The following is a 72,089-nucleotide window of genomic DNA, read 5'->3' as shown; positions in this document are numbered from 1 at the left end:
ACAAAGAGGCAGACATGATTGAGCGACTGAACTGAACTGAGTTGATATAGGATGATTAAAAAATGTGTTTCTAAGCAGAATTTTTTAAAATGGAATTTAAAGAACAAAAGTAAGAGAGCATTATGAAGAGTAGGAAGAGGTATTACAGCCACAGGAAACAACATATTTTGTGACCAATGTAATGGTAGCATAATCATTGAGGAAGAAATGAGATGGCAGATGATATGAACCATATATGGTCTTAAAAGATCATCATAAAATATTTGATCTTTATTTTAATTCCAGTAAGAATCCACTCAAATTGTTGTGTTTTGTCTTACTATTGATACAATAAATTTGTATATATTTATAAATTTCCTTCAGTGATAATAAATTATAACCAGAAAATTATCAAATTATAATTTTAATAATCAATTTTATAATCAAAATATAATATAATTGTTCTGATTATAACCAGATTATAATCAGAAAAATATTGCCAGTCTTCTGGTTTTAGCTTAGACCTGCAAAGAGTTTGGAAGGCATCACTTTCTTCATTAAAATAGAAAAATCTGAACTAACTAAAAATTAATGATTTCTTAGACCTACTAGAAAACTTAACACAGAATAAACTGTGATTCTAAAATCTGGAGAGAAAGGTATATCCAGTGAGATACAGAAACAAAGACAAGCGATAAGTTAACAATCACCCAGTATTTCTGTCTGTCGGATGACAATGTTATTATCATCTAGATCCTCAATATTTTTGATAAATAATTCCCATTGTTCAAATGTTCAATCAAAACTCACTAGACATGCCAAAGAAAAGTCATACAACTCAAATAAAAACAGTAAATAGAAGTAAACTATTTGCATAAGCAGATATAATTTTATATAATTTTAATATAATTTAATATAATTTTATATAATTTTATATAATATATAATTTTTATTAATAAATTCAAGGTAGCATATGATAATTTGTAGAAAATAGGCAAAAAATGGTTTTTCCAGACACTGAATTCTAGGGAAAGACAAAACAAAACAAAACTCTAAAACTGAAACAGCTACAGTTGAAGAGCTCTATATGTAGAGTTAAGAGTAGCAGAGTCAGACGTTTCCTAAACTAGAAGTCAGTTTACTAAAAATATCTAAAGTCAAAGAAAGGAAAAGAACAGAAAACGGAGAACATCCTAAACAAATCTAACATGAATATAATTAGACACAGACTAGAAAGGAAAAGAATAAGCAGCAGTCTTATTGGAAGAAATTATTTTCCAACCTGAAAGAAAAATCTAACCCTTGCCTAAGCACTTTGTGTCATTGCTTAGACCCATTTTCCTATATAATAAAAATGACAAAGCAGCAAGAGAAACAATCCATGACACCCTCAAAAAAATGGCAGTAAGATTATAGACATGGAAATAGAAAAACCATTTTCTATTATGAATGAAAGTTACTAGAGAGACATGGGCACCTCTTTTTAATTTGCTGGCATGAATCACACTTGCAAAATTCTTCACATAAACCTCATGCACCTACTGAATAAATCCATTTATATTATCAGCTTTTTAAAAAAGATTGAAATAAAGTCATACTTAAAAATGCGTCCTTTGGGGAGAGTGGTAAGAATCATACTTAAAGTTTTTAATTAGTAGAGTTAGCAGTATATATATGGTAATAGCAGTATATATATGGTAATAACACACCGTATATATGTTCTTAGATAATGCAATTCATTAATATTGGATTGATGTCTTTCCTACTGTGGATTTTTAGAAGTCTCCTTATTCCACATAACATAACTTTTTGCATTTCTGAATTTGTTCTTTTAGTGTTAGGATGGATTTTATCAAAATAATGTTAGATTTAATTACACATCAATAATATAAAGGGGCATTTTCGTGAATTACAGTGCTATTGAGTTATAAGTAAGAGTCCATACACTACTTATTCAGGGTTCATGAGCACAAAATGTATAGAAGTTTTAATACATGAAGCCACATTTTTCTACCATAGAGTTGAATTAAATTGATCTAATTTTATAGTGTCTGACATATGAACAAATATGATTTTGTAAAAAAAATCATATAAGATATTCAGAGTGTTGAAGGAATGTAGAACACTGTGTAAAATGTTATATTAAAACATAATGTGGTGAATAATATATTTAGTTTCCTAATAATAAAAATACGATTTACAAAACTAACCATAATTTATAAATGGCTTGACTGCCTCTTCTCTGTCATTCCATTTATAGGAGTAATTGAAAATTGCATCTTCTTAAATGAGCATGCATGACAGTAAAACCAATATAGTACACTAACCTATTCAAGTGTATGAACGCTGCATTTCAAGCACCTATATTTCTCTTGGATAGAGAGATTTCTAACCCCTGAAGGTGGTAGATTAGCACTTGAAGTACCACGAGACTGTCATGCCCAAAGCAAAATTCTTGGGAATAAGGAAATAAAAATCAATATAGTTTTTTATAATATTTTGCCCCTTGAAAGGATTCTTTTAAAAAAATTTTTGTGTACTTTTGTGCACAGTCCTGTGTGTGTTTAGATTTGAAGTTATTCAGAAATTTTATTTGTGTTTTGAAATTATTGTCAAAAAGAAATTGATTTAATCACCATTATGCTTTGAGCCTGTAATAATCTACTGTTGAGTATCAATCATTTGATTTAGCAGTTATAGTCCATTATTGATCTTGAATCACATATTCAGTAGAACATTAGGTAAGTCTGATGTGTTTGAGGTTGAGAGAGGATGTAATCAAGTGAAGACAGCAAATATTTATGTTAGGATGTCAGTAAAGTCGCTAGTAAAAAGATCATATCTGCATAAAAATCTGGGATTAAAGTGATTACTTAAATTTATTAAATTTAAAATAATCTTTTTCTTATGACCTTTCATTTATACCTATTATATATCAGCCAACTTAGAGAGAACAGTGAAATGTGATGCTTTTTACCAACTGGTATCTTTGCAGAATTTTTGGGTAACACAGATTTATATTTTTGGTAGTGACAGAGAACTGGTTAGTTTCTACTTAATAATTTTCACTACAATAATCTTAGCATCATTAGCATGGTAGTCATTACAGGGATTTTGCTATTTTTTTAAGTATATTTACTCCAACTACACATTGAAGTAATGAAGAAATGTATCATGTGATGGTCTCTGCACACTGCTATGTGTGGGTTTGTGTCAAAACTTATCACTTCTAGGTTAGCTTTATCTAGTAGATGACAGAGCATTCAGATATCCAGAAATTGTCGATTTGGGTGTCTTTTCCATAGTCTCTGAAAGATAAGGGTGTTTTCCTTTCTTTAGTATGTAAATACCTAGCTAAATAGCATCTGGACATTTGGCTGAAGGTTTACCATGACATTTAGCATGTTTTTTTTCTTTGTTATTACTGAGGGGTCCTTTCCTGCGGGGAGCCGGCCTGACTGCCCAGGCCCCTTCTCGGCCCTGAGAGAGATCAAAAGGGTCTCTCTCTGTCCCGCCACCCCTGATTTATTAAAATGCAAATTGGCCTTTCTCACCTCCCTCAAGGAAATTGCTGCAGCCACCATTTGCCCATTCTCCTGACTCTGACAAGATTATCAAGCTCCTGTGAATCTTTAAATGATTGTAAGACGCCAGTGCCATTCTCTGCTAGTCTTAAAGAGTTGAGATAAAATTCATGAGCTAAAACTAGTGTTTGCAGTTCTGCACATATGCATGTCTTTGATCTAAAATTTGGTGAGTCCTGTGAGCATATATATATGTATGTTACCCCTCAATAAAGTTGTTGGAATCATACCTGTTCCTTAACCGGCTGGCCCGGCACTTTACCAAGTTTTTCAGCTTCACCTGGATTCTATCTCAAACTATGGATTAACCCAGTACGTGCATGCATGCTGAGTCACTTCAGTTTTGTCCAAATCTTTGTGACTGTGTGGACTGTGGCCTGCCAGGCTTGTCTGTCCATGCGGTTCTCCAGGCAAGAATATTGGAGTGGGTTGCCATGCTCTCCTCCAGAGGATCTTCCTAACCCAGGGATGGAACCTGGGTCTTCTGCACTGCAAGTGGATTCATTACCACTGAGCCACTGGGAAAGCCCCAAATTGACCCAGTAGAAATATTCAGATGTGAGGACAGAATTATCTCTTGTGGTGACTCAAGTCATGCCTTGGTTTATATTATCTGGAGTTTTTGTTGTTACTTTTACTGTTAATTATTAAACTTTGGCTTCCTATCTTTATTGGTTCTATGGTACCAGTAGATTGAATTAATCTTATACCACTAATGTGCTGCCTTCTTTGGTAATTTTACCTTTCTCTAATGGTAAAGTGTTTCTCTCTGACCTTTTCCATGCTGAAATCTCCTATCTCCATTGGGAACTGAGAACTCATTTCAACCAGATGTCCCGTATCTGTCCCAATGCCATCAAAAGTTATTCAAAGATGATGGGACTACACTCACTGGTATAGTTCTTAATGCTTTGTAAAGGAAATATTTTCTAGATTTGCTTTGCTAGTTTATCAACCACTGATGAATTGATCCTTTATTCTAGGTTCTCTTCTAGGTACATTCAGTAGTGAACAAAAGAGACACAAAGCTTTGTTCCTATAGAGTTTGCATTCCACTTCAAGTCAGAAGTTGAATAAAAGAATGAAGAGTATTTTGGAAAGTTATTTGTGCTTTGGAAATAAAGCAAAGAAGGGGATATGAAGTTTTGGAGGGTATGGTTAAATTTTAAATAAGTTGTTCATGGAAGATATATCTGAAAAATGTGGTATTTAAGGTAAGCCCTAAATAAACCATATGGGACATGGGAATATCAGGATGGAATGTGGAGGGTGTTAGTCAACAAAACAAATAGCAAATGCAAAAACCCTGAGCTGAGACTTTCCTGGCAAGTTTAAAGAGCGTTAAGGAGTCAGGCGTGGCTGGAATGGAGGGAGAAAAGAGGAGAGGTTAAATAAGTGAGTAATAGAGGTTGGGGAATACGATTGTAGTCAGTCTACCTCTATCAGAATAATTATTTGTAAATTCATTCAGGTCGTTGTGAGTATGATATTGGAATCCTTTTTACTGCTGAGTAGTATTCCACATATGTATATAACACAGTTTATTTAACCTGTTGCCTATTGAAGGATAGACTTCCCAGGTGGTGCTAGTGGTAAAGAACTCGCTTGCCAATGCAGGAGATGTAAGAGAGAGATGCGGGTTTGATTCTTTGGTCAGGAAGATCCCCTGGAGGAGGGCATGGCAGCCGACTCCAGTATTCCTGCCTGGAGAATCCCATCGGCAAAGGGGCGTGACAGGCTACAGTTCGGAGGTTCACAAAGATTTGGACACAACCTAAGTGACTTAGCATGCAATATGCACTATTGAAGGGTAACTGGCTTTGTCTAGTTTGGGACTATTATGCATAAGTCTGCTATGAACTTTCACATACACGACTTTGTGTGACCATGTCTTTGTTCTTCTGGAATAAATGCCTAAGATGCAATGACTGGAATGCATGGTTATTGGGAATTAATTTTCTTTAAAAGAAATAGCCAACATTTGTTGTTTTTATTGGAGGATTATTTATTTATCCCTTCAATAGGTGTGTAGTGATACCTCATGTTTTACAAATAATAACATATTCCATAGTTTTTAATAGTTTTAAGTTAATAGAAAAAACAAATTTCTCATATACCTCCTATAGATCTTTATGTACAGATAACATTAAACGGTCCTTTAGCAGTTTTCAAATGACAAAGTCACTCCAACAGTCTAACCTCTGTAAGACATAAAATACTTCCTCTGCAAATTTCTAAAAACTTTCTATTAGCTTAAATTACAGAGATAGTCACTAATCCAAATTTAGATAATCAACTAAACAAATATAAAAACCATGTCATACTTTTAATGCTAGTATGTTACATTCAGATTTTCAGGTAAGTTCACCCATACTAATACATATAACTCAAAAGTATTTTTCTCCTATTAGGGTCTCAGCTTCAGAATCAATAGATAGATATAGTCTCCACATTTTGCCTGCATAAAGTATCACTTTTTTTCATTTATTTTTCAATATAATTCATTTTATATTAAATTCAGACTTATAATTGACATACTGATCCATATAGATATCAAAGTCTAGTGACAGACCTGGATACATGAGGAGTAGTGGAGGTGAAGTTAACTTCTTGCAGCATAACACACCCAATAGACAATTAGGCAGAATGATTACTGATGCTGGAAGCATCTTACACCAGGAAAGAAGACAGTCAATAAAACTTCATTGGCGATGTGTGTTTTTTGGTTTTTATATATTCTTTAGTGTCTCCATTTCAACTTACAAGGTTGTGGTGTTTGTATATCACTGCCTTCTCCTTTATTTACTAAAGTTTTGGATGGTGTGCATTTAAATGATGCTGAATTCTGATTCAGTATTCCAGGTATGAGATAGAAGTATTCATTATGATTTTTTAAACATCCTAGTGCCTTGAGGCAAGCATATAGACACTTGAGTTTGTCATCCTCTGTAAGTTGACAGCACTCTTATAAACACTATTTTCCTGCAACAATCCTCAAATCTTTTGTGACTTTGATAGTGATCTATGGCAGTGACACTTGGTTCCCCAGGCCTAGCCTGTAATAGGCATTTTGTAACTCGTAGTCACTGATGATATTTTATTTGTCTTTTACCACTTTATGACATTTACTGACAAAATCCTCTCTCTCTTTTTAATTACATGTATAATATGGCATATGAGCCCAAATTAGACACAAATACTCTTATCACCCCTCTTAAATTCTCTATATTTCTAGTTTCTCACACTTCTTTGTACCTATTTCTGTATCAATTAAGTCTTTTATAAATAAGTGACTGAAAACAATGCTAGCTAATTTTAAGGAAAAAGTACTATATTAGTCAGAATTCTCCCGAGAAACAGAACTAATAAAATGTTTTATATATTTATCATTAATAAATATAATATAAAAGTATGTAAAATAAAATATAAGACATGCACAGATATAAGATATAAATACCAATACACACACAGGTATTTATTGTGGGGGCTGCCTGTGTGCAAGGTGTGAAATCTGTAGGAGAAACCAACAGGCTGGTGATACAGGGAAGAGCTGATGCTGTAGTACTAGTATTTAAAGACAAAATTTCTTCCTCAGGAAGCCTCAGATTTTGTTCTTAAGGCCTTCAACTGATTGGGTAAAGCAAACCCACATTATAGAGGGTAATCTTCTTTACTCAGAGACTACTGTTATATGTGTTAGTGTTAATCACACATAAAATATACTTGTCAGCAACAGTTAGTTTGGTATGAGTATCAACTTGGCCTAGCCAAGTTGGCATAAAAAATTAACCATCAAAATATATTGGAACATATACACAGCTTATACACAGGGATTCAGGTTATCCAAGATTACTGAAGGGATTATAGTTTGTCACTGCTATTGTCCAAATTTTATCTTCTGTTAACTATCAAAGCTACCACCCATGCCACCCTACTTAACCAGTAGCCACAATAACACTGGGGAGAAACTTTAGCCTTAGCTTCCATTAAGTATTTCAATTATTCCTTCACTTATTCAATACAAACCTATGAATCAATTATTACATGCCATAATGTTAGTAAATTTCAAGACTATGACAGAGATCAAAACTAAAGTTTCTAATCTTATGGGAATTTCCATTAAAAAATGGACTAACAGATACTAAATGAAATTAGGTAGATAGTATGCATATGAATTAATCAAGAAATATGATTACTAGACTACAGTTTTTACTCATAGTCTGTGAAGGTGACATTGAGTAAAATTTTCACAAGGAAATGAGGGCAAGAAATAAAGTCATCTGTGTCAAGATTGTAGATTGTCTTGTAGGCCATTGAGGACATGGCTCTTTCCCTGAAAGGGCTAGGGCTGTATTTGAGGTTTTTAATCAGAGGCATGGCATGACTTGACACATGTTTAATGCACTAATAGATTTTTATTCTGTAAATTCTTTCTTATATTTTCAATGATAATTTCCTAATTGACATGCATGATGTCACCACCAGGAACAGTGATATAGACAGACTTAGGAAATGAATTAGTGATAAAAATTGCAGCTGATAAGAGCCAAGTATTTTTTACTTTGATTTCATTACAGGTTTTATTTGTAGTAAAATATATTTCATGGTCTAATACAATTTATTAAGACCTAATTAGTAAAAATGCAATTATTATAACTTATAATAATAACTTTTTCCAGCCACTTTAAAATGTATTTGTATTAATCAGATGTATTTTTTGAAGTATTCATTCTCAGTGAATTCTACTACTGCTCTATTTCCTCATTTTAGTTAAAACATAACATTCATTCAAGATATAATCTTTTCTAAGTTTTTCTTTACAAAATTTTATTTTATTTCAAGCTATATGATCCACTTAACTTAGAATATATAACATTTACACTACATTTAAAGCATTGCTAAGTGACCTTTAACATATTTATGAAACATACTCATCATGGAATAATTGATTTTCTCTTACATCCTGGTGTGAATTGTGAGGTATTAAAATTTAAATATGTTTTAGAATGGCATAAAATATGCTCCATATTATGGATGAGTTTACTCATGAAATAATTTTTATCTTAAAGTATTATATATGAAAATAAATCTACTTATCTGATTGATTTGCTAGCTCTTCTTCTCAGTTAAGATATTCGGTGCTATTTGATCTTTAAATGTGAGCAAATTTATGGAATTAATTAACTGAAATCATTATAGCACTTAAACATTACAGAGTACTTTCCTTATAATTATCTCATTGACCTTATCTGATGTGATATAATAATATAACTCTTCACATAAGACTATAACTTTCATATGAGAAAATTCTGAATATTCATTTTTCTTTTTACTATTTCACTATAAAAGATGAGGATGGTAAAGAAGTCTGAGAAAACAAAACTAAATACAATAAAATACAAAAATGTGCATTTTGTCCTGATCTGGAATTGTTTAAACAAAGTGTGTATCTTAGTATTAATAAATTTTGCCTCACTAAATAAAACTTTGCCTCAGTAAATAAATAATTGTTGTTTGTAGACTGCAAGTGTCCCATCAGTATTTAACTTTTTGACCACATCCAAATAATTTCCAAGTGTCAACCTCTATGACTCTTTTCCTGAGAGAATCTCTGCCCTCTGGAACCTGATATGCCCATGTCACAGAGAAATGCCAGTGAATTAACATGCCCCTGAGAACAGTGCTCAGTCAGTGACTAATGGAATTAACATGAATATACCCCAGGTCCATCCCTCCAAGTGAGTTTACACTGAGCTGTATGCCCTAAATGAAACTCCTTAGTCTCAAGGTAGGATTTATCTTCAGTTGTTCACCATGATAACTTGCTTAATACTTCTGTACTGGCTTCTTTCCCTTCCATGTCTCATTTCTTCTCTCCTGCAGCATTATTTCCTGGGAACACCTTACAATTAAACTAATTTTATGCAAATCCTCATATCACAGGAGGCTCCTGGGGAAACACAAAATAATACAAGCAGTTAAACCAATAAAAATTATATCCAAACTTCTGTTGAATAGACCTTAAAAATAAATAAGCCATTGGAAAAAGGGCTTGCTTCTTATCTAAGAATACTGGAAAAATTAGATCAGCAAACAGCATGCTTGACTTCTAATGTCTGTCAGAGAAAACATTAAAAGACAACCTTGGTCAGAGGAGGGAATTCTCTATTCCACTCTTCAGATTTCACTTTTTGAAATGAGTAGCTAAAGATAGAGGCTAAATTATGTGAACCGTTAGTTAACCTGCTTACATGCAGTTACGATCTTCTAAAATTTTTACTGTAGAAGATGAAATACTAAGTGAGCGTCACACCCACGTATCCCGTTCTTTGCTTCTTTGCCATACTTTAGTGGCATGATAACTTTAAAGGGACTGCTTGAATTCCTAATTTCCGGCTCAATGAAAACAAGGTTTTGTACTCTAGTAGATATTTTTCTTCCTCAATTCAAAACAAAACAAAACAAAAAGAAAACCTCTCTAATCCAACACAGCCCTGAGTTTGAAGAAATAAAATGACAAAATAAGAGAATTTTGGAGTACAAAGTTAAGAAGACACTTCCTCTTTTAACTCCTTATTTCCCATACTCTATTATGGCTGTGGGAGAAAAATTAGCAAATACTGGTTGCTAGTTCATAACTTTTATGGTGGACAGAATGTAGTTCGTTAGGTGTTATCATTCAACTAGTTCTGTTTCTTAGTAATTCCATAATTTTCGCTGCCAACTTATTTAAAGTAGTGGGCCATTAATGGGTATAAGCTTATTTCTTTACTTCTTTTGCTGCACTTTACAAGAAGCAGTATTTTAGAGAAGCATGACGGGAAATAGTGATTTCAGTACGTTCAGAAGCAATGCTGGTGTAAGCATTGTGGACAGTACCACAGTTTATCCCAGTGAGAAAAAAATCCCCTTACAAGAAGTCAAACTGTCCCTGAGCAACAGGGAAATTCTTGGTTTGCTTCCCACACTTCAGTAGATCTGAGCAATAAGAAATCTGGGACTCCAGATAAATTTTGACTGTTTACTATTCCTGGTATAGCAGGAAGTGGGGATTTCATGTTATGTCAGTTTCTCTTGCCCCTCAAGTCCCATAGGTCTGAATTGCTATGAGACCAGGTGAATGCTATAGAAATAGAGCATATTTGTCAAAGCTGAGGAAGACTGGCATTAGCCAGCCACAACTTTATGAGGGGACTGATAGCAAACCAGCCCAATATTTGCCCTGGAGGAAGTCTTTATCCTTGATATTGGTTAGGAAACAAGTCTGTCCTTTGACCCAAAGGAAGATGCTATCTTTAACTTCCAAGGCTGCTTACTATGGAGACATCCTTGAAATACAGTCCTGAAGAAGAGTTTTCATAAATCATATAGAAATACCATTTAAACATTGCCTCCTGATTCTCTCCATGATGAATTCTAATATAATTAACCTTAATTAGCCTATTTCTGGCAATGGTAAATTCGGTCACTCAAAGGAATTAGCTTTGGTCTCTTCTTTTCAAAAACTGAGTACACTTTAATAGAAGAATCAAATAAATCTTGATGTGAAGAAGCCCACATTGTTAGCTCATGCATTATTTTAGTTGCAGTTCTGCCACCCTTACCCCTTTGGCAATGATCTTACTAAGTAACACTGGAATAAGTGACCAACTGATACCAGAGTTTTAGTCTTACTGTTACTGAAAGTGGGGTCCAGCTGCTCACCACTCAAAAGTCAATAAAAAGGTAAGGTTTGTGGAAAGGAAAATTTGCTTTATTTCAGAAGCTAGCAGTCTGGAGCAGAGGGCTGACCCCCCAGCCCCCATTGACAATCACTAAGCAAGAGATTTTAAAGGGAAGTTTCATGGGTTCATAGGTGGAGGGAGGAGGATACATGTAGAAACAGCACAGTCATATCTGACAGTCATCTTGAAATTGGTCATGCAGTAGTTGGATCAATATCATCTTGATTGATTTAAGTACAGTTAGTCAGTTCCAGGGTCAGTTTGTTCTTATTTTTTTGAGGCCATTTCTCAGAACTGTGGCAGCTTATGTCGTAGCTACAGTCTGGTCATCAGGTAGTTAACTTCTTCCATCTGCTTGGAGTTTCAGTATGAGAAAGCTCAAAGGATGTGACTCAGGATATTAAATATATAATCCTTGAGGAGGAACTGAAGATCCTTGATTTCATTTAAAGACTAAAATATTATTGCTTAGTCTTGTCTGACTGTTTTTCTTTGCTTCTGCATTTTGTCACTTTTCTGACTAAACTTATTCTTGGGTGAAGTTCACCCACGGAGGACATGTGAGCAAAGACATGATCCTTTCATTGTCACTCACCTTATTGTTAAAGGCCTCATCTCTATGGCACGGCCTTCGGTGGTCATCCTCACACCTTGTTTCCATCACCAAAGACCTGTCTTTACTCCTATTTCTTGTCATTTTTGTTCCTTCAGTCTTGTTCTTCCAATATCCTGACCAGCTAGGCTAACCTTTAGTGACTGTCCATGGATTTATGTGGATCCATGTCTCCAGGCAACTCTTAATTAAGAGAAATCATATGTACACCTCAAAGTACTACTCATTCCACTTCAGCTTCATCCTTGAGGAGAGAGATAATGTTTACACGCATGGTGCCAGCTTTCCTCAGACAAGTGTACAGGTAAAGCCCCATGAGGACAGTATTGGTGAACTGAGGGGAAGGTACCCAGTGCAGGGGAAGAGGTGTTGTTAGTGTGCAAGATACTTCATTATGCCAGTAAGATCTGCTTAACTCCGATCTTCAGTGTTCTCGTTTGCACATAATATTGGGGTGCTGCTGTATGTATTGCACATTTTAGTCTTATTGGTCAAAGCTTAAGGGCAGTTCAGATTGAATGGACTCTTGGAAACTCATATTCAGATTAGTTGCTGCATGGCTCAATAGAAAGTCTGCGGCTATATCTCAATAAGAGACTAGTAATCTAGAGAATACTGTTATTCCTTTAATGTGGCTTTCCAGAAGCTCCATAGAGCAAGCATGTCTGCTACAGAAAATGTAAATAATATTTTATCTGTCGAATTAAACCAAAGTGACAGAGTTTCTTGGGTACCAATAAAAACTGGCAATAATAGAATCTCTGAAAGATGGTAAAAGGAACTGCAGGCTATGATGTCCAACCTAAATAATCCCATAAAATACTCTTTCTGCACACAACCCAGTAACTGTTTTAAATTGTGTGGAAAAGAACATTAATGAGCAAGCAAGCTCAAGTAATAGTTTCACCATTGGAATAATAATTGTGAACAAAATGTAAGTGGAGAAGTTTGAATAGACTAACCCAGGAATATTTCCATATCAGTTATTGTCAAGTCGCTAACTTATCTGATCCTTGTGATCCCAGGGACTGCAACAAGCCAGGCTTCTCTGTCCTTCACCATCTCCTGGAGCTTGCTCAATATCCATTGAGTTGGGAATGCCATCCAAACATCTCATCCTCTGTCATCCCCTTCTCCTCTTGCCCTCAATATTTCTCAGCATAAGGGTCTTTTCCAAAGAGTTGGCTTTTCAGATCAGGTGGCCGAAATATTGGAGCTTCAGCTTCAGCATCAGTCCTTCCAATGAATTTTCAGGACTGATTTCCTTTAGGACTGACCGATTTGATGCCCTTGCTATCCAAGGGACATTCAAGAGTTTCTCCAGCACCCCAGTTTGAAAGCATCAACTGTTTGGCACTCAGCCTTCTTTGTGGTCCAACTCCCATATCCATATACAACTACTGGAAAAAACATAGCTTTGACTAGATGGAGCTTTGCCATCAAAGTAATGTCTCTGCTTCATAGTATACTGTCTAGGTTTGTCAACTTTTCAAGAGTCTTTTAATTTCATGGCTGCACTCACCATCTGCAGTTATTTTGGAGCCCCCAAAAATAAAGTCAGCCACTATTTCCATTACTTCCCCATCTATTTGCCACGAAGTGATGGGACTGGATGCCATGATCTTAGTTTTCTGAATGTTGAGTTTTAAACCAGCCTTTTCACTCTCCTCTTTCACCTTCATCAAGAGGCTCTTTAGTTCCCCTTCTTTCTGCCACTAGGGTGGTGTTATCTGCATATTTGGGGTTATTGATATTTCTCCCTTCAATCTTGATTCCAGCTTGTGATTCACCCATACTGTCAGAGATAATAGTAAATGGTGACCACTTGATCTGTGTTCTCAAAAGTTTGCATAACTATGGAAACAACATTCTTCACTCACACAAACACATATATAAGATTAACAAGAAGTGACAAATAAATGCACTTTCATCCAGGAAATATGCTATTAAAAAGCTAAAAACACTTTTTTTAAACTCGATAGCCCCTTAATTTGAAAAATGTATGAGGACTTAAAAACTTCTATCACTGAAATTTTCTAACCTGTAACTACTAACTTGGAGAAGCATCTGGACATATAACAACAGACTGGTTCCAAATTGGGAAAGGAGTACGTCAAGGCTGTATAATGTCACCTTGCATATTTAATTTGTATGCAGAGTACATCATGCGAAATGCCGCTGAATGAAGCACAAGCTGGAATCAAGATTGGTGGGAGAAATTTCAATAACCTCAGATACGCAAATGACACTATTCTTATGGCAGAAAGCAAAGAAGAACTAAAGAGCCTAGGGATGAAAGTGAAAGACAAGAGTGAAAAAATTGACTTAAAACTCAGCATTCAAAAAACTAAGATCATGGCAGCCAGTCCCATCATTTCATGGCAAATAAATAGGGAAACAATGGAAACAGTGACAGACTTTATTTTCTTGGGCTCCAAAATCACTGCAGGTGGTGATCACAGCCATGAAATTAAAAGACACTTGCTCCTTGGAAGAAAAGCTCTGAACAGCCTAGACAGCATATTAAAAAGCAGAGACATTACTTTGCCAACAAAGGTCACTCTAGTCAAAGCTATGGTATTTCCAGTAGTCATGTATGGATGTGAGAGTTGAACTATAAAGAAAGCTGAGCACCAAAGAATCAACACTTTTGAACTGTGGTGTTGGAGAAGACTCTTGAGAGTCCCTTGGACAGCAAGAAGATCAAACCAGTCCATGCTAATGGAAATCAGTACTGAATATTCATTGGAAGGACTGATGCTGAAGCTGAAACTCCAATACTATGACCACCTGATGTGAAGAGGTGACTCATTTGAAAAGACCCTTATGTGGGAAAGATTGAAGGCAGGAAGAGAAGGGGATGGCAGAGGATGAGATGGTTGGATGGCATCACTGCCTGGATGGACATGAATTTGAGCAGGCTCTGGGAATTGCTGTTAGACAGGGAAGCCTGGCGTGCTGCGGTCTGTGGGGTCGCAAAGAGTCGGGCATGACTGAGCAACTGAATTGAACTCAGCTGACTAACTTGGAGACACTTTTGGAAATACTGAATAGGAGAAATTAGTACTTTTATTGCTATATAAGACAGTTCTATAAGGAAACGCCTATAAACATTTATCTACCTAGTATTTGATGACAATGACTTCAATTCAGTGGTTTATTAGAATAATTTGTGGTAAATTATTTTTGCCCATGCCCTAGCCCTAGTGAGTATGATTATATCAATACAAAGGTAGAAACTTGGTTGAGATAAAAACACATATATTTAATATTTGTTAAACTATCATTTATTTAATTGCATAAGTGGTTTCTCAGATAATGTGAATTTTTAGCTTCAGTTAACATTTCTGTATACATGATAAAATACAGAATTTTTAAGTGGAAATGAATGTACTAATTCAAATACACAGAGATTCATTTCCTTCACTCAAAGGAAAAAAAAAAAGAGCTATTCATGATATTCAGAGCAACTGTTAAGTATTTCTTCATATTTTTACAGTTTGTGAATCACTGTAATACAACATTCAGAGCTCTATGAAACTGCCTTAATGATAACTGCTCATGCACTTAGTGCTTCAAAATCCCTTTGAATATAGAAATCAATTATGTGAACAGGTGCAACCAAGTAACTAGGTTTCATGCTCACTGGGATATCACAAACATTTAAATTTGATAAAGTTAATCTACAAATATGTTCCTTCATATACAACAATAAGTTAATATACATTCATGAAAATGCAAATATAGAAATCAAGGCCTGGAAAGTGATTAAGATTTCTTTTTAGCAAAGTGATGCATTAATTTCAGCTCCATGCAAAATTTTTCTAAGTAAGAAATTAACATTGAGGCAAAAATAGGCTAAATTATTTTTACCAACTATATAGCATTTGCTAGTATAAAATCTGGTTATTTTGTTAATAAGAAAAGTAAAAACAAAAAATATATTATTTAATTTCTAGAACCAAACCTTTTAAGAACATCTATGCATTACATAAAATACAGAAAAAAAAGTATGGTTCATTTTATCCAAATGTTAAATAAAACTAGATTTATAAAAGTTAGTTTCTTTTAGTTAAAATAACCTTTAAATTAAAAATAAGCAAGTATTTTTAGTTTATAGCTAGAAAACTGATCCCATGGAGTAACACTGTATTGATTCTGATAAATGTGATTCACTAAAATATTCCCTAGGAGAAATGATAGAAGTTTAAAAAAAAAGTAAAAAATGACACTTTCTTTATTAACTTTAGTACTTTTGAAGTATTTTTATTACTTTCTTAATTCTAAGAATATCTGTATATAATTTAATCTGACATTGAAATAAAAAGAAAATTGAGTAGTATATTACATCTGTTAATAATATGAGAAGAATAACTTTATTATCATGTTCTCTTAATAAAACAACACGATTAGAATATATAACGTTATCTAAAGTAACTGGTATTTCAACTAAGATATTTTTCAAAAAATACTACAGACTCAATAAAAGTGATCTATAAATCTTACTAGAGTTTATTAAAACAGAAACAAAAGAAGCCATGTTCTCAAATATCTCTGAGCCAGGTGTCATATATTTAAAATCAAAGTCCTATGAAATAATTATTTCAATATTTTTCAAATTTCTCTTATCTGGCACAGCGGGTCTAAGAAATATGCTGTTGAACCATTCTGAGGTCTCAATAAGTGCCTGAGGTCTCTATAAATGTCTTAAAGGTATATGCTTGGCATTATTTTGCCCTTTATTAACTAATTAGTATATTTGACTTTTGCTGAAAGTAACATTATGAAAATTAATTTCATTTTTGAATATAGTATGTTCTGGATACTTTATATTATCTCTAATATCTGTTGGACACCCATACCGTCCTTCATCTCTCTCAGTCTATACCTTACCATAGAAACAAATCAGTTGGCACTTTCATTCTACATGGAAATCCCCTATACCAAATCTTCTAGTTCATTATAAATCCCCGTTTCTGTGTTACCACAGTTTCTACGTTATGACAGTGTTGGCCAATGTTCTCATTCTACATAGCTTAGGTCCCATTATCTTCCAGCTTTGGTGTCCTTCTGGAATTCACTAATGGTCTTCTTGAGGAGCTTCCAGTTTTCATCTACTGCCTAATTACAAAAGGAATGTCACACGTGTAAATTATAGCATCATCCTACTTCTGATTTCTGTTCCTTACTTACTGCTTAGTAATAAGACAGCTCAATGCTCAGTGGCCTAAAGCAACAATGTTTTTCATCTCACAACTCTGTGAGTAAGCTGGACTTTTAGAGAGGTTCTTACTTGGGATCACCAAAGTGCTCGCTAATCCAGTAGTATTCAGTGCTGATGGGAATATAATGTTGTATAGCTGCTGTGGAAAACAGTGTGGTGGTTCCTCAAAAATTAAATGTAGCATTTCCATACAGGCCAATAGTTCTACTTCTGCGTATACCCAAATAATTCAAAAAGTGGAGAGTAGAACAGATGTTTGTGTTGCTGTTGTTGTTGTCACTAAGCTGTCTCTGACTCTTTGGGATCCCATGGACTGTAGCATGCTAGGCTTTCCTGTCCTGAACTGTCTTCCAGAGTTTGCTCAAATTCATGTTCAGTGAGTTGGTGATACTATCTAATCATCTCATCTTGTGCCGCCCTCTTCTCCTTTTGCCTTCAGTCTTTCCCAGCAGCAGGATCTTTTCCAATGAGTCACCTCTTCACATCGGGTGGCCAAATTATTGCAGCTTCAGCATCAGTCCTTCCAATGAACATTCAGAGTTGATTGCCCACAATAGCCAAAAGGTACAAAAGATCCAAATATTCATCATTGGATGAATGGATAAACCAAATGTGGTATATACGTACAATGAAATACATTTCAACTCTAAAAAGGAATGAAATTCTGACATATGCCACAATATATAAGAACCTTGAAGACATCAGTCTAAGTAAAATAAGGTGGATGCACAAGGGCAAATATCATATGACGCCATTTATATCGGGTATCTAAAATAGTCAAATTTATAGAGACAATATAGAATGGCAGTGGCCAGAATCTGGGGATAGGGAGGAATGGAGAATTGCTTTTTAATGGTACAAAATTTCAGTATGGAACACAAAAATTTCTGGAGATAGATGGTGGTGATAGTTACACAACATCAATGCATTAATGCCATTGAATTGTGCACTTGAAAATGGTTAAGATGCTAAATTTTATGGTTTATATATTTTACCACAATAAAGAAACTGGGAAAATGTTAGGCCTATATGTTCTCAAATGAAAAGATATTCAAATCATATAATTAAATAAAAATATTTAATAAGAGGGAATTCCCTGGTGATCCAGTGGTTAGGATTCAAAGCTATCACTGCTGAAGGTGAGGGTTCAATTGCTGGTTGAGGAACCAAGGTCCCACAAGCAGTGATATGTGGCCAAACAAAATGTGTAATGAGATATATGTTAAAAAGAGATAACGTTTATAAGAAGTACCAAATTGATGTGAGAAGAGAGATGAGATTTTGTATTTGCTGACACATTTTTTTTTGTTGTTGTTACAGTGCTCACAGATTGAATCTTTTAATGATAATACATTTGTATCTTTTAATTGGAAAAGGTCAGTTTTCATTCCAATCCCAAAGAAGGGCAATGACAAAGAATGTTCAGACTGCTGCACAATTGCACTCCTTACACAGGCTAGCAAGGTAATACTCAAAATCCTTCAAGGTAGGTTCACTTGCCTTCTATGGAACCTGTATGGAGTTGAAGAAACAACAGTTAGAACTGGACATGGAACCATGGACTGGTTCAAAATTGGGAAAGGAGTACGTCAAGGCTGTATATTGTCAGTCTGGTTATTTAACTTATATATGGAGTTAGTCAGTCAGTTCAGTTCAGTCCTTCAGTCGTGTCAGACTTTTTGCGACCCCATGAACCACAGCACGCCAGGTCTCCCTGTCCATCACCAACTTCTGGAGTTTACCCAAACCCATGTCCATTGAGTCAGTGATGCCATCCAAACATCTCATCCTCTGTCATCCTCGTCTCCTCCTGTGTTCAATCTTTCCCAGCATCAGGGTCTTTTCCAATGAGTCAGCTCTTCACATCAGGTGGCCAAATTATTGGAGTTTCAGCTTCAACATCAGTCCTTCCAATGAATGCCCAGGACTGATCTCCTTTAGGATGGACTGGTTGGATCTCCTTGCAGTCCAAGGGACTTTCAAGAGTCTTCTCCAACACCACAGTTCAAAAGCATCAATTCTTCTGCAGAGTACACCATGCAAAATACCAGGCTAGATGAAGCACAAGCTGGGATCAAGGTTGCCGGGAGAAATATCAACAACCTCAGATATGCAGATGATATCACTTTAATGGCAGAAGGTGGAGAGGAAATAAAGAGCCTATAGATGAAGGTAAAAGAGGAGAGTGAAAAAGCTGGCGTAAACCCCAACATTCAAAAAACTAAGATCATGGCATCTGGTCATTTCATGGCAAATAGTGGGGGAAACAATGGAAACAGTGACAAGCTTAATTTTCTTGGGTTCTAAATTCATGGTGGATGGTGACTGCAGTCATGAAATTAAAAACCGCTCACTCCTTGGAAGAAAGACTGTGACAAACCTAGACAGTGTATTAAAAAGCAGAGAAGTTACTTTGCCAAAATGCCCAAATCTATGATTTTTCCAGTAGTCATGTACAGATGTGAAAGCTAGACAGTATAAGACTGAGTGCTGAAAAATTGATGCTTTCAAACTGTGGTGTTGGAGAAGACTGTTGAAAGTCCTGTGGACAGCAAGGAGATCAAACCAGTCCATCCTAAAGAAAATCAACCCTGAATATTTATTGAATGGGCTGGGGTTGAAGCTGAAGCTCCAATACTTTGGCTACTTGATGAAAAGAGCTGACTCATTGGAAAAGAAACTGATGCTAGGAAAGACTGAAGACTTTCGAAGGGGATGAATGAGGACAAGATGACTGGATGGCATCACCAACTCAATGGACATGAGTTAGAGCAAACTGGAAAATAATGAAGGACGGTGAAGCCTGGCATGTTAGTCCATGGTGTCACAAAGAGTCGGTCACGACTTAGTGACTGAACAACAACAACATCTTATAACTAAAAAGAAAATGAGTCAAAAATGAATAAATCACTATAACATAAAGCACACTACTTTCTGATAAATGCAAACATATAATAACAAAGAAAAATCATTTAACTGCATGAAAAACTTGAACAGTGATTCGAGAAATTTAGTCATGATTTATTTGTGTATTTCCAAGAGTATGTGCATATTTCCATTTGGTATGGACAGCCAGAAAACTGAAATTAAGAGATAGGACATTGATTAAGAAAGCTAATATGAAACTATTACTTTTCTCGTTTTGAAACACCCTTGTGCATAACCCATCCCCTGCATACACAGTTGATTTTTCTGAAAATAGAATAAATGAAAACAAAAAACACTAGAAAGGAGAAGCTAGAGGCAAAAACTGAGAAAGAAATGTTAGAGACTTTGGTGTCATATGAATCATAGAACACAAAATGCCAGTGGACTTCAATATCAGTCAACTTTTAGGTTATAATTGTCTTCATGTGTTTGCTGATCTTGATATAATAGTGTCATAACCCTGAAAGAACAAATACTCTTAGCTACACCAAGCATGCTACACTTAGCTTGCTTCATACTAAGACCTTTAAAAATGAAGATGTCCTTTGCTTTGTTTGGATCAGTGTATTTGATTATTTGTTTGATCCTTCTAAACCTGTTTTAATCTGAGGACATAGTTCTGTCTACTTGTCTTACATCCCTGCCATGTCTATCTGATATATTACTCTCCTTAGAGAAGTTCTCTCAACAACTCCTGCTTCCAAAGGATCAGTAAAACTTGGACACTCTTACCTAATGTTTCTGCAGTGGTAGTATCAGAGGTGGGAAGTTTGTATAAAAAGTAGCTCATAAGTTTTCATAACTAACATCTCATTAATCATTTTACCAAAGAAGTGGTATTCTCTTATGGAAGCAACTTATAGAAATATGTAGACATTCAATTATTTCTTGAACTATGGTAAGTCTAAGAACATAAAAGATTACAATAGTGCTTTGGGACTTACTGCAAATCATGTTGTCTTAATGCCAACTCTGCCCCCAGATAACAATGATGCATTCCCAAAGTGGTAAACATAGTGCAGTTGAGAGTTGTATTCTGAGGAAACAAGAATTGCATGACTCCTTTAGGAGTCACTTGGTTCTATTTAAATAATGTGGTTATAACTAGTTAAAAAGGTGAAGTATATTGAAGAGAAAAAAAAAATCTGAAATGAAAAGTACGAGTTTGATTAGATAAACCTTTCTTAATACTGCAACCCAGAAATGGCAACTGGAAAAAATGTCTCCCCCCACCCTACTACCTTCTCCTCGCCCTCTTCCTCTCTGCTATATCTGAGTGTTTCACAGACACGGGATCTGAATATTATAGAGATATGTATCAGAAATACTTATGTAGAGCAAAATCACTCTTAACCACTTTTAACTAAACAGTGTTTGTGCCACATTAATTTATCCATTTTCTCTCCAAAGCATAATAGCTGCTCACAGCTTGCTGGATGACCTTATCATTTGTTATGAGGGAAAAGCAAAGCAGTTATCAAGTAACATGTATACCCTGGAACTTCAGATTCCATCAGTTAAATTCTATGGTTATCTAGAGTCAGTTATGTTTATTTACAAATGATATTTGTAGGTTTTTCAACAAGAGAATTAATTCCATTTGTAAAACTATACATAATGATTATTTAAAAGAATTAAGTAAACAAACCTCAAGTGTGAATTAATAATAGACTTTCAAATGAAAGCTTACCATGGAGGAAAGAGAACTGTAAAAGTTTTGGGGAAAAAATCACAAAGGCTAGCAGGATTTTTTAAAACAGTTTTCTCTACACGAGCACATGTTCTTATACCTACCATTGTTTCCCATGCCCTGAGTAAATACTGTTAAGTTCTGAGTAATTATAATGATTCTATTTTGATTGTTAGTGACCCAGTTCAAGCTTTTGGAAAAAGATTTATCACCCTTAAAAAAAGAAATAATTTCAGAAGAAGGAAATATTTTCTTCCTTTATGAAAATGTAGCAGCTGCATTTCTCTCTTGATCATGAAGGAGGGAATCTGGAATACAACGAGCAAAGGGGGAAAGTAGGCAGTATTTGAAGAAGCAGAAGATGTTAAGAACAGAAGCAGAAGCAGACCTCTAGCTCTGCAGAGAAAACTAAAGATGCAGAAGATATAAAGAAGTGGCAAGAATACACAGAAGAGCTACACAAACAAGATCTTAATGACTCAGGTAACCATGATGGTGTGATCACACACCTAGAGCCAGGCATCATGGGGTGTGAAGTCAAGTGGGCCTTCGGAAGCATCAGTATGAACAAAGCTAGTGGAGGTGATGGAATTCCAGATAAGCTATTTCAAATCCTAAAAGATGATGCCATTAAAGTGCTGCAGTCAATATGCTAGCAAATTTGGAAGACTCAGCAGTGGCCACAGGACTGGAAAAGGTCAGTTTTCGTTCCAATCCCAAAAAAAGGCAATGCCAAAGAATGTTCAAACTACCGCACAATTGCACTCATCTCACATGCTAGCAAAGTGAAAGTAAAAGTTGCTCAGTTATGTCCACCTCTTTGCAACCCCGTGGACTATGCAGCCCATGGAATTCTCCAGGCCAGAATACTGGAGTGGTGAGCCTTTCCCTTCTCCAGGGTACTTTCCCAACCCAAGAATCAAACCCAGGTCTCCCATACTGCAGGTGCATTCTTTATCAGGTAAACCACAGGGGAAGCCCACACGCTAGAAAAGCAATGCTCAAAATTCTCTAAGGTAGGCTTCTGCAGTGTGTGAACCAAGAACTTTCAGATGTTCAAGCTGGATTAGGAAAAGACAGAGGAACCAGAGATCAATTTGGAAACATCCATTGGATAACAGAAAAAGCAGGAGAGTTCCAGAAAAAAACATCTACTTGTGCTTCATTTCAATACTAAAGCCTTTAACTGTATGGATCACAACACACTGGAAAATGTTTAAAGAGATAGGAATACCAGATCACCTTACCTGTCTCCTGAGAAATCTGTTTGCAGGTCAAGAACCAACATTTAGAATCAGACATCAAAACAAGGGCTTGGTTCCAAATTGGGAAAGGAGTACGTCAGGACTATATTGTCACCCTGCTTATTTAACTTATATGCAGATTACATCATGCAAAATGCTGGACTGGAAGAAGTACAAGTTGGAATCAAGCCTACCAGCAGAAGTATCAATAACCTTAGATATGCAGATGACACCACCCTTAGAGCAGAAAGCAAAGAAAAACTAAAAAGCCTCTTGATAAAAGTGAAAGAGGAGGGTATAAAAAGTGGCTTAAAACTCGACATTCAGAAAACTAAGATCATGGCATCTGGTCCCATCACTTTATGACAAATAGGGAAACAATGGAATCAGTGACAGACTTTATTTTTCTGAGTTCCAAAATCACTGCAGATAGTGACTGCAGCCATGAAATTAAAAGACATTTGCTCCTTGGAGGAAAAGCTGTGACAAAACTAGACAGCATATTAAAGAACAGAGACATCACTTTATCGACAAATTCCATATAATCAAAGCCTTGATATTTCCAGTAGTCATGCATGGATGTGAGAGTTGGACTATAAATAAAGCTGAGCACCAAAGAATTTATGCTTTTGAACTGTGGTGTTGGAGAAAACTCTTGAGAGTCCCTTGGACTGCAAGGAGATCAAATGAGCCAATCCTAAAGGAAATCAGTCCTGAAAATTCATTGGAAGGAGAGATGCTGGAGCTTAAGCTACAATACTTTGGCCACCTAATGCAAAGAACTGACTCATTAGAAGAGACCCTGATGCTGGGAACGATTGAAGGCAGGAGTTGGATTGGACAGCAGATGATGAGATGATTGGATTGCATCACTGACTCAATGAATTTGAGCAAGTTCTGGAAGTTGGTTTCCATTGTCTCCCCATCTATTGGCCATGAAGTGATGGTAAGCTATGGTTTTTGCAGTAGTCATGTATGGATGTGAGAGTTGCACTGTAAAGAAAGCTGAGCACCGAAGAATTGATGCTTTTGAACTGTGGTGTTGGAAAAGAATCTTGAGAGTCCCTTGGACTGCAAGGAGATCCAACTAATCAATCCTCAAGAAAATCAGTCCTGAATATTCATTGGAAGGATTAATGCTGAAGCTGAAACTCCAATACTTTAGCCACCTAATGCGAAGAACCAACTCATTGGAAAAGACCCTGATGCTGGGAAAGATTGAAGGCAGGAGGAGAAGGGGACGACAGAGGATGAGATGATTGGATGGCATCACTGATTTGATGGACATGAGTTTGAGTATGCTCTGGGAGTTGGTGTTGGACAGGGAAGCCTGGCGTGTTGCAGTCCATGGGGTCGCAAAGAGTCAGACATGACTGAGTGTCTGAACTTCCTGGGAGTTGGTGATGGACGGGGAAGCCTGGCATGCTGCAGTCCATAGAGTCTCACAGATTCGGACACGACTGAGTAACTGAATTGAACTGATGACGTTTGGGAGCCACTGAATTAACCAAACTCTGCTCTCCTTAGAAGCATCTTGCTCTTTAAAACAATAAATCTTACTATTTGCATTTTTCTGTTACTCCTCTCTGAAATGATCCTAATGTGGTATATTAACAGTAGACTAACATTTGTCAAAGGTGGCTATAAATTCGACTACTTGGAGCATTTTTACAAAAAAGCCAAAAATAAACAACAAAAACAGTATCTGAGCTGCATGCTAGACAGGGTTAACCATGAACTCCTGGCATAAGTAGTCTTTAACTGCCTTATTTGACTCCAGTGTGCAGCTGTATTTGGGACCACTGAAGTCCGTAGCTGAGTTTTCCCTGCAGAGATCCAGATCTCTTTCTTCAGTGGCATCTCTCTGGGGATAATAGGACGGGCTTGGAAATTTGTATAAATTAGTAAGCTTCTCTTGAAATTTGGGGAGCAAGCTGCTCCTTTCTTCTGTGTTGGAGCATGTTGCTATTATCTCATTCTCTACACTGAACAAGCATTAAGTTTATAGAGGCTTCTCTGTGGTATTCTCACTGTCCACATCACTAACTGGCAATGTTCACTTTCTTAATAAAATGTTTGTTTATGCTTTTAAGTTGCATATTATTTCTGGCAGCTGTTGTGTGTTCATTGGGAAAGGGGAAGACCAGCACAAGGCTAACCATATGTTCACTGAAGTGAAAGTGAAAGTCGCTCAGTCATGTCCAACTCTTTGCGACTCCATGGAATGCCAATCACCTCTGTCCATGGAATTCTCCAGGCAAGAATACTGGAGTGGGTAGCGGTTCCCTTCTCCGGGAGATCTTCCCAGCCCAGAAATCAAACCCACGTCTCCCTCATTGCAGGTGGATTCTTTACTGTCTGAGCCACCAAAGAAGCCCAATGTTCATTAGGAAATAATTTCATTATTTGATAATGGTGATTATCTTAAGTGCTTGAAAGTCCATGTCAACTTTTAGTATTTTTCAAAAAGTAAACCACCTTGGAAATTTACATGATTTCACTGGGGAAAAAATGATTCTGATCTTACTTTTTCAGCAACTTGAATTTTGGCACCCTTATTCTAGGTTTTTGGAAATCAAATCCCTGTTTTCCAGGGATATCCTGGATAACTGCTTTATTGATGTATTTGTTTTTCTTCTGTAGAACTGTTATTTTGTTTATATCTTCACTTTCAATTCAGTTCAACTTTTGTACGGACTGTGATGAAGGTGTGTTAATGTTTTTGGAGTCTTTTCATATTTCATCATATATTATGAAATGAATTATATAGCCACTACAACAATGATGTCAGGGATAAACTATGTGTTATAGCTATAACTGTAGTGATGGTTTTTTATAACTACATTACATATTTTATATATATATATATATATATATATATATATAAAATACACTATATATAAAGCAGACAGGTTGGTTGATAGGTGATAAATAGATATAATATCTACTTAGAGTATTTTTTTTTTCTTAAATGAGAAAGTATCTCTCTGTCTCTTTGGCAAGTTATTTTCAGAAAAACTATTGATACTTAGGCAGATTTGCCTTGGTGCCTCTGGTACTTTAATGATCAAATGATTTTATGCTAAGATTCTGAAGTCCCAGTAGGCTTATCTTGATGTGTGTTTATTTTATAACAGTTCCTAGCCTGTGAAGATACAACTGGAGCCTCAGTTTAGGGTGTGAGCAGAAGCAACAGAATTGAAGCCAGATTTCTGTATTTATCTTTCAGTTTGTCCTGAATGTGCTTGGCATCCTTGGCAAAGCCAGCCACATCAGGGAGAGAGAAGTCTGACCAAGCCAGATGGACACTGACTAGGCTGACATCCCTCTGCTAAAACCATTCACTTGTGGTGCTTTTCCAGAGACTGCTGGCCAAGAGGTTGACCACAGTGAAGGAAAAGCTTCCAAGCATGCTATGCTTCTCCAATTTAGGGATTTTCATAGGGCTTTTTCAAATTTATTCTATTCCCTATAATTCAATCTTGTTTTTGAAGGAGGGTTATTTTATGGTAATCTCTAACATCTGTCTTTAATATGCACAGCCCAGTAGAAATCAAATTCAAATTTGTAGTTTGTGAAAGACATCTATAGAGTTTTCTTACTTTAATACTCTTTAGCAATTTGCACTGTTATTAGGGAACAAAAACATAAACATCTAGGTGAATCTTTAATATCTATTTATGGTTTACTTGTGGCTATTTCTCATTCAAGTAAAATATGTATATATTATTTCCTTATTATTAAATTACTGTGTTCACTTAATTATATATACTTAAAATTACGTACTAATAATTTCCAGAACTATGGCACTGCAGAATATAGCATTTACTTTTAAATTTCCCTTTGTTATACCATATTAACCTCTTTTATTGCAGCATTTAAAAAATTTTATCTTACTCTTCCCCAAAATGACTCTATAAGTAGATATGTTACAAGTATAATCTCTAAGTAAATGGGGACCCATTGCAATATTAATTCAATAGTTATATGAATGTTACTGACTCTTCATCCTTATATTGCTTAATTATTCATTATTTACATATTAAATTATTTGAATTATTTTCATCACCACCTTATTTCATATTTATTTATTCATTTCATTGTCATGAAAGATTTAAAATATACAAAATTAAGCAAAAGAATACTGTTTAAAATTATGTGTATACCTTATTGTCACCTTCCCTGGAAGCTCACTGGTAAAGAATCCGCCTGCAATGCAGGAGACCCCAGTTTGATTCCATGGTCGGGAAGATCCCCTGGAGAATGGCATGGCAACCGACTCCAGAATCCTTGCCTGGAGACTCCCCATGGACAGAGAATCCTGGTGGGCTACAGTCCTTGGGATTGCAAAGTCGATCGTGACTGAGCAACTAAGCACACACACATGCCTTACTGCAATAACTTAGGCACCCTAGCAAATAAAATCATGGCACTCTGTTAAAACCCCATGTGCCTTTATCCATCTTTCCTTTCTTAAGCCTATGTTAGTGCAGTGTCTTTAATTTTCAGTTTATAGTAAACATTTTGGTATAACTATATAAAATTAAGTTTCTGTTAATGTTTGATATTGTTGTGTAAACTATAAACACAGTATATCTGGTATTATTTCACAGGTATTTTCCAAAACAGTTTTCCTAATATTTGAGTAAATAAGATGACTTAAATTAATGATAGTGTTGATTATTTTATTCTCACTGATAATTAGTATTCCCTTTAGTTATCGATATAATTTATTTCCTTTTTATAATCAATATAATTTTCTTTGTTTAAAACAATGCACTTATTTCTGTAACTTTGTATTTACCAATGTCCACATGGATGAGATTTATTCTGGGATACATAAATCAAAGAATGATTAATTTAATGTATGCATATTTATGCAAATGTTAAATTTCAGTATATATTGTATTTTCATGTTTACAGGTATTAAGTTTTGCCAATTTTATAACTATAAGCTACTATTTTACTTTTGGTTTCATTTTGATTTACAAGAGTGGCTTAACATATATTCAAAGTTATTATTCAACTAAATATTGTATTACTTCTTGTTTATTCATGGCTGCTCAATCGTGTCCAACTCTGTGATCCCATGGACTGTATCCTATCAGGCTCCTCTGTCCATGGGATTCTCCAGGCAAGAATACTGGAGTGGGTTGCCATGCCCTCCTCCAGGAGATCTTCCCAACCCAGGGATTGAACCCAGGTCTCCAGTATTGCAGGCAGTTCAGTCACTCAGTTGTGTCCAAATCATTGCAACCCCATGGACTTGCAGCATGCCAGGCTTCCCAGTCCATCACCAACTCCCAAGGCTTATTCAAACTCAAGTCCATCAAGTCGTGATGCCATCCAACCATCTCATCCTCTGTCGTCCCCTTCTTCTACCTTCAGTCTTTCCCAGCATCAGGATCTTTTCCAATGAGTCAGTTCTTTGCATCAGGTGGCCAAAGTATTGGAGTTTCAGCTTTAGCACCAGTCCTTCCAATAAATATTCAGGACTGATTTCCTTTAGCATTAACTGGTTGGATCTCCTTGCTGTCCAAGGGACTCTCAAGAGTCTTTTCCAACACCACAGTTCAAAAGCATCAATTCTTCAGTGCTCAGCTTTCTTTATAGTCCATCTCAAATCCATACATGACTACTGAAAAAAACCATACCTTTGACGAGATGAACCTTTGTTGGCAATGTAATGTCTCTGCTTTTTAATATACTATCTGGATTGGTGGTAGCTTTTCTTTCAAGGAGCAAGTGTCTTTTAATTTATGGCTGCAGTCACCATCTGCAGTGATTTTGGAGCCCCCCCAAATAAAGTATCTCACTGTTTCCATTATTTCCTCCATTTATTGCCATGAAGTGATGGGACCAGATGCCATGATATTAGTTTTCTGAATTTTGAGTTTTAAGCCAAATTTTTCACTCTCCTCTCTCACTTCCATCAAGAGGCTCTTTAGTTCTTCTTTGCTTTCTGCCATAAGGGTGGTGTTATATGCATATCTGACATTATTGATATTTCTCCTGGCAATCTTGATTCCAGCTTGTACTTCATCCAGTCTGGCGTTTCTCATGGAAATGAAAAGATATACCCATTTGAATTCAGAGTTCCAAAGAGTAGCAAGGAAAGACAAGAAAGCATTCCTCAGTGATCAATGCAAAGAAATAGAGGAAAGCAATAGAATGGGAAAAACTAGAGATCTCTTCAGAAAATTACAGATACCAAGGGAACAGTTCATGCAAAGATGGGCACAATAAAGGACAGAAATGGTATGGAACTAACAGAAGCAGATATTAAGAACAGGTGGCAACAATACACAGAAGAACTATACAAAAAGATTTTAATGACCCAGATAACTACGATGGTGTGATCACTCACCTAGAGCCAGACATCCTGGAATACAAAGTCAAGTGGGTCTTAGGAAGCATCACTACCAGCAAAGCCAGTGGAGGTGATGGAATTCCAGTTGAGATATTTCAAATTCTAAAAGCTGATGCTGTGAAAGTGCTCTACTCAATATGCCAGCAAATTTGGAATACCCAGGAGTGGTCACAGGACTGGAAAAGGTCAGTTTTCATTCCAATCCCAAAGAAAGGCAATGCCAAAGAATGTTGAAACCACCACACAATTGCACACATCTCACATGCTAGCAAAGTAATGCTCAAAATTCTCCAAGCCAGGCTTCAACAGTACGTGAACCATGAACTTCCTGATTGTATGTGGATTCTTTACCATCTGAGCCACCAAGGAAGCCCACTGTTTATTCATAACTTTAGTCCATTTTATATTTCTTTTCCTGTGTGAATTGTGGAATTGTTTTCATATACTTATATATGTGTTGTTTGTATATGTATCTGTATATGCTGATATATTTGCATATTATAATTTCTGTGTTTATGTTGCAAATATCTTAACTCTGTGTAATCCTCATATCTCTTCTCTAGCAGTTTCTAATAGCAAGGCATGCTAATTTATCAATGTTCTTTATTTGTGGTTTTTGAAGTTTATGTATTATGTGTATATTTCTTTTTTCCAGAACATTTTATCCTTTGTCTGCATGTTTAGTTTTGTTGCTGCACCATTCATTAAATTATCTGTTTTTGCTTCACTGATATTCAAATGTCCTTGTTTTATATGGTTTCTCAATATACATTTAAATTTGCTACTGGGTTCCATCCCTGCACCTGACTTTATTAACAGAGATGTAGGAAATATCATGCTACTATTAGGAATATTTTTTTCTTATTTCTTCTTCTTTAGGAAAAAGAGTCTTGCACTTATATATGAGTTTTATCATTTACTTTTTAAGTTATTCAAATAATTATTTGGATAATTTGTTGGAATTAAATTGAATAAATGTCATATTTATTATTTAGAACTTTAAAATTATTATATCTCTTTTGTGAAGTGATCCTCTGATTCTATTCATCTCAAATAATTATTTGTCTTAAAGTCTAATATAATTATGTTGACTTCTTTGTGGTTGTTAGTTCTCTTGTTTCCAAATATTCTTGTTCTTGTACTTAGTGGTCCTCCCTCCCTCCCTCCCTCCCTCCCTCCTTCCTTCCTTCCTTCCTTCCTTCCTCCCTCCCTCCCTTCCTCCCTTCCTTCCTTCCTTCCCCCCTCCCTCCCTTCCTTCCCTCCCTCCTTCCTTCCTTCCTTCATTCCTTCCTTCCTTCCTTCATTCCTTCCTTCCTTCCTTCCTTCCTGGAGAAGGAAATGGCAACCCACTCCAGTATTCTTGCCTGGAGAATCCCATGGACAGAGGAGCCTGGCAGGCTGCAGTCTGTGGGGTCGCAAGAGTTGGACACGACTTAGTGACTAAATTACCACCACAGTTGATTTACAATATTGTGTTAGCTTCAGCTGTACAACATAGTGATTTAGTTATTTTTTCTGATTATATTCCATTATGTTATTACAAGATATTAAATACATTATACCTGAGGTATATTGAATGATACCTTAAATCCATGTTGCTTATCTATTTTATGTAGAATAGTTTGCATTTGTTAATTCCAAACTCCTAGTGTACCACCCCCACTCCCAACCTTTTTTACCCATAAGTTTGTTTTCCACGTCTGTGAGTCTGTTTCTGTTTTGTATATAGATTCATTTGTGTTCTTTTTTATATTCCACATATAAGTGATATCATGTTTGTCTTTCTGTGACTTATTTCACTAAGTATAGTATTCTCTAGGTCAATCCATGTTGCTGCAGATTCAATATTTCATTCTTTTTCATGTGTGATATTCCTTTGTATGTGTATCCCCCACAGCCTTTTAAGCCAGTTTCCTGTCGATGGGCAGTTGGGTTGTTGCCATGTCTTGTGCTGCTATGAGCATTGGGGCGCATATAGCTTTCTGAATGAGAATTTTCATTTTCTTTTTGGATATTTATGCAAGATTGGGTTTGCTAGATCGTACAGTAGTTCTGTTTTTAGTTGTTTAAGAGTTTCATACTGTTTTCCATAGTGGCTGTACCAATTTACATTCCCTCTAACAGTGTAGAAGGGTTTCCTTTCCTCCACACCCTTTCCAGCACATATTTGTAGAGTTTTTGATGATAGCCATTCTGACGTGTGGGGTGATATATCACTGTGGTTTTGATTTTCATTTCTCTAACATTTAAGGATGTTGCACATCTTTTCTTGTGCCTTTTGGCTCTCGATATGTCTTTGTGGAAAAATGTCTATTTAGGTCTCCTGTTCATTTTTTGATTAGGTTTTTATTGTTGTTATTGAGTTATAGGAGATGTTTGTATATTTTGGGTATTAACACCTTATCAGCTGTAACATTTGCAAATATTGTCTTCCATCACATAGATTGTCTTTACATTTTGTTGATGGTTTCCTTGGTTTGAAAAACGTGTTTAGCTTTGATTAAGTCTCATTTGTTTATTTTTTTCTTTTATTACTTTTGCTCTGGGAGTCTAAACAGAGAAAATATTGCTACAACTTATGTCAAAGGATATTTTGCCTATGTTCTCTTAGAATTTTTATGATGTCCTGTCTTATACTTGGATCTTTAAACCATTTTATTTTTTTCATATGGTATGATGAAATGTTCTAATTTTATTAATTTACATGTAGCTGTTTGGCTTTCTTACACCGCTTGCTGAGGATACTGTCTTTTCCCCATTGTATATTCTTGACTCTTTTGTCAAGGTTAATTGACTGTAGGTGTTTATTCTGGGCTCTCTATTCTGATCTGTTGATCTATATCTGTGTTTGTGCCAATACCATACTGTTTTCTATTTTTCAGTTCCCAGGTGTTTTATTCTATGGTTAGTACAGTATTTTTATTACTTTTTATTGGAATACAGTTGCTTTACCTTATTTTGTTGGTTTCTGCTGCGCAGCAGTGTAGATCCCCTGTATGTACACATCTATCCCCTTCCCCCTGGGCCTCCCTCCCTCTCGACCCCCGATTCCGTGCCTCTGGGTCATCACAGAGTATCACGCTGAGCTCCTTGTGCTATACCACAACTTCCTGCTAGTTATTTATTTTACACATGGCAATGTTTATATGTCAATGCTTCGATTACTGTAGATGTGTAATATACTCTGAAGTCTGGAAAGGTTTTACCTTCAGCTTCATTCTTTTTCCTCAGGATTGTTTTGACAATTATGGATCTTTTGTGTTTCCATATAATTTTAGAATAATTTGTTCTAGTTCTGTGAAAAATGTCATGGATATTTTGATAGGGGTTATTTGGATAGTATGGTGCTTTAAGTATTAATTCTTCCAATTCAAGAGCACAGGATGTCTTTCCCATTCTTTGAAACATCTTTAATTTCCTTTATCAGTATTCTATATTTTTTAGTGTTTAGTCTTTCACCTCCTCGATTAAGTTCATTCCTATGTATTTGTTTTGTATGCAGCTTTAAATGGGATTTTTTTTTTTTACTTTCCTGATCTAATGTTTCTAATATTGAGTGAAGAAATACAATAGAATCCTATGTATTAATCTTGTATCCTAGTACTTTGCTGAAATCATTTATTAGTTCTAATAGGTTTTGTGTGAAGAATTTAGGATTCTCTATATAGAGTATTATATTATCTTCAAATAGTGATAGTTTTACCTTTCTCCTTCCAATTAGAATACCTTTTTATTTCTTACTCTCTAACAGCTGTGGTTAGAACTTCCAATGTTATGTTGAATAGAAGTGGTGACAGTAGGCATCCTTGCCTTATTCCAGAATTTAGTGGAAAGTCTCTCAGCTTTTCACAGTTGAGTACTGTATTGGCTGTAGGTTTATTATAAATGGCCTTTGTCATGTGGAAATATGTTCCCTCAGTATCCACTTTTTTATATGTTTTTATTTAGATAGTGAAAAGTATCTTTACAATGTTGTGTTGGTTTCTGCCATACAACTATGCAAATCAGCCATAATTACATACATACATCTCCTTCCTTCCCAGCCTCCCTCCCTTCCCTACATCCCATCCCTCAGGTCATCACAGAGCACAAGACTCAGCTCCCTGTGCTACCCAACTTCTCACCAGCTATCCATCTTACACCTGGTAGTGTATATACATTGAGGCTACTTTTTTCATCCAACTCTCTCCTTCCTCAACTGTATCCACAAGTCCATTCTCTTCATCTTCATTTCCATTCCTTCCTTGCAAATAGGTTCATCAGTATCATTCTTCTAGATTCCATGTATATTTATTAATATACTATATATTTGTTCTCTTTCTGATTTGCTTCACTCTGTATAACAAGCTCTAGTTTCATCCACCTCACTAGAACTGACTCAAGTTCATTCTCTTTTATGGCTAATATTACATTTTATACATGTACTACATATTCTCTACCCACTTTAATGAGAGTTTTAATCACAAAGTTTATCAAATGGTTTTTCTGCATCTATTTAAAGGATCATGTGGTTATTCTCTTTCCTGTTATTAATGTGGTGTATCACACTGATTGATTTGCATATGTTGAAGCATCCTTGTAACTCTGGAATGCATCCAATATATCATGGTTCATGATTCTTTTGAGGTATTGTTGGATTGAGTTTGCTAATATTCTGTTGAGGATTTTTGCATCAATTTCACCAAAGATTTTTTTTTTTTTTTGTTAGTGTCTTTACCTTGTTTTGATATCACGGTGCTGCTGGTCTCATAGAATGAATGTGAGAGTTTTTGCTTCTCGTCATTTGCCTGGAATAGAGTAAGAAGGATATGTATAAGTTCTTCTTTGTATATTTGGTAAAAATCTCCTGTGAAGTATCCAACCCTAGACTTTTGTATGCAAGTAATTCTTTTATTACAGATTCTATTTCATTTCTAGTGACTGATCTATTTCCATTATCTGTTTCTTCTTAACTCAGTTTTAGCAGGCGGTATTTTTCTAGAAATATGTCCATTTCTTTTAGGTTGTCCAGTTTAGTTCAGTTCAGTCCCTCAGTCATGTCTGACTCTTTGTGACCCCATGGACTGCAGCATGCCAGGTTTCCCTGTCCTTCACCGTCTCCCAGAGCTTGCTCAGACTCATGTCCATTGAGTCAGTGATGCCATGCAGCCACATCATCCTCTGTCGTCCTCTTCTCCTCCCGTCTTCAATCTTTCCCAGCATCTTTTCCAATGAGTCGGTTTTTTGCATCAGGTGGCCAAAGTGTTGGAATTTCAGCTTCAGCATCTGTCCTTCCAATGAGTATTCGTAATATTCACTGAAGTCACCATCTGCAGTGATTTTGGAATCCAAATCAACTAGGCTGTCCAGTTGCTTGGCATGTAACTGTGTATATTTTTGCTTATGATTTTTTTTGATAGTTCTGCACTTTTGGTTGTTGTTTCTTCTGTTTCATTTCTTATTTTCTTTACTTGAGTCCTCTCTTCTTTGTGAGCCTAGCTAAAGGTTTGTCAATTTTATCTTAAAAAATAAAAAGCAGCTCTTTTCTACTGTTTTCTTGATCTCTATTTTATTTACTTATTTCCTCTTTGATGTTTATTATTTTTGATGTTTATTATATTATTCCTTCCTTCTGATGAATTTGGGTGTCCTTTGTTCTTTTGCTAGTTCCTATAGGTGATAGGTTAGGGTATTTATTTGATACTTTTTTTTGTTTGTTTGTTTCTTGAGAAAGGCCTCTATTGCTATGAATTTCCCTTTTAGAACTGCTTTTGTTTCAATCCACAGATTTTGTAAAGTTGTCTTGAGGTTTGGTTTTTTTTTTTTAATATATTTCTACTTTGATTTCATTGTAATTCACTTTTTTTTTTTTTTTTGGTAACATCTTTTTTAGTCTTCATGTGCTCATTCTTTTCTTGTTTTTTTTCTCTGGGTGATTTCTACTTTCATATGATTGCAGTCAGAGAAGTTGCTTGAAATAATTTCTGTTTGCTTAAAATTATTGAGGTTTATTTTAAATCATTTTATAATTTATATTTTAATAAATACCCTTCCAGCCTCTTCAAATATTTATTTAAAATTTTTTTCTCTCTGGTACTAAATAGTATTTATGGCTATGAAAGTGAAAGTGAAAGTGAAGTTACTCAGCCTTGTCTGACTCTTTGCAATTCCATGGACTATAGCCTACCAGGTTCCTCTGTCCATGGGATTTTCCAGGGAAGAATACTGGAGTGGGTTGCCATGTCCTTCTCCAGGAGATTTTCCCAACCCAGGGATTGAACCCTGGTCTCCCACATTTATGGCTATATATGTCCTTTATTATGCTGAGGTATGATCCCTCTATACCAAATTTTTGAGAATTTTTATCATAAATGGATGTTGAATTTTGTCAAATGCTTTTTTTCTGAAACTATTGAGTTGATTATGATTTTTATCCTTAATTTTGTTAATGTGCTCTGTTAGCTTGATTGATTTGCAGTTATTGTATCATCTTTGAATCCCTGGAATAAATCTCACTTCATGATGGTGTGTGATCTTTTTTTGTTTTGCTAATTTGGTAAGCAAAGTTTTCTTGTTGAGAATATTTTACATTTATGTTTATCAGGAATATTGACCTATAATTTTCTTTTCTGACTTTGCCATTGTCCTGTTTCAGTATCAAAGTAATGCTAGCATTATAAAATTAATTTGGAAGTGTTTCCTCTTCTTGTAATTTTTTGAAGCATTTAAGAAAGAGTGGTATTATTCTTTGAATGTTTGGTAAAACTCATCACTGGTACTGGTACTGGGATTTTGTTAATTGGGAGATTTTTGATAAATGATTCAGTTTCTTTACTAGCAATTGGTCTATTTTGCCTTCTTTAGATAATCTTTACTTTAGTGAGTTAACTATAGCATTTAATGTTCTGCTAAATAGCTAGTATTTTAATTGTCAATATTATATTCATAGTCATTCATAAGTGGTTTACAGACAAGGTTCTTAATATTTTAAGTGAGTAATCGGGTTTGTACAATCAGCATTTTGCTAGTTTGATTCAGCACATTATGAGTTTTGTTTATTTTGACTCTCTGAAATAATTTACACAAGGAAGTTATAGTGTGTTTATGAATGATGAAATCATTCACACTAAAAATAATCTGAGTTTAAGGATTTTAATACAATTCTTTCATATCCTTATTTTGTTCACAATTATTAGGCTATTTTATCCACACATTTTGGATATATCTGTTTTTCTCTAAAAATTTGTCCCTTTATCAAGATTCTCAAATTTAGTTTACTTTCTTTTTCATCTATATGTATCACTACCTCTTATTTATTTCTTATGTTCGCATATACACTTTTTCTTAGCTTGTAATAGTTTTATAATTAAAAATAGCAATTTGATTTCACGTTCTTCTCTGCCTAAACACCCACAATGGTCTAAGAAAATATATCCACATTTGGTGTTTGGATTCAAATTAGTTTTGGATATAAGCCAAGTTTCAGTATTCATATTCTATCACTGTTTTTGGTTTAACCCATATAAATTGATAGTCTTTTTAAAAAAGCTATTTAAATTATGACATCTCATGCGATCCTGTATAGAAAGACTTAAAAGTTCACATAAATAACAAGAAAGGCAAACTAAATCAGAATACTGTGAGGTTAAAACAGTGCTGTTTTCAGTAAAATACAGTACCATACAGAAAAGGAAATGTGATTAGTAGTGACTAATATTCTTTAGAGTCTAAATAGGAACACACATATCCTTCCTTTTAAAACATCTAAGTCCAAATTACTGCATTTTAATTCATAACCATAAATGTGATAATTTTACTTCTAAATCTCTAAACTTCAGTATTCGGTTTATGCTAATGTCAATTTGTAAGTCGTTCAGGCAGAAAACTACAGCTTTTGCCTAAAATACCCAGATGCTGTAAGAAAACTTAAGTCTTTGCCCTGAATTATCAAGAAATGTAGAGCTGTGTGTACTGGACCATAAAATCAATTAACAGATGTTTTTCCTCAGCTCAATAGCTCATTCTTATTTGCATACAAAGTATTACATATCCTATTATATAAGAAATGTATTTTTAAAGGAAAAATATTTCAACTTTAAGATTTTATTCATTTTGCTGCAAAAAAAGATCATTTCTTTTTCCACTAAAATATTTACTTTCATCTCATATCTTCTATGATCATGAGCATCAGCATAAGAATATAAGTTAAATGTATCTAAATATTTTTTAATTCCAAATATATTCCAGAAAATATAACTTTCAAAAATTTTAAAAGCAAATATTTTCATTAATAGTTTTTTAAAACATTTTATCCAAGAGTATTACTTCAATCCAGATTCATTAATATTAATGTTTTCACATTTATCATCTCTCCCATTTTACTCTTCTTTCTCTCCATTGTTCTATTTCTGTCTCCCTCTCTCTCTGACACACATACACAACTCACAACACATATACAGAGTTGTTTGTGTACTTATTCCCTAATGAGAGGTACTTTCCAAACCATATTTCAAAGAGTATGGGAAAAAGTGGCAAAAAGCTGCAATTGTTTATCTGCATAATTTTAATATAAATTGAGTGTATACTAATGAGTAGAATTGAATAAAACCTACTATAACATAGATAAAATTAGAAAGCTTCCTAATAAAATACATGAGAAATAATATATGTATGTAGATATAGAATATTTTCAGATATGGAATAAAATATATAATGATTAATGCTATTTATGTGATTGAAGGTTATTTATCACATGCTCTGTGAAGACTTTATATATACACCACATCTATATCCATTATGTGACTGTAAGTAATATAATTCAGTGTCCAGCCAAAGCTGAAGCATTGTAAAGGAGATTTTAAAATCCTAAATATTTAAGTGTTCAGACATAGGCCTACTTACGCAGGGATGTGATGATTCATTGTTATTAAAATTACTCATACAGTAATTGGAATGCTGACCTGAATTTCCTTTAACTAGCTTCAAAATTTTAGTATAGTCAGGAGAAATTATGATGAGAGGAAGGTAGCCAATGTATAATAAAGACCATGAGCTTTTGTTGTGAAGCAACTTAAATTGAGTTTTCAAAAATGTAAAGCATTTAATAACCTTGAGCAAGATAACATCTCTTAGCTTCAGTTTCCTCATCTAGTAATCCGGAGTTTTAAGGATGCATGTTGATAGCTCTTAAAATTAAGAAAAAGTGTACAATATTTCTAAAGCCTTTGAGACCTTACTAGGTGGTTATAATTTTTCTCAGAATGGCATTTGCTATATAAAAATGAAATAGTTCTCAAAATGAACCACTTTATTAATAAGTACAGACCTTTGATCTTCCTGCTTCTGTTTGCATCACCAGAAAGGATTTATAAGATTTGTTTAACATACATCTTCAGACATGTTGCAGTAATTATTTTAAAAATCATGGACTGGAGAACTTTTCAGAAGTCGTATAAAGAACAGCTATTGAATTATGGAATAAATTAGAAAAGTAATGAAAACATTAAATATTACAATTTTCAGAAACTTTTAAAACATGCCAGGTTCTTCTCCGAGAGACACACTTTTGTCCTTAGCCAGTATATACACAGATGCTGCCAGTGTCCCAGGAGAGAAATACAAGTACTGTGGGCTTCCCAGGCGGCAGCTGTGGTGAAGAAATTGCCTGCCAGTGCAGGAGATGTAAGAGATGCAAGTTCGACCCCTAGGTCAGAATGATCTCCTGACGGAGGAAATGCAACCACTCCAGTATTCTTGCCTGAAGAATCCCATGGACAGAGGAGATGTTGGGCTACAGTTCACAGGATCGCAGAGAGGCAGACATGACTGAAGTGACTTAGCATACATGGTCAGAACAATCTTATATCTGCTAGATAGTTCTGTTTTACTCTAAATTTATGTGAAAGCTGATGATATCCCATTGAATAGGAAAAGTGTTTTGGTTCATCTTTATAAATTATCGAGAAAATACTAAAGTAAAAGCACTTCTTCAGTTATCAGTTAGAAGTGCCACAATGAGCCATAACCAGACAGTAGGGACTGTACTGTGCAGTGCTCATTTACAAGGCACACAGAGGGATACGTCTGCTGTCGCCATATTCATCTTTGCAATGAGAACCTGTAAATGTATAACTGATCACCTTTAGTTTTTTTATCAAATAAATGCTAGTTATTAAAGCAGAGACACTCATTTTGAGATTTTTAGGATAACTAAAGAAATTAAGAAGAACAATAACAACAGATTGTTAACTAAAGAATAATATCAACAGATTCATGGAAATCAGTGTATATGGCTAATGCTGTGGGGAGTGAAATATATCTATTATAATAAACTAATTATTTCTAAAACATACATGATTATACAACAAAAATAGGTTTAGATACACCTGATTAAACTACTGCTATATATTTTATTATATTTAAAATTAGTTGTATGTTACATGAAATTAAATTTTAGCATCTTGTGCTGTGTGTGATATACACACACATACATATATATATATGTGTATATATATATATATACACACACATACATATATATATCTGTACATATATATATATATATACACACACACACATAACTCTTATTTCTTTAACAAATCAACTTTTATAAAGTTATAAAAGTTTATAGTTCTTCATGTATTCAGGTCAAGGTACACCATTCAGTTCATGGTTATATTCTTATAAGATATGCAGTAAAATCTGAAGATGTGAGTCAATGCATTCAATGTGACAAACTGGGGAACTCTGATAATAATCAGAAGCCATCTGGCGAATAGTGAAATAATTGAAGAAAAGAGAGACTTGAAATTAAAATTTCAATATGTTTACCAGCATGTACCCAAAGAAGAAATTTAAGATTCCAATTAGTAAAGATAATGACGCATAATAGATGAGGAAAACAGCTTTAAAATAAATGCACATATTTCAATCATTCAAAAGTTTTAAAATTATATTGCTTAATAGATTTCTTTTTATTTATACAGAAAATAACACAATCATTGAGACTATCTGTTCTCAAAGTTTAGGTGACATTGACATCAACTTTTCCACATATTCTTTCAGTATTCAAAAATATACATTAAATAATACAAACTCTTTTAAAGAAATTAGATTAGGAGTGGTTCTAGATCATGTTTACTGTCAAGATTTCTTTTTTTTTCCCATTTAACATTTTCTTTCTGTAATGTTCAGTGATTGTTCAGAATTTAGGCTAATGAAAACTGCTTCCTTGAAAACCTAGAAGTGAAGAAAAGCAGAAAACATTAACAATTTACATATAAAAACAAACAAAAAAAAACCATGCTGAGCCACAAGATGTCACTGTAGTTCAAGCAAGACATAGCTTTCTCTAAATTAAATATAAAAGAGAATATGTTGGACTTAATTTATATATTTAATCTGCCTTTGGTTATAGTCCAGATATATTTAATAATGGGCTATAAAATGAAGGTAGAGCAAAGAATAATTTGCACCTGAAGTTTTTAATTTTCACCTAATTTTCTAGAAGTTGCAGTGTTAGAAGATGTTAGAAGAAATAAGTCAGTTCTTTAAACTTTATGAAAAAATAATATAAATGAATAGTTAAAATAAGGACAAATGAGTTGTAGCCTTTTAGCCCTAACTTTTATATGTGTAGGGTAGTATAATATTCATGATATGAGATCTGAATTTAGATGGCAGAGGATCAAAACTTTGTGTCTTCCCAACTGTTCTTAAAGTAACCTATCTCTTTCAACTGTAAATTGGGAATAATATTTGTGATTATCTCAGAGGGCTCCCACATATTAAATAGAAATGATTGTGTCTAGGATTTACTATAAAATTAGGTTTTAGAGATTGTTTTGTTATTAGAGAAGGAATCAAACCTATGTTCTCCAACTATTTTTTTAATTTACATTTTAATATTTTGGCATATTATAGCTTCAATTCTCAGGTATGTAGAATATAAAGCCCCCAGGGTTATGAACTTTACCTTCTTCTACTTTGCTCTTCCCCAAATTACCTACTAACGTGGTAAGAATAAAAAGTTATATAATGTTCAATTATGACCATAAAGTCACCATGAAATTTTGAGTAAATTTTAACTAACCTTTGTAACAAGGAAGAGAATTTTGAGCATTACTTTACTAGCATGTGAGATGAGTGCAATTGTGCGGTAGTTTGAGCATTCTTTGGCATTGCCTTTCTTTGAAATTGGAATGAAAATTGACCTTTTACAGTCCTGTGGCCACTGCTGAGTCTTCCAAATTTGCTGGCATATTGAGTACAACACCTTCACAGCATCATCTTTCAGGATTTGAAATAGCTCAACTGGAATTCCATCCCCTCCACTAGCTTTGTTCATAGTGATGCTTTCTAAGGCCTACTTGACTTCACATTCCAGGATGTCTGGCTCTAGGTGAGTGATCACACCATGACTATCTGGGTCGTGAAGATCTTTTTTGTGTAGTTCTTCTGTGTATTCTTGGCGCCTCTTCTTAACATCTTCTGCTTCTGTTAGGTCCATACCATGTCTGTCCTTTATCGAGCCCATCTGCATGAAGTGTTCCCTTGGTATCTCTGATATTCTTGAAGAGATCTCTAGTCTTTTCCATTCTGTTGTTTTCCTCTATTTCTTTGCATTGATCTCTGAGGAAGGCTTTCTTATCTCTCCTTGCTATTCTTTGGAACTCTGCATTCAAATAGGAATACCTTCCCTTTTCTCCTTTGCTTTTCTCCAAGCCAGGCTTCAACAATACATGAATCGTGAACTTCTAGATGTTCAAGCTGGTTTTAGAAAAGGCAGAGGAACCAGAGATCAAATTGCCAACATCTGTGGGATCATCGAAAAAGCAAGAGAGTTCCAGAAAAACATCTATTTCTGCTTCATTGACTATGCCAAAGCCTTTGACTGTGTGGATCACAATAAACTGGAAAATCCTGAAAGAGATGGGAATACCAGACCAACCACCTGACCTGCCTCTTGAGAAAGCTGTATGCTGGTCAGGAAGCAACATTTAGAACTGGACATGGAGCAACAGACAGGTTCCAAATAGGAAAAAGAGTACATCAAGGCTGTATATTGTCACCCTGCTTATTTAACTTATATTCAGAGTACATCATGAGAAACGCTGGGCTGGAAGAATTACAAGCTGGAATCAAGATTGCCAGGAGAAATATCAATAATATCAGATATGCAGATGATGTCACCCTTATGGCAGAAAGTGAAGAGGAACCAAAAAACCTGTTGGTGAAAGTGAAAGAGGAGAGTGAAAAAGTTGGCTTAAAGCTCAACATTCAGAAAACTAAGATCATGGCATCTGGTCCCATCATTTCATGGGAAATAGATGGGGAAACAGTGGAAACAGTGTCAGACTTTATTTTTCTGGGCTCCAAAATCACTGCAGATGGTGATTGCAGCCATGATTACTCCTTGGAAGGAAAGTTATGACCAACCTAGATAGCGTATTAAAAAGCAGAGACATTACTTTGCCAACAAAGGTCCGTCTAGTCAAGGCTCTGATTTTTCCAGTGGTCATGTATGGATGTGAGAGTTGGACTGTGAAGAAAGCTGAGCACCAAGAATTGATGCTTTTGAACTGTGCTGTTGGAGAAGATTCTTGAGAGTCCCTTGGACTGCAAGGAGATCCAACCAGTCCATCCTAAAGGAGATCAGTCCTGGTTGTTCATTGGAAGGACTGATGCTGAAGCTGAAACTCCAATACTCTGGCCACCTCATGTGAAGAACTGACTCATTGGAAAATACCCTGATGCTGGGAGGAATTGGGGACAGGAGGAGAAGGGGACGACAGAGGGTGAGATGGCTGGATGGCATCACCGACTCGATAGACATGAGTTTGAGTTAACCCCGGGTGTTGGTGATAGAGAAGGAGACCTGGTGTCCTGCGATTCATGGGGTTGCAAGGAGTCAGACACGACTAAGTGACTGAAGTGAACTGTGACAAGGAAAGTGGTAGACGAAAAAGTTTTTCAGAAGTTGTGAGTAATTTTATCAGAAGTTGTGATAAAGTTTATTTCTCTCCCTTAGTTCTTATCTTGTAATAAAGATTTGGAGTGATGGACTAATTATAGCTCCAACAGGCAAATTTCTTGGCCCTTGTCTCATAGTAGCAAAGACTCAAAACAGCAGACTAGTTTAATAAAAGTTGCACAGAACTTTTATTAAAAGACAAGAGAATGTACACTCCAGATATGTGGGAGCAGGCTGACCCCAAAGGAGTCGCAGTAATACCTCTTAGTTTCCCTTTTTATACTTCCTATCTCCTCCTCTTGGTTGTGCCCTGTGCAAAAATAGGGCTTGTACCTGCCACCAATCAGGAAAAGAAATGGCAACACACTCCAGTATCCTTGCCTGGAAAATATGGACAGAGAAGTCTGGTGGGCTGCAGTCCATGGGCTTGCAAAGAGTCGGGCACGACTGAGCACTAACATTTACTTATTTACTTACTTAATTAAGGGATGCAAATGGGCATATGCTCAAGGCCACTCAGGGAAGGGGACATTTCTGGGCACATGCAAATAAATCTTTAGCATTCTTATAGGCATGCATGGACTGAGGGTTTTGACTGACAGTTGCAAATTACTTAACCATAGGCCCTGTTGCACATGTCCTTCCCATAATTCAGTCTGTTATGATCAGATGTATATATGTGTAGAATTTTATGAACTCTTAGTGGGCTCCTGGCTGCCTAAGGTTACCTGAGGACACAGCTGTTCATCAAGGGCATATGTGCCAGAGTTGGAGAAGCCCCTGTGGCTAGTTTATAGCTACTGTGTGCCTAAGGCACATACTCAGGGGTTGGAAAAGTCTCTTTGGTTATTTTTATAGCATATCTGTGAGCTCTCGCTGGCATATGGGTGGGGTTTAGAGACCAGCCTACACCCTTTTCGGCTAGGCCCCCCCTTCCTAGATCATGCGTGAATCCTTACCTAACAATTTCAAATTTGTGTTTTTTTATTTTTTCCCCACAATGCTTTCTGTGAATAGTTAATCTTTCTCTGATTTTCAAACAAAAAAAGATCTCCTTTAGAGATGACCTTGAAGTAGTGCTTTCTATGAATTAACATATCTTTTGCATACATATTTGGGCTTCCCTCATAGCTCAGTTGGTAAAGAATCCACCTGCAATTCAGGAGTCCCCTGTTCAATTCCTGGGTCAGAAAGATCCCCTGGAGAAGGGAAAGGCTACCCACTCCAATATTCTGGCCTGGAGAGTTCCATGAACTGTATAGTCCATCATGTTGCAAAGAGTCGGGCACAACTGAGCTTTCAGACACATTTATCAATTTTCACTTTCAGACATTTTTAATATTAATTTTACAAATAATTTGGTTTTCTCTTATGCCGAACTTTGGCATATATTCTGGAGGTACCATCTTTAATTTTGTAGTGTTCTATTATTGTACACGTATGTGCTTCATGTAATTTTATCTAAACTCTAATGAGATATTTGTTTCTTTTTGTTGTTGTTGTTCAAGGGAGAGATCCATGGACATGGTAACAAAATAATATTTTAATGAGAAAACCAAATTCCTTTGCTTGTATAATAAAAGTTTTACTTTGTTTAATTACTTTTGGTACCAATATAGAAGCAAAAATCTTTTCTGTACTGGAGCCTTCATTAACTCATACATTAAGAACAATAATCTCAAAACATAATACATTCTTTTTACATGACATAAACTCGTGTCTTTTTACTGAAAAAAGTCCTCATTTGATGAGTATTGCAATTCTTTTCCTGTTGCTTTCACTTTATAATTTTATCATTATTTTTGCACTGTATGATAGTTCTAGAACTTTAGAATTTAACTTACTCTGACCCATAGTTGGGAATTCTAATTCTCATCTACATAATTGATTTATTATTGCAGCTTGAATTGTTATAGGGAATTTGACCTTGTTTGAAATAAATGAGTTTTCTTTTTGTTAAAGCTATCTGCTATGCAGTGGTAAACAGATAAAAATGTGATAGTGTTCTAAGCCCATGTAAAATATAGGGAGGGTTGAAATATATATAGGGGTATATATTTCCAATCTATAGGAATCCTTATGGGAAAGGTTGATTTTTTTTTTAATTTAAGGAATTATATATTTTTATTTCTCTATTTTCTATTTAAATTCAAGTTTTGTTTTGTTTTGTTTTGTTTTTGGACAACTCAAGAAGGACCAGGGACAAGTTTCTTGTAAAAGGAGAGAAATAAAATAGAGAACGGAGAAAAGAAAATATATTTGGAGGCAAAATAGCAAAGAATAGTCTGGGAGAAATATCCTTTTGTTGGTTAATATACATTCTGTGTATATTCAGCAAGCTTTTATTTTTTTTTTTTTTTTTTTTTTTTTTTTTTTTTTTTTTAAATATTATTTTATTAGTTGGAGGCCAATCACTTTACAACATTTCAGTGGGTTTTGTCATACATTGGCATGAATCAGCCATATAGTTACACGTATTCCCCATCCCGATCCCCCCTCCCACCTCCCTCCCCACCCGACTCCTCAGGGTCCTCCCAGTGCACCAGGCCCGAGCACCTGACTCATGTATCCCACCTGGGCTGGTGGTCCGTTTCACCATAGATAGTATACATGCTGTTCTTTCAAAACATCCCACCCTCACGTTCTCCCCCAGAGTTCAAAAGTCTGTTCTGTACTTCTGTGTCTCTTTTTCTGTTTTGCATATAGGGTTATCGCCACCATCTATCTAAATTCCGTATATATGTGTTAGTATACTGTAATGTTCTTTATCTTTCTGGCTTACTTCACTCTGTATAATGGGCTCCAGTTTCATCCATCTCATTAGAACTGATTCAAATGAATTCTTTTTAACGGCTGAGTAATATTCCATGGTGTATATGTACCACAGCTTCCTTATCCATTCATCTGTTGATGGGCATCTGGGTTGCTTCCATGTCCTGGCTATTATAAACAGTGCTGCGATGAACATTGGGGTGCACGTGTCTCTTTCAGATCTGGATTCCTCAGTGTGTATGCCTAGAAGTGGTATTGCTGGGTCATATGGCAGTTCTATTTCCAGTTTTTTAAGAAATCTCCACACTGTTTTCCATAGTGGCTGTACTAGTTTGCATTCCCACCAACAGTGTAAGAGGGTTCCCTTTTCTCCACACCCTCTCCAGCATTTATTGCTTGTAGACTTTTGGATAGCAGCCATCCTGACTGGCGTGTAATGGTACCTCATTGTGGTTTTGATTTGCATTTCTCTGATGATGAGTGATGTTGAGCATCTTTTCATGTGTTTGTTAGCCATCTGTATGTCTTCTTTGGAGAAGGCAAGGATATACAATGGAAAAAAGACAATCTCTTTAACAAGTGGTGCTGGGAAAACTGGTCAACCACTTGTAAAAGAATGAAACTAGAACACTTTCTAACACCATACACAAAAATAAACTCAAAATGGATTAAAGATCTAAATGTAAGACCAGAAACTATAAAACTCCTAGAGGAGAACATAGGCAAAACACTCTCCGACATAAATCACAGCAAGATCTTCTATGACCCACCTCCCAGAATATTGGAAATAAAAGCAAAAATAAACAAATGGGACCTAATGAAAATTAAAAGCTTTTGCACAACAAAGGAAACTATAAGTAAGGTGAAAAGACAGCCCTCAGATTGGGAGAAAATAATAACAAATGAGGAAACAGACAAAGGATTAATCTCAAAAATATACAAGCAACTCCTGAAGCTCAATTCCAGAAAAATAAACGACCCAATCAAAAAATGGGCCAAAGAACTATTCAGCAAGCTTTTAAATGAATAATATTTCTGCTGTTTTGTTTAGAAGTTTAGTTCTTGAAATAGAACTTGAAATAGAATTATAACATTTATTATTGATTTTAAAAAAGTAAAGTGCTACACATGTTCAATAAGGAATAGAAAAAGTTAAAATGAAGCAGTAAAATCAGTGGTTTACTAGAAGATTCCATCAGTCCTCAAAGGAACCTGGACTCTTGTTGATTCTGTCAGAAAACTGATATTAAACCTTAAAAACACAGACTAACTTTTCTCTCTTTATTTTACTAGAAATAATAGGAAGTTTAATATGTTTTCTGCATGTTTTTAATTCCATGCTGTTAATTAAATAGCTTTGATTACAACCTAAGTATTTGATGATTGTGAGGTAGTAAGTCAATGCTATTAATAAAAGTAGCAATTAAATCTTTCCTGTGACTCTAAGTAATAAGATGGATAAAGAGACGAAAAACTCATGGAGAAGTATTTATAATATTTTAACATAAATCCAATTGATTTGTGCTTTTGATATTCTCTCAGCTTCACAAAAAACAAATGGAGATATAAATAAAGAACTAATTGAAGTTATTATATCATGAAACATAAGAGCAATTTTACTTTTCACATTTTTGATTTGCTTTATAACTTACATCTGTAATAAAGTAGATTATTTCAATACCTAATATATTTAATAGAATAATAGCTGAGTAATTTTGGTAACACAATATCCACCTAAATCTGGCAAACTAAAATAAACATATGAAATACTTATTCACATATAGAAAATATTTTTATTAAAATTTTATTATGTTTAGTTTAACTATTGTTTACTTAAATATTATTAGATAAGTTTCAGGTGTATAGCATAGTAATTTGATGTTTTTATAGATTATATACCACATAAAGTTATTATAAAATATTGGCTATGTTTTCTTTGCTATACATTATATACTTTTAACTTATTTGTTTTATACATTGTAGTTTGTACCTCTTTTTCCCCTTTATCTATTTTGCCCCTTCTCCCACTCATCGCTCCACTTGTATTCACTAGTTTGTTCTATGTATCTGAGTCTGTTTCTGTTTTGTTATATTTGGTTTTGTGTTTTACTTTTTAGATTCTACTAATAAGTGAAAACATACAGTATTTGTCTATATCTAACTTATGTCACTAACCATAATACCCTCAGTTCCACTCATATCATTGCAAATGGTGAGATCTCATTCTTATCCACTGTGCAGTGTGCCCATGTATGTGTATGTCTCTGTGTGTATATATATGCATCCACCCTGCATCTTCTCTACCCAGTCATCTGTGGATGTACACTTAGGTTGCATCCACATTTTGACAATTTAAATGATATTGCTATGAATATGTTGTTGCTGTTTAGTTGCTGCATCATGTCTAACTCCTTTGCAGCCCCATGAACTATAGCCCACCAGGTTCCCCTGTCCACGGAATTTCCTAGGCAAGAATACTGAAGTGGGTTGCCATTTTCTTCTCCAGGGCATCTTCCAGGGGTATATATATATTTCTAAAATAGTGTTTTAATTATCTTCAGATGTGTACCCAGGAATGAAACTGCTGGATCATATGGTTGATCTGTTTTTAATGTCGAGGAGAGGGGAATGTAAATTGATACAGCCACTATGAAAAGCAGAATGAAAATTCCTCAAAAAATCATATATTTAAATAAAATGTATAAACAGTTGATGTCATTAATTTTGCACAAAGTGTGCTAATATTGAATTAGTGAATTTAGACATTTCTTTTTATATGGTATGCAATGAGAATATACTGCTAACTTACCCAGAGTTTAGCAAAAGAAAATAAGAAACAAAGAACTGAGCACAGAATTTACTGTAGACATATCCTCTAAATAAGTAAGTTTCAAACACAAATGTTCGTTAAAAATTAACTGGTAAATGTTTCTTATACTTTTTCAGCAAAATGAAATCCTCAAAGTAGTAAAAAAGAAATTCACCATCTTTAACACCAGATTTAAAAACAATACTTATGACATTAAAACATTATGAAATAAGTATAATGTCTTAATAACAAAAAGTTTAAAACTCCACATTATATGTTTGAATTTTATATATAAGGCTTTCGGAGATATAAATTAAATAAACATTTATTTATTTAATCATTCATTCATGGAAGTGTTTGGCTTCCTAGTTTCTTCATCTTTCTTTCTTCCTGGATGGAAAGAGACATAAATGATGTTAGAGTCATACAGTATGAATTCCTGATTAATTTTAAATTTTACAAGAACCCTTTTTTTAATTTTTTATTTCTGTAAGCTAAAATTTTGGTGCAGTTATCCATATAGCAGTGGTTTAGGTTAATAGTGTGTACATCTTTAAGATTGACTGTAGGAACTTATAAAGCTGCTGTTATAAGATACCCCATATGAAGTATTAAAACAGAGAAACAAAAATAAAATAAAATAAAAAAAAACAAAACAGAGAAACAGATTTAACTTTATTAGTGAAATTAAATATTAATAATTATTGGATGTGTGTGTGTTTACGATAAGTAATTAACAATCTGCTTATGTTGGCTTTCTTAATTTATTAAAAATATTACTGATTACCATGAGATTTATCAGTGAGAACTAATGTGCTTACAAAATTTATCAAGTACATATGAACTGAACACAGTTTTATTTTCTGCTGACTTAATTTTCACTGTATATATTTGCAGAATGAGAGGTTTCAGAGTTATAGTGGGACATCACTGTTTACCTTTCACAATAGAATCAGGCTAGAATAATATTAAAAAACTTTCTAAAGATAAACCTTTATTTGCTTTTATGTGATTTACACATGTAGTCTATGTCATGGAAGTTATAGTACTTTGCATTTGACAAAATTGCTAATATATATCTCAAAATATCTAGACTTGTAGAAAAATGCTTATTGACAATTGAATGGCAATATATAACAAAGTAAATATCTGGTTTATGATTATAGCCATACTTATTAAATAACAGAAATATTAATATTTAGTAAATTTGAAAGTTATGTACTTTTTCATAGTTGCTGTGAGTATTAGCTATCACATAAAAGTATTTTTCATCTTCATCCTCTTTGTTATAATTCATTATGTTTCCATTATTTGTATTAGACCTATGGTTTGGAGAATATAATTAGGTTAAGGTGACTCCTTCACCTTTAATATTTTTATTAATACCAAGTAAAATGTAAAAGCATGTACATGGGTGCTTTTGCATGGGGAAAATATGGGGGTGAGTTATCAAGCAAAAAAGGCTTTGTGGTCCTTGATCCCATGATATCCAGTTTATCTGTGGCCTCATAACAGACCTCCACAATATTAAAGAGCAAAATAAAAATGATTCCTTTTAGGCTCATGAAATTTGTGGAACTGAATTTCAAACCGAGAACAAAGAAGATGGTTTGTTTTTCCATTATGATTTCTGGGGCTTTAGCTAGGAAGACTTGAATTGACTCAAATGGCTACAGAATATAATCAAGTGGAGGGTCCCTCCCTCACCTATTTTCCACTTAGGCTGGTATAATATAGTCTGACTCCATTTTTGATGTTTCACTACTAGCTTTCAGGCTTGTATATCTGCCGTTTTTTGTCCACCAGAACAAGGTCATAAGAAAGCATACCTGTGCCCTTCTTTTGGCACTGTCAGGAAGTTCCTTCAAAACCTGGCCTATGTGTTGGAACCATCTGACCTTGACCTCAAAACCAATCACAAGGAAAATCACAGCCATTCATTCCCTCTTTTCCTGGATGCCTGCCTATTCTCTCCAGAAGGCTGATTATATTAGTAATACATATTTTCATGCACTCATGGTGTGTGTGTGTGTGTGTGTGTGTGTGTGTGTGTGGATTGTCAGCAGTCTTATTATTCAAACTAATATTTTAAGAGAAAAGGAGAGTTAACTCCAAGACACAACAACAGGACAGCTACAGTGATTCAAAATCCACACAGATGTACAGAACAGACTTTGGACTCTGTGGGAGAAGGCGAGGGTGGGATGTTCTGAGAGAATAGCATTGAAACAAGTATACTATCAAGGGTGAAACAGATCACCAGCCCGGGTTGGATGCATGAGACAAGTGCTCAGGGCTGGTGCACTGGGAAGACCCAGAGGGATGGGATGGGGAGGGAGGCGGGAGTGGGGATCGGAATGGGGAACACATGTAAATCCATGGCTGATTCATGTCAATGTATGACAAAAACCACTACAATATTGTAAAGTAATTAGCCTCCAACTAATAAAAATAAATGAAAAAACAGAAAACAAAATCCACTTGGCTGGGACTTCCCTGGAAGTCCAGTTGCTGAGAATCTGCCTGCCAATGCCTGGGATGCTGGTTCGGTCCTTGATGTGGGAATATTCCATATGCCATGGGGCAATTAAGCCCATTCACCCCAACTACTGAGCACATGCACTCTAGTGCCCATGCTTCACAACAAGTGAACCCACCACAGAGAGAAGTCTGCACACTGCAGCTAGAGAGCAGACCTCAGTCTTGGCAACTAGAGAAAGCTTGTTCGCAGGAACAAAGACCCAGTGCAGCAAAGTAGATACATAAATGATTTAAAATCCACTTGGCTGGCAATTCTCTAATGTGAAGTCTATGCCTATCCTCTCTGGCATCTTCAAAGCATGGAATCTCAGGTTGTGCAACTTCTTTCAAAATAACATTGGGATTGGAGAACAAAGGTACCCGAGAACAAGGTAGAAAACACATTACTTTTTGTTAACTAGCCTCAAAACTAGTGTCATTTCTGTTGCATGGTGTAGGTTGAAGCAGTCACAAACCTTCCCAGGTTCAAGTGGAAGGGACATAAATCCTGTTTTTCAATGGAAGGGTTGTTTTAAAAAATTGCCATTATGTTTTAAAACCCTCATTCATGAAAAAGTCTATTTGTCCATATTCCATCCAGTGTGCCCACAGAGCAGGGAAACCCTTCCATCTAGCTTCCTCAGTTCTCAGGTAATCCCCAAAACATTCCCATTCCTGGAGTTATTTATTTCAAAAACTTAATCTTGCATGTGTTGACCATACTGTATGCCTAACCAACTCTATCTTGGGCAAACCCTGGGAGATGGTAAGAGACAGAGAGGCCTGGCATGGTGCAATCTGTGGGGTTGCGAAGAGTCAGACATGACTGTCCACTGAAGAAAAACAAAAAAGCCAACTTCATAACTTTAGAAAGTCAGCTTCCTCTGATAGAGTCTCAAATTCTTTACCCTCTAAAATAATTAGTATTATATCTTTCACTTACTTTACAGGCTTGTGCAATAATGCAGTATTGTGAGTAAATGTAAATTAAAATTGTAGAGTATTGTATAGTTCAAGCTTTACCAAGTTACTGGGCATTTGGGGGAAATTGTGAACTATGAATAATGTTAATGAATTATATTTATCATCACAGTAAATATGTTAATAAGGTGTGATATTTTCACTGTAACAGTGCAAAATTTTTAGAAGACCAACATAACAACTGCAATATAGAATGGAATCTGATAAGTACTCTGCATTTGATTGTTTTAACAAGTTCTGAATGATAGTAAGAAACTCTAGAATTATGTCATGTATAGTAATTTGAAACTAAATAATATTCCTAAAATATCATGGAATTGCTATTTAAGGATACATGAGAATATATATATATTTACAAGAGATTGCCACAACCCAGGGATCTTCCCTGCTCCTCCAGGGGAATCTTCCCAACCCAGGGACTGAACCCAGGCCTCCCTCATTGCAGGCAGATTCTTTACCATCTGAGCCACCAGGGAAGCCCCTTAAAACTAAATAATATTCCTAAAATATCATAAAATTGCTATAAGGACACATGAGAATATATGTTTATATTCATATATTTTAGGCAGATCAACAATAAAACAATAATATGCCAATAGTTTTGAATCATACATTATTTCTTTGTATAACAAGTTAATTGAAAACAAGATTAAGAGAATTCATTTCCCTCAACTTCTGAGTATGTCATATGTAATCAGTAGCATATACACAACAAAAAGTATTTTACTTATAGAATTTATAGAATAAAATATAACTATAGTATGCTCTTTAAGTTTGGATGACTTCTGGCATAATTATACAGATATATATCCTAATTTATATTTCTCATTTTATGTTTAATTTTTCAGTAGGGTCAAACTTAATCACTCAAGAAACAAAGTCGGGTAGAGGCTATTACACTTCTAAACATAGTTATAGCTTCAGATTTTACTCATACAATTTTTACAGCTAATATCTTGGTAGGTAGAAATAAAACCTCCAGAATTTAAATAAAAGTAATCATTATAATGTGATAATCATGTAGAACAATGATATAGGATTTTAAAATTTTTACTGTGTGTTAACTTCCCATGGTACTTTTAACTTTCCATGTTAAAAGCACTTGGAAAATATTTAGGACCATCCCATTGTACAAAATTAAATTGTGTCTAAGTCCCAGTTTCACAAATCAATTATTTTCCATTTTTAAAGAATATCAATATTGGATGCTGTTTAATTAATTTTTTCAGAAGTATAGTTGATTTACAATATTAGTATCAGGTATAGAAAATAATGATTCAGTAATTACAGCAATATTTTTTATAAATTATGCTCCATTTAAAGTTATTACAGAATATTCGCTATATTCCCTATGTTGCATAATATATATCCCTGTAGTTTTTTTCTTTTTTTATTTTATGCACTGTAGTTTGTACCTCTTAATTTCCTATCCTTGCCTTTGCCCTACCCCTTTCCTGTCTCTACCAGGAACCACTAATAGATTCTCTGTATCTGAGAGTCTGTTTCTATTTTGTTATATTAATTCATTTCTTTTGTGTCTTAGATACTACATATAGGTGATAACATACAGTGTTTGTCTTTCTTTGAATGAATTATTTCACTAAGACTAATACTCTCCAGGTCCATCCATGTTGTTGCAAATGGCAAAATTTCATTTTTATGGTTGAGTAAAATTCCATTGTATATCTGTGTGTATATATATATTTAATATAATGCATAAATAATATTTAATATGTGTATATATAATATATAAATATATGTATATATTATTTTTGTATATATATGTACACACACATAATAATGCTGCTGTAAATGTTGAAGTTCATGTATCATTTCAAATTTGTATTTTTTTTTTCTTCAGATATATACTCAGCAGTGGATGTCAGGTCTGAGCTAGTTCTGTTCTCTCTAAGTGTATCCTGTCCCCCTGCCCAGCATTGGCTCCTTTGTCCCAGAGGTTAACCTTGCTGACAGAAGAAGGTCAGAGAGAGCACTTTCTATGGGTCAGGGCTTGGGCTGGGGTGGTCCCAGCACCAGTCAGAGCTCTAGACCGTTCCCAGTCTGCTAACTCTGTGAACACCAGCAACGGCTGCCCTCACCCCGTTCAGATGCCCTGCCAGGCCTGCACTAGCACCATCCCTCACAACTGTGTGTGTCCCTTGGCCGCAACAACCTTTGCCCTGGTGTGATGCTGCATCATGTAGCAAGAGTGGCAGGGGAGGCTCAGCTCAGACTGGGGCAGGCGCTGGGTGGTCGTGAGAAGTGGGCCAGAGCTCAGGGCATTTTCAGTTCGCTTCCTCTGCCTTGTTTCGGGAGTAAGGAAGTGTGCACTCAATACTCACTAGCTGAGCCTAGACTCACTGTCAGTCCACGAAAGAGGAAGAGAATTACATGGCTCAGAGTTCCTCCCTGGGGAGTGATCAGCTCAAATCACATATGGGGCATCCCAGCTATGGGGGCCAACACTGGAAGGACAAGTCCTCTTTTGTGTTCTCGTCCGTGGGAACAGGCGCTAACCTAATTGCTTCTCTTCCTTTTCTACCCAATTCCCCATGAATCTTTCTTACAACTTGAGTTGTATGAGTCTGTCTGCCAGTATACAGTTTGTCTTCAGTGAAAACTGCTGCTTGTATAGTTGTATTTCCAATGTGTTTGTGGGGAGTATGTGAACTCTGCATCTTTCTAACTGCTGCCTTGATCTCCTTCCCGATACCGTTTAAATAGTGTAGTTCGCAAAGGAAAGTAAATCTAAAATTGTTTTTACAAAGCAAACACAAACGTAGAATTCAAGATAAGAATGTACCAAAAAAGGAAAACTAAAGGCAATTGGTACTTATGAATATCTATGAAAAGCAGCAGTAATTTTCTTATATTCTTCCTAAAAGGGTGAATTATCACCATGTATTATAAAACATACGATCAGATTTTGGTTCATTCAAAATTTGTGAACTATTTATTACATTAATTAAACTTCTAGACATTTTCTTAAATGTCTTAAATTTTCTTAAATTTGAAAATCTTCAGGAAGTCCAGTCTAGCTTTATTTGTAACTGCAAGTACAGGCAACTAGAAATAACCTAGTAACCATCGGTTGTGAAAATTGCATAAATATATCTCATTCATAAATTGACATTATTTTCTCCAGCTAAAATAAATTAGGTAAATCTATAAGCACTTTTGTGAACAGTGTTCAAGGTGGATTGGTCCTAAAGGAAAGATGTCTTTACTGGTACATGACTGAGCTCTAAGTTTATCAGTCTTAGATACATATCAGGATATGTATTTTCTGCGAGTCACATGCCAAAGAAAGACAGAAAATTACTCTTGGCCAAACTGCACCCTATTCTCTCCTCTCCTGTCTACCCTGAGAAGCAGTAAGACTTCCACATAAGACAGCTGGAGGTGAACAAATAAATGCAAAGGTGAACAGAGGTCATTTCAGGTTGTTAGAGTTGAGTATTATCTACCTGTAATGAATCTAAAGATGAGAGAGTCCTTAAAGGAGAAGGAGAGAATGTTAAACTCTGGGAACAGTGATCCTTGATAGCTTACATATTTCCTACCCTCCTTCATCATCGAGCCAAAATAACAAATTTTCAAAATCTGGTAGGTAGAGAAGACAGAAGAAAAAGAACTCTCACAATTCAACTATACTCTTTTTGTTTATAACAATTACAAGTTAAGGGAAAGAATACAATTTAACATATCACACTGATTTTTATAATTATACAAAACTAGATATTCTGATTACTGTCCTATTTTTCACTTAAATGATTATAGTAATTTTTAATTCCTAAGAATTACTAAAATTTAGTGTTATCAAATCTTCATCCTGATAGTAGGATGAAAAAAGAAAAACAAACTAATTCATAGAATATAAATTCTAAGTTACCACAAGAGCAAAAATAACGTTTGTCATAATGATGGCTTGCGGTTCTTGTCTGATAAAAATTCAATTTACATGCATAATTGTGAATAATTGCATGATAATATTTTAGTCAATATGGTGGAGTTATAGCTATGTGTTATCATTTAGCCCTAGGCCTGTATTAATGTTAACTTTTAGAAGAATAAATATCTCCAGGGATTTGGATATGTAGCAGTATGAAAGTTGAAGGGTTAGACATTGTAAATTCTTTCTATATAATTCTAAACTTTTTACTCTTTGGACTTTCCCACTATACCTTGGATGTCTCTTACACTCCTTTCAGTATTGTATGTTATTTATTAACAATGATATTGCCTCATTAACAAAATCGCTTTCTTTATCCCAGATACAGTCTTAAATTAATTTATATATTTTAGCCATCTATTGCCTATTTATATTAGAATTTTGAAAATGGGTTACCCTCATAAACTGTTTTACTTTGATGTATTTATTTTATTCTAGTCTGTTTCAGTCATTCTTAAAAAGATTTCTTATGTTTAATCTTAATTAGGTACAGATATTGCTCACTTTTGCTTACTATTATAATATTGTAACAGTGATTAAACAGAGCTTCTCATCACAAATGCACATTCTGCCTGTGTTATAATGTCAGTTTTCTCAGATAAAATCATCTCTGTCATGGTCTAAACAACTTTAATATATCAAATTTTGGATTCCTGCCAGTGACTCTATAGGAAAATAACTGATGATATTGCTAATTATTAGGACATATATTAGTAATTGGGAGAAAATTGCTTGTACAGATTCAAATTTGTTGATTATTTTAAAAACTATAATGTTGAAAAGCACAAGCATAAAATCAAAATGTTAATGAAATAAAAAGCAAATACTTCTTATCAATCAAAGAGTAAGTAAAACACATATTCAATAATTAATCTACAAGGTATATTGTCAGCCTAGATGACTTCTATATCTCTGCTCTGGCAGGGGTTGAGCTCCACTGAATGCCTTCCGTTAGGGATGCTTTCTTGCAGGGCCTCACCAGCACCACATTCCTTAACTACAGATGCTCTGTGTTTGCTTCAGTATCTGCTGGCCACCACCTACAGAGTGTTCTTTCCACTGTGTGATCCAAATCTGAGTGACAGTAATACACTAACCTGCTACAAAGGGTGGAATTGTGTTAGTAGCTTTATAGTTTATAATAGACGAATACATTAGTAAAATATCCAAAAGAAGAAAGTTGAATAAAATGTATGAAACATGATGTGTATTACATTGTCATTCTTATTACATTTACTTTAATTAATATCAGAATGATAGCTTAATAATATTTCTGTCATTTAAAAAGAAATATAGTATATTTCAAAGCCTGAATCAAAATTAGAGAATATTCTCATTACTTTAAGAAAATACATTGTTTCTCTGGATAATGAAATTTAATAAATTATCATTTGCCTGTAGACTTTATTGTTGTGAATTCAGGTAGTTCTGATGGCTTTTTGAATGAATGAGCCCTAACAAGAGATTTGAATGGTAATATAATTAAAGAGGCAAAGAAAAGTCTTTTCAGTTTAGAGTGGTGTAAAATGCTGTCAAGCTGATTCATGGAGTAATATTAGAATAAGGCTCTGTTCCAAACTAACAAAGGTCTGTATTATAACAAAGCCAGCTAGGTTATTGTGATCTTTTGTGCACATGATTCGCAGCTTGATGTGATAATAAGAAGAGTACCATTGGTAGTAGTTGTGAAAAGAGCAAATAGTATGGATCAAAAATGCCAGTGTACTTGGAAGTTGAAATAGTTAGTTGCACAGTCGTATCTGACTCTTTGCGATCCCATGGACTGTAGCCTGCCTGGCTCCTCTGTCCATGGAATTCTCCACTCAAGAGTACAGGAGAAGTTTGACATTTCCTTCTCCATTTGATCATAAAGCAAAAAAAAAAAAAAAAAACAATACTTGCTAGGGAAAAAGACAAGCATGGGCAGAATGATTAGGTATGTGAATAAATTAGATTTATGTCTTTCAAAACAATACTTTTGAAGACATACATATCTAAAAACAATGTTTACAAGCTTCATTTATATATATATATATACATACATATGTATATCTTCTACCCATTGAATTGTTAAATAAACGGAGCACTAACTATGTATTAGGAAATATGTTTGGATATTTAAAATGCACAGTCAAAGAGGACACAAACAGATGGAGAAACATACCGTGTTCATGGATTGGAAGAATCAGTATTGTGAAAATGGCTATTCTACCCAAAGCAATCTATAGATTCAATGCAATCCCTATCAAGCTACCAACGGTATTCTTCACAGAACTAGAACAAATAATTTCACAATTTGTATGGAAAAACAAAAAACCTCGAATAGCCAAAGTAATCTTGAGAAAGAAGAATGGAACTAGAGGAATCAACCTGCCTGACTTCAGACTCTACTACAAAGCCACAGTCATCAAGACAGTATGGTACTGGCACAAAGACAGAAATATAGATCAATGGAACAGAATAGAAAGCCCAGAGATAAATCCACGAACCTATGGACACCTTATCTTTGACAAAGGAGGCAAGGATATACAATGGAAAAAAGACAACCTCTTTAACAAGTGGTGCTGGGAAAACTGGTCAACCACTTGTAAAAGAATGAAACTAGATCACCTTCTAACACCATACACAGAAATAAACTCAAAATGGATTAAAGATCTACATGTAAGACCAGAAACTATAAAACTCCTAGAGGAGAACATAGGCAAAACACTCTCCGACATAAATCTCAGCAGGGTCCTCTATGACCCACCTCCCAGAATTTTGGAAATAAAAGCAAAACTAAACAAATGGGACCTAATGAAACTTAAAAGCTTCTGCACTACAAAGGAAACTATAAGTAAGGTGAAAAGACAGCCCTCAGATTGGGAGAAAATAATAGCAAATGAAGAAACTGACAAAGGATTAATCTCAAAAATATACAAGCAACTCCTGAAGCTCAATTCCAGAAAAATAAATGACCCAATCAAAAAACGGGCCAAAGAACTAAACAGACATTTCTCTAAAGAAGACATACAGATGGCTAACAAACACATGAAAAGATGCTCAACATCACTCATTATCAGAGAAATGCAAATCAAAACCACAATGAGGTACCATTACACGCCAGTCAGGATGGCTGCTATCCAAAAGTCTACAAGCAATAAATGCTGGAGAGGGTGTGGAGAAAAGGGAACCCTCTTACACTGTTGGTGGGAATGCAAACTAGTACAGCCACTATGGAAAACAGTGTGGAGATTCCTTAAAAAACTGGAAATAGAACTGCCATATGACCCAGCAATACCACTTCTGGGCATACACACCGAGGAAACCAGATCTGAAAGAGACACGTGTACCCCAATGTTCATCGCAGCACTGTTTATAATAGCCAGGACATGGAAGCAGCCTAGATGCCCATCAGCAGATGAATGGATAAGGAAGCTGTGGTACACATACACCATGGAATATTACTCAGCCGTTAAAAAGAATTCATTTGAATCAGTTCTAATGAGATGGATGAAACTGGAGCCCATTATACAGAGTGAAGTAAGCCAGAAAGATAAAGAACATTACAGCATACTAACACATATATATGGAATTTAGAAAGATGTTAATGATAACCCTATATGCAAAACAGAAAAAGAGACACAGAAGTACAGAACAGACTTTTGAACTCTGTGGGAGAACGTGAGGGTGGGATGTTTCAAAAGAACAGCATGTATACTATCTATGGTGAAACAGATCACTAGCCCAGGTGAGATGCATGAGATGAGTGCTCAGGCCTGGTGCACTGGGAGGACCCAGAGGAGTCGGGTGGAGAGGGAGGTGGGAGGGGGGATCGGGATGGGGAATACGTGTAACTCTATGGCTGATTCGTGTCAATGTATGACAAAACCCACTGAAATGTTGTGAAGTAATTGGCCTCCAACTAATAAAATAAAATTTAATAAAAAAAATAAAAAAATAAATAAAAAATAAAAAAAAATAAAATGCACAGTCAATCTCTTTATTTAATAATTTACTTTTCAATATGTGGCTTTCTATGGCATAAAACTTTCCAAATAGTCATAGTTACAAAGTATTTGTTTTATCCCTGAACAAATTCTATTTTCAGCATTTCTAGTTCAGATGGTATTGTGGGTCTCCACTAGTTTTAGTTATAGAAATTAAGGTTACAAATAGTAACTTTCAGTTTCTGTTGAATAAATTTTATGTATATAACAAAAGAGTTAAAACAAGGGAGGTTCACTTTAGACATAGACTTAAGGACTATATGATTTATATTTTTTTAACTTGAGGATTCCTCAGTTTTCACCCATGAACGCCTGTAAGGAAAATAAAAATTATCACTGATTATATGTAACATCATTTATATAAATTAAGAAAAAGTGAACACCATTAAGGCCAATATCCTTAACAATGATTATGCAAAGCTATTAGATTTCATCTATTTTTCTAATTGTTTTGTCAGTGGTTTATCTTTAATAAACTCACTGACCAATTTGTACATAAACATAAGCACATTTCTACACATTGCTACAAGTATATCTTTTTTAAATTAAACTGTAATTAAATCCTATAGGAACATTTGAGGTTTCATTTGTTACAAAATTAGTTGCTTCCTGAAGTTGACTTCTACATAGTTTGGAGTGACACTAAAAGATGTTATACAAAATATAAAATCACTGATGTTGATATGAAATATGATTTTAAAAAGGTTTTATTCCCAATATATTTAAGGAAATAGAATAAAATGATCACGGGTATGAAGTTGCTTCAGTCGTGTTTGACTCTTTGCAACCCCATGAACTGTAGCCCACCAGGATCCTCTGTCCTTAAAATTCTCCAGGCAAAAATACTAGAGTAGGTTGCCATGCCCTCTTTAAGGGGGAACTTCCCGACCCAGCGATTGAACCCATATCTCCTGTGTCTCCTGCCATGCAGATGGATACTTTGCTGCTGAGCAACCAGAAAAGCTCCCTAAAATGATCATTTATCATGTTAAAATGAATGCATTACTTAAAAAAAAAAAAAAAGAGCTGTTACCACACCTAAATGTGAGTAGGTATATACCAACAAAATGCTTCTCTGGACCAGAATTGCTCACACTCAATCCTGACGTATAGGCATAAATGTTTGTTGAAAAATAAGTTTCATCACTAAAAGAATGAAAACTTTCAGATGTGAAAGTCAATCAATGGAATTTTAGGGATATCAGCTAATATATTATAATTTTATAAAACATTAAGATACGAATAATGCTTAGGTGGGAGGGGGATTTGAGACAGGGGGATACATGTACACCTGTGGCTGATTCATGTCAATGTATGTCAAAAACCACCACAATATTGTAAAGTAATTAGCCTCTAATTAAATAAATTAATTAAAAATAATCAGATTTTTTGGATAATGCCCTATTAAAATATTTTCACTACTTTAATGATATTCATAAATTAATATATTGAGTATGTTAATGAGGAGGAAATCTTTAAATATATACATATACATGTATATACACACACAGCTTTATTTATTTTATCAGTATTTTTAATTGATGTTTGGTTGACTTACAATGTGTTAATTCATGTTTTATGGCAAAGTGATTCAGTTATACATATATTGTTGTTCAGTAGCTAAGTTGTGTCCAACTCTGCAACCCCATGGACTGCAACTCCCCAGACTTCCCTGTCCTTCACTATCTCCTGGCGTTTAGTCAAACTCATGTCCCTTGTGTTGGTGATGCTATCCAACTATATCATACTCTGCCGCTGCCTTGTCCTCTTGCCCTCAATCTTCCCCAGTATCAGGGTGTATATATATATATATATATATATTCTTCTTTTAAATATTCTTTCCCATCATGGTTATCAGGCTTCCCTGTGGCTCAGATGGTGAAACATCTGCCTGCAATGCAGGAGACCTGGCTTTAATCCCTGAGTCGGGAAGATCCCCTGGAGAAGGAAATGGCAACCCACTCCAGTACTCTTGCTTGGAAAATCCCATGGATGGAGGAGCCTGGTAGGCTACAGTCCATGGGGTCTCAAAGAGTTGGACATGACTGAGCAACTTCACTGTATCATTGTATTGTGATTATTATAAGATATCCAATATGGCTCTTTGTGTTATAAGTAAGATCTAGTTGTTTATCCATTCTATATATGAAAGCTTACATCTACTAACCCCAGACTTCCACTCCATCCCTGCAGAATTCCCTCCTGCTTGGTAACCACCAGTCTGTTTTCTATATCCATAGTTCTGTTTCTGTTTCATAAATAGGTTTGTTTGTGTCATATTTTAGATTCTATTTATCAATATAAGTAATATCATGTGGTATTTGTCTTTCTTTTTCTGATTTACTTAGTATGATAATCTCTGTGGTCATCTACATTGCTGCAAATAGCATTATTTCATTCTTTCAATGGCTGAGTTTCCCTTGTCTATATGTACTACATATATGCACATATGTACTTGTATTCATGTACTTGTTTATATGTATTCCCTTGTGTATAGATACTACATCTTCATTATCCATTCATCTGTCGATGGACATTCCATGTCTTGGCTATTGTGAATAGTGCTGGTATGAACACAGGGGTGCATGTATCATTTTGAAGTATAGTTTGGTCTGAATATATACCCAAGACTGGGATTGCTGTATCATATGACAAACTCTAATTTTAGTTTTTTGTGAAACTTTCATAATGTTTTCTACAGAGGCTGTATCAACTTACATTCCCATCAACAGTGTGAGAGGGTTCCCTTTTCTCCACAACCTCTCCAGCATTTGTTATTTGTAGACATTTTAATTATGATAATTCTGACTGGTGTGAGGTTAATACCTCTTTGTAGCTTCAATTTGCATTTTGCTAATAATTAGTGACATTTAGCATCTTTGCACCTGCCTATTGATCACCATACTTTCATGAGTTTTATCTTCCAGAACTCCAAGAGCTTCTCACAATCAAAATTAGAGAAATATCCCCTCAAGTTTTGTCAGGGGAATGGAAACAGTAACAATTTTGAATTATGTCCAGGTAAAAAATGCCATTTTGAAATGTCCCAAGAAGTAAAAGAAACATTTTTAAGTGATCCCAGAGAATTCTTCACAACTAAGTCCTACTCAGCAAGACTGAAAAGACATCATGGGCCTTATTGGATTTGGGAAGAGAAAATTTCATAACACAATCTCAGTCTAGCATTTGCATCTCTTCCTGGTGGCTCAGATGGCAAACAAACTCCCTGCAATGCAGGACACCTGGGTTCTATCCCTGGGTCAGGAAAATCCACCCACTCCAGTATTCTTGCCTGGAGGATCCCATGGACAGAGGAGCCTGGTGGGCCAGAGTCCACAGGGTAGAAAAGAGTCAAACGACTGAAGCGATTTAGCATGCAAGATTAGGGTGAAAAAAAAAGAAAAAGACCGAGAAGCACTTGTGAATGTCACAGCCATAGACAGCATCCCTGAGACTGAGACTTAATTAGAATATTATTGAATGCTCCCTCTCCACCAACACTTTATCACCACATCAACAAGTCAACAGGGCTCCTGTTTAGTAACAGTGGGCTACAACTGCAAGGGACATCAAGCAGGATAAATAACAAAAAAGTGTACACCCAGAGCTATCATTTTCAAACTGCAAGAAACCAGAGAGACAAAATCTTAAAAGAAGCCAAGTATGTGTGTTGGGGGGAGTCTTGCCTATAGTGTAGCAAGATTAAGAATTATATCTGCCTTCTTTTCACCACCCATGCACACAGGAATAGAATTGAATGAAATATTAAACTAAATAAATATTAAAATTTAAATATTAAACTAAAATTAAGGACAAACAAGCAAAAATATCAACTTTGAATACTGTATTCAGAAAAATTATCTTTCATAAGTGATGGAAAAATACTTTCTCAGATAAACAAGACTGGCAGTTTCAGAAGAATTGGTTTTAACTAAAAGTGAAGAGGAAATGATTGTCCTGGGGATATCAGTCAACCCTGAGTTGACCTGAGACCCAGACACAAGTGCTATTGAAGGCCGGAGAGATTGTGATCATATTATTTGCAAAGAATGAAAGTCTTATTTTCCCTCTTCTTTTTGTTTTAGTAGCTCTTGTTTCTTTTTATTGTGTAAATGTGCTATTTAAAGAGAAAAAAAATGAATCTGTGATATTGTAGAGTTTTTTCCCCTTGCAACTACATAAAAATTATAAATGCTTCAATATGCTATCTCATTAATACAGAGATAAAATTATATTCCTTTCAAGACAGATGTAACTGGGAAACAGTCAATACACTGTATCCCTAAGTTTCTATGATATATACAAATTCATTCTCTTTGTTATTTGAGAATATTCTCAGATAACCGGACATACTTATCTCAAAAGCATGAAGTTAGTTATTCCAATTTATATGGCACTTAAAGTAATTTCGGGTACTTGCATTGCTGTCTATGTAATATATTTAATTATAAATATTAATCTAGAATTTTAGAGGTTTGCAGTAGCTACCAGTATGTAACACATGGTGTTTCTGTGTTTTGAGCTTATTTGTTGAAAAGTCTCTAATCAACTTTCTCACTAATATCAATATAATGCATTTAATATAAGCAGAATGAGAAACTTGAGGTAAATTAAGTAATATATGTCATAAAATTACAAAATGCAATTTTAATCTATGATCCACTGAGTGTATATGGAAAATCATATTTTTATTAAAGTCATTAATCTTGTTAATGACTTATTGAACAACTAAGGTGCCCAATGCATGGTAAAAATTGATCCAAGTACTTATTTTATGTTTAACAGTTTCATTGAACATCACCTCTTTGACACAAATAATTATTTTTTATACAAAGTGGCATTCATAATATTTCAGGGGTTATGCTTATTACTAAAGGTTGTAAAAATAGGGTTATTATTTTGATTTTATAATGAATTCATATTCATTAATTTTTGTAAACTACTTTCCCCTGGACTATGTGATGGGGTCTGAAAGATCATGTCATCTATTTGTTTGATGTCTGGAACTTAGGAATTCATTTTAAAAATGCATATAGTGTATATGGCTTACCTGTGAACTCTGTCACATCCCAATGAAATAGCATTATAACACTAGCATTTATTTTTATATATTCAATTAGATTTTTTTCCTAAAGTCCTGTTTCTGTTATTCAGGATATCTTTTCAGGATATCTTTACTTCATATTCCTCTTTATGATATATAATTTAGGGTTTTGGTTTTAAGTTTCATTTAAATTTTTAATAAATAAAAAATACATTTTCAATCTAACTGACACAGAATAAGCAATTATGCCTGTTGTCCCTCAGTCTCACCCTAAAATTAAATGTTGCTTAAAATTTCAGGAATCTATGAGTTGATGACATTGGTTTAATTCTCTTTACTTATACTAAGCACAGGTGATATAACATGATATTTGAAAATGTCTGTTCAATTCTGGGAAAGAAAAATAGGTGGATTTGTGGAACAACTATACTATAAATTAGCTAGACTTCAAACCAAAATTAATGTTGGTATCAGTATACAAGTGATTCTCCAGTGGCTTTTATAAGATTTGTTCCTTGTTCTTGTTCAAATGAATACAGCTATCAGGAAATATCTTATACAAAGCTCAGAGAGTTTACAAATACATCTGTACTCATTACCTGGTGCCATATTGATAGCCCATCAAAATAAAAGTTCTCTAAATACAGGGTTGTCTTTCTGGTATGGATTCTATTGTATCCTTGAAATCTGATAGTTGGTAGTAGATTCTCATTTTATTAAACATTTGTTGTAATAATAAATTATTTTGTAAAACAGTAGGAATATAAAGGGACTTAATATATGTCATGTCACCAGTGACAAAGGATGTCTAATAAATTTGAGAAGAAAAAATTTGAAAGAGCATGATGTTTACTCCATAAGATCCAAGAGGGAGTTCATTAAAAGAGGAATTAGACTTTTCTGTTGATCCCTTTTAAATGGTTAACAATTTTAGTAAGATATTTTAATATGAGGATACATTTCCTAATAGAATGGTCTTACAAAATTGCATACATGCCTTATATTATAATAAATTACTTATATTAAATGACATGCAAGGGCAGTCCCTTGATCAGGCATTGTATAAGCTTCAGACATTGGATTGTGGGTAAACTTGGCCTTTGTGTTCTTTACATTCCTCAAATGATATGCTTATAATAGTCTTGCAAGATCCATTTAACTCAAGAAGCACATACTGATTTTATGAACCCTATAACAGTGTTCCAATTATATTATAATTTTGTACTCATGTGTATTTAATAAAACACTTTGTTATATTTTTTAGTATTGCTCTCCTATTATAGTTAATGAACTTATATCTTCAACTGTCTAACTACTAAACCAAAACAAAGCATGGTGCCATTTTAGGATACTGAACACCAATAATTAAAAGGCAGTGTAATAAAGATAAAGTGAAACTGGTGATACTTGAGAATTATCAGGAGCTATATTATTATTTCTGTTAAATATTAATAAATATCCTGATAAGGAGATTGACTTTGAATGCTTGGGTTATTTCTGTGAGGCTCTTAATTAGTTGATGTCCAGCAGATTAAAAAAGAAAGTTTGACTAAGGGCTTTATGTTCAAAATTCTAAGACTCCAAATGCAAAATAACAAGACTACCAATTCATCTGAATAGTGTCCTATTTTGTTTACTTTTCAGGTTAAAAAATGATTAATATTCTATACCTATTTTTAAGTCAATGATGAGAAATTAGAAGGTATTTGTTAGTTTACTAGTTTGCTTATTATAAACTGCCAAGCATAGTAATGTTCTTGTTGATGGTGTATACTGTACATTTTAATAAAATATTTTAAAATTATTCTAATTTATATTAAAGATTCAAAGAAAGCTTTTTGTATTTTTATTAATATAGCTATAAATCTTACTAAATATCAATATTTCTATCACAGTGAAGGCAGTGGTGAAATTTAATGTATCCAATTATCTAAAATTTCAAATACAAATGCATGCATTAATTTTCAATCTGCCTCAGCTATTTTGTGTACTGACATATGCACAGTAGATTTAGAGAGAAGAAGAAACCACATTGGTTTGAAAGAATGTTCACAGTGCAGAATGATCACCTAAAAATTGAGAAAAGTTACCCTTTCATACAAAGATTAAAAATTTCCCTAAGAATAATAAGCTAAGAATGCATAGAATTTTTTGACAATACTATTAATAAAATATAAACTGGAAATGTAAAAATTGTTTTATAGCTTTTCAAACTGGAAGAGCTATACTGGGCAATTGTTGTTATTCAGTCTCTAAGTCATACCTGACTCTGAGACCCCATAGACAACAGCATGCCAGGCTTCCCTATACTTCACCCTCTTCCAAAATTCAGTCCATAGAGTCCATGATGCCATCCAACCATCCCATTCTCTGTCATTCCTTTCTCCTGCTGCCTTCAATGTTTCCTAGCATCAAGCTCTTTTCCAAAGAGTTAGCACTTCGCATCAAGTGGCCAAAGTATTGGAACTTCAGCTTCAGCATCAGTCCTTCCAACAAATATTCAGGGTTGATTTCCTCTAAGATATTTGATCTCCTTGCAGTCCAAGGGACTCTCAAAAGTCTTTTCTACCACCACAGTTTGAAAGTGTCAATCCTTTGGTGCTCAGCCTTCTTTATGGTCCAATTCTCACATCCATACATCACTACTGGAAAAAACCATAGCTTTGAGTTTATGGACCTCTCTTGGCAAAGTGATGTCTCTGCATTGTAATGTGCTGTCTAGGTTTGTCATAGCTTTTCTTTCAAGGAGGCCAAGAAAGAAAAATCTGTCTTTGTTTCTGTTTTTTCCCCATCTATTTGCTTAAAGTGATGGGACCGGATGCCATGATCTTAGTTTTTTGAATGTTGTGTTTTAAGCCAGGTTTTCACTCTGTTTCATCTTTATTAAGAGGCTCTTTTGTTCCTCTTTGTTTTCTGCCATTAGAGTGGAATCATCTGCATATCTTAGGTTGTTGATATTTCTCGATCATCTTGATTCCAGTTTGTGATTCTTCTAGCCCAGCATTTCGCATAATGTACTCTGCATATAAGTTAAATAAGCAGGGTCACAATAGACAGCCTTGTTGTACTCCTTTCCCAGTTTTAAGCCAGTCCATTGTTCCATGTCCAGTTCTAACTGGTGCTTCTTAACTTGCATATAGGTTTCTCAGGAGGCAGGTAGGGTGTCTGGTATTCCCATCTCTTTAAGAATTTTCCACAGTTTGTTGTGATGCACACAGTCAAAGGCTTTAGTGAAATCAATGAAGCAGGTGTTTTTCTGAAATTCTCCTGCTTTTTCTATGATCAAATGAAAGTTGGCAATTTGATCTCTGGTTCCTCTGCCTTTTCTAAACCCAGCTTGTACCTCTGGTAGTTTTCAGTTCCCATGCTGCTGAAACCTAGATTGAAAAATGTTGTGTATTACCTTGCTAACATGTGAAATAAGCACAGTCTGGACAATGCAGAGTATCAAGTTATATTTTTGGGACCAAGTGATTTAATTTGATAAATATTTGAGAGTGCATGTTAACTATTATTTTCAAGATCCTTTGCCTCATTTAAGGTGCAGTTCCAACACTATATAATCCAAAAAGTGAAGGTTAACTCTTCAGAGGATCACCTGAGATATTGATAATCATTGTGGACGTATTTAAAGAAAGAAGGTTTTCTGGATGCCCTCAGTCCCAAAATAAAGGGACTAATGGTTTTTGTGAACCAGCTTTTCTCTGTGACTGTTGTTCATAATAATGACAAATAAAATATAATAAATTTTATTTTCTTTAGTAACAATAATTTATTTGCACTATTATTGTAACAGTTACTAGATATTGAGTGATTGTAAACATTCGGGGGCATTTTAAGGGCATTAGCTATTAACCATTTGTGGATGATGCACTGGAAACCCAAAGATTTTGTATACATTTTCCAAAGTTGCAAAATTAATGAATAAGTGATTCTGATTTAAAAATTATATTTTATTTAAATATTTCAATCGTTATTTTATAATATTATATACATGAACACACTCTGTTGGAAGAAACACATGTTAATATATAACCTTGATATATTTTGATATTAATTTTAAGCACAGTATTTAATCATATTTGTCTGAATACTTTAATCACATTTTCTGTAGCATTAGAATTGGTAATTATCTTCATGGCTTTACTTGTTCCTTCAGTGTATTTTATCTTTATAAAATACATTAAAGCACATCTAGTTTAAATGAAGCATTTCACATACTTGAAAAAAGAGATAAAAAAGATAGAGTAACTTATCAAAGTTCTGCTAATTATAATTGCCAAGGGCTTCTGACTCTTCTATAGCTTTATTAACAGCACTAAAAGATTTTATAACACCTTGTGAATACACACATCCCTGAGTTGAATTCTACATCAGAAATTAAGAAAATATCTGGAGTATATGGTACACAATAAAAAACTCATGCTTTTTCAATGACATAGAGATTATTTTTTGAACTTAAAATGAATATTTGTCATATAAATAAAATAATTAATATTGGTATTGAAATGATCAAATTTCATAATATGTTATAACCAGGCATATTTAATTTGCTGTAGAATTTTACTGTATCTGTACCACATGATAGTAAATTATAGCATGGCTATAGCTTCCTGGAAGTAAATATTTCTTATGGATAATCTAGGCTCCTTGGGGAGCTGTCACCAGGCAGAGTAGAAGACCCCACAGACTCATCTTCTAGACCACAGCTCTGCCTTCCCTGAGACCTCAGCCTTGTGTAAGGGGAAAGCTGTGAGAGCTCCTACAGCCCAGGGGTGGACCTTACCCTGTAAAAACATCCTAACACCATAACGAGGCTACTGCTTACTGATGCAGAGAAAGCACATGCAAACTGTTTATATTCACATGTCCTATTGTAAATTGTAAACATAAAATTTGGAGGAAGAGAGCAGGGAAAAATCAATTAGAAGAAAGAGGAGGTATGCTTATTTAATTTGCTAACTGCCATTTATTAACATTTTATTTCAGCCATGAAATTAAAAGATGCTTGCTCCTTGGAAGAAAAGCTATGGCTGACCTAGCAGCATATTAAAAAACAGAGACATTACTTTGCCAACAAAGGTCCATCTAGTCAAAGCTATGGTTTTCCAGTAGTCATGTAAGGATGTGAGAGTTGGACTATAAAGAAAGCTGAGCACTGAAGAATTAATGCTTTTCAACTGTGGTGTTGGAGAAAACTCTTGAGAGTCCCTTGGACTGCAAGGAGATCCAACCAGTCCATCCTAAAGGAAATCCGTCCTGAATATTCACTGGAGGGACTGATGCTGAATCTGAAACTCCAGTACTCTGGCCACCTGATGTGAAGAACTGACTCACTAGAAAAGACCCTGATGCTGGGAAAGATTGAAGGTCGGAGGAGAAGGGGATGACAGAGGATGAGATGATTGGATGGCATCAGCGACTCAATGGCCATGAGTTTGAACAAGCTCTGGGTGTTGGTGATGGACAGGGAGGCCTGGTGTGCTGCAGTCCATGGGGTTACAAAGAGTTAGACATGACTGAGTGGCTGAACTGAATTGAACAGTTTATTTATTAACTTTATTTTCTTAAAAAAATTACTTAAACTATTGTTGCAATCACCTCAAATGAATAATGGGTAATGATTAAGATCATACGTGTAATGTTCATAAAATATTTCTGGGACAGTATGATCAGAAAACTGATCTCATAAATCAGTAAAAATACTGATCTTACTGATACTAGCTCATAAAATATTAATACCCATTATGAACCTTACACTATGAATGGAAAGAGACATTATATCCACATAATGTGAGATGTGGATTCATGAAATGTATGGAAAATATAATAGGGAGACTTAGAAAAAGCTGACATTATTCAACGTTGAAGAGCTTTGACAGGCACGGGTAATGAGAAGTTTTCACTGATAATTTAACACTTGATCTAAGACTTGACAGGGGGAAAATAAGGCTCTCCAGATGGTGGAATAGTATTATTGACAAACAGAAATATGTGATTACAAGACCTACTTCAGAAATTATATGTCCATTACTTGAACTGTTTGGGAGGAAGGAATTGAATATGAAGTTAGGTTAAGATCAGGCATGAAAGCATTATGAAAATAATTCTCACAAATTTTTAATCTAATTTTCTGAAGGACACATTTAGAGCCATTTGTATTTACAATAAACAGCACAAGCGCATTACTGAAAAATAAAATGAAGAGCAAAACATGAATAAAGGGGAAGACTTCCTGAATGAGGAACTTCACAGAAATTTTCCCTGGTAAAAGTCTTCAATGCTGAAAACTATTTTTTAAAAACACCATTTAGAGAGATCTTTGTTTATTACTCAAAAGTAGAAAGCAGATGAAGAAACTTTATTCATGAAAATGTAGTCAATCTCAGAAAAAGAGTAAGAGTCTAAGGCATTTGAGCCTTGCTGCACTCAGCCTTGCTGCACCCCTGCTTCTCAGATCAGCATGATGGAAACTCCACCACAAACAGTTATTGCCAGAAACATAGTTCTCCCTCTCATCTCCCGTGCAAGGGCTGCAGTATCTCCCAAAAAGGAGCAAGCCACCAGCATCTCACATCCCCAACTCTGTGAACAGCTGAGAAGTCTGGGGCTCTCTTGGCCCACCCAATCCCCAACTGTTAGAAGACAGCTCTGTCTTAGTTGTAGCAGGCTGAAAATATAGGTCTTTGGTCACTCTCAGAGCAGCTCACTCAGA

Source organism: Muntiacus reevesi, chromosome 16 (assembly GCF_963930625.1).
Source record: "Muntiacus reevesi chromosome 16, mMunRee1.1, whole genome shotgun sequence".
Lineage (NCBI taxonomy): Eukaryota > Metazoa > Chordata > Mammalia > Artiodactyla > Cervidae > Muntiacus > Muntiacus reevesi.
This window is presented reverse-complemented; position numbering follows the sequence as displayed.